The 56639-nt window shown below is 38.9% G+C and overlaps 4 protein-coding genes across 5 annotated transcripts; 3 read left to right on the plus strand and 1 right to left on the minus strand.

Annotated features, from left to right (window-relative positions):
- Positions 1–242: 242 nt before the first annotated feature.
- sacm1lb (SAC1 like phosphatidylinositide phosphatase b) lies at positions 243–13746 on the plus strand. Its single transcript, XM_077576458.1, has 20 exons — positions 243–360; positions 807–904; positions 1045–1119; positions 1200–1327; positions 1569–1718; positions 3455–3514; positions 3673–3706; positions 3989–4090; positions 4720–4805; positions 5558–5644; positions 5739–5807; positions 6013–6092; positions 6175–6273; positions 7216–7354; positions 7563–7632; positions 7766–7838; positions 8123–8216; positions 10977–11069; positions 11149–11206; positions 11281–13746. Exons 1-20 carry the CDS (start codon positions 332–334, stop codon positions 11415–11417), a joined length of 1761 nt encoding a protein of 586 aa, XP_077432584.1. The 5' UTR covers positions 243–331; the 3' UTR covers positions 11418–13746.
- A 6671-nt stretch (positions 13747–20417) lies between these two features.
- LOC144057662 (sodium- and chloride-dependent transporter XTRP3A-like) lies at positions 20418–29870 on the plus strand. The gene is made up of 11 exons (XM_077575491.1): positions 20418–20556; positions 22145–22285; positions 22642–22733; positions 22834–23061; positions 23362–23472; positions 23828–24069; positions 24256–24418; positions 25492–25693; positions 27431–27590; positions 27673–27838; positions 28924–29870. The coding sequence occupies exons 2-11, from the start codon at positions 22171–22173 to the stop codon at positions 29092–29094; spliced, it is 1650 nt and encodes a 549-aa protein (XP_077431617.1). The 5' UTR covers positions 20418–20556; positions 22145–22170; the 3' UTR covers positions 29095–29870.
- Positions 29871–30140: 270 nt separating this feature from the next.
- On the plus strand, positions 30141–32720 carry LOC144058101 (uncharacterized). The gene is made up of 6 exons (XM_077576343.1): positions 30141–30459; positions 30674–30758; positions 30844–30956; positions 31046–31100; positions 31888–31989; positions 32067–32720. Exons 1-6 carry the CDS (start codon positions 30299–30301, stop codon positions 32589–32591), a joined length of 1041 nt encoding a protein of 346 aa, XP_077432469.1. The 5' UTR covers positions 30141–30298; the 3' UTR covers positions 32592–32720.
- Positions 32721–36822: 4102 nt separating this feature from the next.
- On the minus strand, positions 36823–52861 carry slc6a20 (solute carrier family 6 member 20). Of its 2 annotated transcripts, none has more exons than XM_077576431.1 (11): positions 52710–52861; positions 49067–49201; positions 47454–47545; positions 47126–47353; positions 44779–44889; positions 44358–44599; positions 44005–44167; positions 40110–40311; positions 38448–38607; positions 38190–38355; positions 36823–37842 (listed from the first exon to the last, which is right to left on the minus strand). In XM_077576431.1, exons 1-11 carry the CDS (start codon positions 52831–52833, stop codon positions 37711–37713), a joined length of 1755 nt encoding a protein of 584 aa, XP_077432557.1. In that variant the 5' UTR covers positions 52834–52861; the 3' UTR covers positions 36823–37710. The 2 variants fall into 2 exon arrangements, with proteins under 2 accessions (XP_077432557.1, XP_077432556.1); XM_077576430.1 differs by having other exon boundaries at positions 49061–49201.
- Positions 52862–56639: the final 3778 nt, after the last annotated feature.

A 56639-nucleotide genomic window follows, 5' to 3' on the forward strand; every position in this document is an offset into this window, starting at 1 on the left:
GGTGATTTTTAATTTTAATCATGCAAAAAAATGAAACATTTGACAAGAGGGCAATTTGCGTGGGGGGGTCAAACGTTGGCCTACCTAACCATTTTTACAAATTTATTGTTTGTTAAAGTGTTAATGTTTTTCACTGGCAAATATAAACCACATTAATGACCTGCAATCAGGGATAAAAATCGACAAGAAAATGCGGGTATTTCATGAGCATGAGCCATTCTCTACTACGTGATCTGTTTGGCGCATGCGCAGTAACAATGAGTCCCCATTGTTGATGACGGAAGTAGTCGGTGTGGGCTGACACGTCACGGACGAGGTTACTGAATGAAAGATGGCGAGCACCTATGAGAGTTTTAACTTGTAAGTACTGGCAGCAGTCTGCCAATATCAGGTTGCTTTGTTTTGTAGTACAAGACAATGTAGGTGTTATAAGTGAAATATGGCGGGTTGAATCTAACCGCGTGACACCGTTACTGTTTTAACTCGTACGTCACGGTTTCTGGGACTATCGATAACACGTTTGACACTCAACAAAGTTTAATTGATCAGTGGTTTTGTTGCCTTTGATAGCTGATTTAAGATACATTTAAATATTTTGATGAATAGGGCACCAGATATTTTCCCAGTCTGTAGTTAGTCCATGTGTGTGTTACCGGAGCGCTCAACAATAACCGTCAGTTTTATAACCGCATTTTTTTAAAGCCAATTTTATGCCTTAGCCTCAGCTTTGCCCTTGTTTTCTGTTGTAGTACATTTATGTGGAATGAAACTAGAGATGTTAGTAGCTGTTTTTCTGCCCATTACAGGCGCACTACAGCTGATAAATTCTACATCGAGGCTTGCGACGATGGCTCTGTGGACGTGTTGGCCATCGATAGGGTGTCAACAGAGATGACGCTCACAGGTAGGCATTCATTCTATTATAAACATTTAACTATGCATTTGCAATATCACTATTCATGAATTAAATTCACAAATATAATGATACTCACTATTAAGGTTTGGATTTTGTGCACACTAACCATTGTCCTTGGATGTCCACAGTTAAGAGGGACATTCCTGCATCTGCTGAGACCAGGCCAATATGTGGACTCATGGGGACAATGCGTTTGGTGGCAGGTAGTATGTTAAGTTGTAAACTGTGAAATGTCTGGACTTAGACAGTCCTGATACTCTCATCATCCTTCCTGGTTGTTTAGGTATGTACCTGGTCATCATCACCAAGAAGAAGAAGGTGGGGGACCTACTGGGCCATGCTGTATGGAAGGCTCTGGACTTTGACATCATCTCCTATAAGAAGACAATACTACACCTAACAGACAACCAGGTGGAATGTCCCTCTTTTACGGCAATGATTGTACTTGTGACTTTAGTTTTTGCCATGTTACTTCTATTTTAACTTGTAGCTAATAATGATTTCTGTAAAGGTTTGTTTCAATCATAAACATAACAATAAAACAGACAGAAGTGTAATGTAGACATTGCTATTGACATGTTTATTCAAGATTTAGCAAACTACAGAAATCCTCTGTTTTGTCTTGCAGTACTCAGTTTTTATTCATTTACAGATGCTAGACAACAAGACCTTCTTGTCCATGATCAACAATGTACTACATACAGACAGCTTCTACTTTGCAACCGACTACGACCTGACGCACACTCTGCAGCGCCTGGCCAACACCAGTCCTGAATTTCAGGAGATGAGCCTTCTTGAGAGGGTGCGTAGGGCAATTCATTTCCTTTCATGTGGTCTAGTCATTCTACGTATTGATGAGTTTACACTGACCTCTTTAAATGAGTTATGAGCAAGTTTACATTTGAACTTGTATGCACATCTGTTATGCCATCTTATTGAGCTTAGAGTTTTGCTTATGTCCACATCACAAATCTAAAACTATGTTTCCACCAAACAATAGTTTGTTTCCATGTTTTGTTGTGTTTCAATCTATTCTGCACTAGTTTTTAATATTCTTTAATTGGTTTTCCAACCACAGAGATGCGAGATTTCTTTGTATTGATTGGTCGACAAACCTCCATTTGACAGTAGGAATGGGAAGAACACAAAATACAGATGGTTTCAAACTAAATTTGTCATTAACTCTTTGACTACCAGACGTTTTCAGAAACGGGATGTCGCCAGTGCTAGCCGATTTAAGCATTTTGACTGATCTTTCAAGGTCCACAGAAAATGTTGTGTTTGGACTATGGAAACACACATACTACCAAATGAAAGATTGAACTCTCATCTTTCATCAGAAAAAAAAGTTTGTTTCTACCTTATTCCGTTTTTCAGTGTTCAACAATAGAAAATGGTTAGTTTCACCGAAATGCTCTGTTTTGAAACAAAAAGCGGAGAAAAAGAGCTTTTTGTGAAACGATGTTATTTCATGCACTCTAGTGAATTCTACACTTCTTTTTGTCCATGAATGATGCCACAAACACCTAAATAGTGCTTTACTTCTGTAATACACCACCACCAACAATGAAAAAGTGTTTTTAGATTGCAAAATACGTTTATTTCCATTCAACAGTGTAACAATTTGACAAAACAATTTCGCAAACAATTTACAAATGTGTGCAACTGTGGTACTATTTACAATTATGTGGATGTTTCAAATACAGTTTTTCTTTTTGTAACACTGCCTTGCGTGCAAGGAGAGGGAGCAGGATTTACACAACAGATACGTTTCACTTCGATTGTCCGTTTCGCGTGCAGACGTTACACTTTCTTGAAGGCCTTTATTTCCGGGGAATAGCAAGTAGCAGACTGTACCCACTCCTCCGATGAATATGCATTGGACTCGGGGTACTTTTCGTCGTCCGATTGAACGTCCGCCTGAGCGTGCTTGGTTATGCTCCGCGTTTTCCGGTGTTAGCATCGCTAGCCCGTGAACCTTTATGACGTCGTCATAGCCGCCGCGTCAGCGCTTCCAACTTCGGCGTCAACCTCGGAGTCACCATCATCATCATCGATGATGATCATCGTCGTCATCAATGTGCTCTTTAGCGTTGGTCGATGCTTTTCGTCTTTGAAAAAAAATGCTCGAGCGTGAGCTGCTTGCAAACCGGTCGCCATGTTCTTCCCTTCCCCAGGCATTGTTCCCTCTATATCCGCCTCACGTCTTCTACTGATGCCTACCCAATCTTGTCAAAAGAGAGTCATCGCTGCCCTCTAGGGGCCAAAAATAGTCATTAGGCTCACTAGACCTGCTTGAAACTTTCACCACAGCTGGGCAAGGCTTTCCTCCACCCGTTTCAAAAAAAAAAAAAGAGAAAAAAAAAGGGGTGGACATCTTTTAACGTCTTTGGCGCTCCTTTGAAGGTTTTTGCAGAACGTCATTTAGCGTCTTTGGCAGTAAAAGAGTTAATAGCCTCAAGAAGAAATAACTATATTTTTTAATTAGGAGAAATGGAAAAAAGTGTTTAGAACCGCTTATTTTACTTTTAATTACAGGCAGATCAGCGTTTTGTCTGGAATGGCCACCTGTTGAGGGAATTCATTGCACAGCCTGAGGTAAGGCATTTGTTTTAACTTGATATTATAGGATATAAATGTGAGACTTCTCATGTGACTCATTTGCATAGATAGAGTTTTACTTTGAAGAATTGAGACACCCAGTGCTGAAAGCCTGTCTGACAGTTTTTTCCTGCTTTTTTTTTTTTTAAATACAGTTACACAAGTTTGTGTACCCTGTTGTCCATGGATGTATCCTTCTATTGTTGTTGTCTGACAGCAACTGTTTATTCCTCCCCTCTGACTCTTTTTGTTGCGTGCTTGGCAACTGTATTTTTATATATATATATATATATATATACCTATATATGAACCAACAATTACAGTTTCTTTCATTTATTCGTACCCTGTCAATATGATTGTGACATTTTGCATAATCTGTCCAAGGTGTACCCACCTTTCACCCTAAATTATATGGATTGTAGGTAGGAGGATCTTTACGCGTCTGCTTTCTTAACATACATTTTTTACCAGTCATCATCATGAAGTCAAGCTGCATCAATGGTAAATTGTTTGATTGGAGTATCATCTCCAGAAGGAGCTGTTTCAGAGCTGGTGTTCGCTACTATGTCCGAGGTAACTATGTTATCCACACTATTTTTATTTTATTTTCAAGAGTTCCGCGGGAATCCCGTGACCCGCGGGAGTGACGTTTACCTTTAATCACAGGGATTGGGACGGGACGGGATAAAAACTTCACAGGAGCAGACAGGAGTGGGATTAGTTCAATATCAGTTTGGGAAAAAGAAAGGGGGCAACAGACTACTCCATAAATAAGTAAAATGCAACTTAAATTGTTGTTGTTTTTTTTTTATTAAATGATGACCTCCATAATGGGAGTGGTACAGAAGTGGGAGTCATTTTGAATGGGAGCTGGACGTCGTTTTCACCGGGAGTGGGACGGGACAGGATTTTTTACTGTGGGAATGAGATGGGAGTGAAAATCCACTCCCGTGTCACCCTAGTGTGTTAATAATATTAAGACTGAAGTTGGCCACTTATTTCGTACAATAACCACAACTCTTCCTTCCTTTACTGTACTTTGAGATGTCCAAATATCATGTTAACTCGTGTTCTTTTCCCAACCAAACAGTGTTTGAGAAACAGTGAAATGCAGCCACATCCAGTGGACATGAGGTCCACTTGAAATATTGCTTCATCAGGCCGCAGACCCACATGTTTGTAACTTCTTTTTTCGTTGCCAGGCATTGATTCCGAGGGGCATGCTGCTAATTATGTGGAAACCGAGCAGATAGTGCAGTACAACACTGCTAAGGCTTCCTTTGTTCAGGTGAGCTGATGAATCCCGTTAGAGAGATTTTCAGATGTGGCATGAAGGGTTGTATTTTGAAGAATAGTCATTCTGCATTTGGCCCAACACTCTAGTGGACACAGTAAACACAGTTAGTGGCCCACGCTGGAGCTGGGGACTATTAAACACCCGGGGAGCAGTTCGCAGTGTCTGTGTCTTGCTCAAAGACATCACAGCTGCGTGTCTGAAAGATGTTGGAGGTGGATAGTCTTGAACCGGGGTCCCCATGGTCCCTGGCGGCAATCTTAACCACTTAGCTCAGCTGCTTTGAGAAATGTCTCTTGTAGCCAAATCCACCCCAAAATAATGTTTACAGTAATTTCTGGACTACAAGCCGCTTACTTTTTTCACTTGCATTCGACCCTGCGGCTAATACAAAGGTATCCATCAGATCACAAGGGGGCGCACTATAAAGGAAGCGCAAGAGCATCAAGCAGAGCACAAAACAAAGAGGAAAGACAGAACGAGAGCGAGACAATTTGCGCCCTCATTATGGAAAAGAAAGTAGCAGGGACCCGATGCGGTAACATTAAAACACCTGCGGCTTAAAGTCGGGGTCAGCTTATGTGTAACAAACACGAGTATTCCCCAATTTTAGCTTGCGCGGCTTATGGTCAGGTGTGCCTTGTAGTCCAGAAATTACTGTACATTTATTCCATGTACACAATGGTATGGATGGTGGGATAAATACAGGAAGATGTATGTATTTGCTTGTTTTGTCTCCTTCTCAGACAAGAGGCTCAATACCCTTCTACTGGTCCCAAAGGCCCAACCTCAAGTATAAGCCAAGACCACAGATCAGCAAAACAGTCAACCACGTAAACTACACTTTTTCATTACTGTACTCATTAAAAACTTTGAGTCTGGTGGTTTACTCATGTGGTTTGCTATTCTGGCTCGTTATTGCTTCAGTTGGATGGATTCCAGAGACACTTCGACTCACAGATCATTATTTATGGAAAGCAAGTCATTTTGAATCTGGTAAGATGGTAAAATTGAATAATTACCTTGGTGATAGTGATGACAGTATTTGTCTTAATTAATTTTGTATAGTCAGTGCTCACTCATTCAAAACATACTTAAAACACCTAAATGAATATTATAATACAAAAAAAAACATTAACTTTGTTAACAAGTAACTTGGTCTTTACGCTTTCAATAAGGCTACTTGTTGTTTTCCCCTCAGATCAACCAGAAAGGCTCAGAAAATCCGCTGGAGAAGACTTTTGAAAAGATGGTGGTCAGCTTAGGAAACGGCACCATCAGGTAACAGTCAACCATTATGCACATTCCTCTTCACTTATGTCTCAATTAATCTTTTCGTTCAACAATGCTTGCTTTTCTTCAGGTACATAGCGTTTGACTTCCACAAAGAATGCAGTCGGATGAGGTGGCATCGTTTGCACATCTTGTTGGACATGGTTGCTGAGAACCAGGAGGAATTTGGGTCAGTTTGCTTCATGCTTCATTTTGCTGCATTTATTTTTGGGAGAAAGCTTTATAACCACCATACACAGGAAATGTGGTCGTGCTAATGAACGATGGTGCTTAATCCAGGCCACAGGTCTTGCTTGTAATTAAAAAAAAAAAAGCATGTATAATTGAGCTTTGCACCGATGACAATCTAGACAGCCTTTGTCCTCTATGGCCCAGAGGACATGACCTCCATGGTTTCCAAAAATAATATGAAATGTTGACTCGTCAGACCCCAGCATATTTTTTCCACTTTGCGTCAGTCCATCTTAGATGAACCCGGGTCCGGAGAAGTCGGCGGTGTTTCTGAGCGTTGCTGATTAATGTATTTTGCTTTGCATAGTAGAACTTTAATTTGCATTTGTAGACGTAGCGACAAACTGTGCTTACTGACAATGGTTTCTGAAGCGTTCCATAGCAATATCCTTTATTCAATGATGCTAGTTTAGAATGTGCCGCCTGACGGATCAAAGGTCACGGGCCTCCAATGTTGGTTTTCGGCCTTGCCGCTTATGTGCACAGATTTTTCCCGATTTTCTCAATCTTTTTATGATATTATGGAATCTCTAAATTTCTTGCGGTTGCAGGTTGAGCATCGTTGTTCTTAAACTGTTGAACTATTTGCTCACGCAGTTGTTGACAAAGTGGTGAACTTCACCCCATACTTGCTTGTGAACAACAGAGCCTTTCGGGGATGCTCCCTTTATACCCAATAATGACACTCACCTGTTTCTAATTAACCTGTTCACCCGTGGAATGTTCCAAAAGAAAAAAAACTTTTAAATCAAATGTTTTTAGAATTTGAATTAAAACCTAATGTGTCAGGGACAAGCATTTTTTTCAAACGATAGCCTGAATTTAATGAATTAATGTATAAATTACATACTCCAATAACATTGTGGTTTGGGGGGCACAGGTACTTCCTGGTGGATTCAGACGGGAATGTACTGTTAAACCAAGAGGGGACATTCCGGAGCAACTGCATGGACTGTCTGGATCGTACCAATGTCATCCAGAGCCTGCTGGCCAGACGCTCACTGCAAGCGCAGCTGCAGGTAGGCTGGTCATGCTACAAAACAGTGGATACAGGTATACAAAACAATTGAACTAGGGAGGGAACTGTTATTCTCCAATAGTTGGCAGCACAGCCATGTCAGTAAAACTGTGGGGAAATTGTCAAGTGATTTGTTCTAAGATGAACGGTATTGAACAAACAAATCCAATGGTTTATTTAGTACTTAAATCTGTTTTGTGTCACCACAGAAAATGGGGATCCTCCATGTTAACCAGCACATTGAGGATCAAGCAGACTTTGAAAAGATGTACAAAAATGGTAAGCTATCACACAGTACTTCTAGTTGTTGCTCACTTTGTGTACTTCTGCACAGGCACTCACTCTCTTCAAGTCCTAATAGTAATAGTATGGTCCTGCTTTTGATCTCCTTTCTCTACTTGTTTACCCGCAGCTTGGGCTGACAATGCAGATGCATGCGCTAAACAATATGCAGGCACTGGAGCATTGAAGACCGACTTCACCAGGTCAGTTATTAACAGCTGTCATCTCTATAGTTACACAGCCATCCTATTGGTCAAGTTCACTGCAGTGGTTCACCTACTGAACAATTTTTAAATGAAGTCATGCAAATAGAAGTTGTCCAATTTCAAAATTTAAGTTTATTTCCTGTTGAGCAAAAACAATCATGTGTTTTCATTTTCAGTTGAAGTGTGGATTTAAATGTCTTATATCATCACCAATTGCTTCTTACAACTCCCCTGGAGACATTTAAGACATTTAAAAGCTTATTTTTTTTTTTATATTTTAGGACAGGCAAGAGAACACAGTGGGGGCTGCTGATGGACGGCTGGAACTCCATGATCCGATATTACAAAAACAACTTCTCTGATGGATTTAGACAGGTACAGTATGTCCACATTATTCAGATAAGAGCAATCTTTTTTTATTAATATTTCTTATCACAGAGGCTGTGTGAAAGACCAGAGCGAATTCATAACTGCAATATCAGCTACAAGCATACTTAATTAGGTAGCATCTGTGCCAAATTAGGGTTGGGAACAATAAACCTCTTCAAACGGCTTGCAACATGAAACTGTAGTTTTGGGCAGGAGTGAGCCTCCTAGTTCTCAGTCTAAAATTTAATATACCCAAGTCTTAAATTCTTATATCCGCTCCGTCCATTCCACAAACTGTATGTAGGAAAACAAAGTGCCTGTTGTTGTTCCTACTGTCTGCGTGGTGAAAAACGTCCACACCAAAAGCAAAGGGATGCATTTGAGGAAGTGCGTTATAGTCAATGTAGTTCGGGCGGGCGGGCGGGCAGTTCGTGGCGGTTAGCATAGCATCTAGCTTGTTGCGTTCGGGACCATGGCAGATAAAAGCCTTCGATCTCCGTAAATAGTTTTCAATTGGGTGGGGGTCGCTGTCTGTGCCTGTAGCGGACATTGAGTTTGATAATCTGGCAACATTCTCAGCAATTAGCTTTGTATTTGACTTTATTCATTATTAACATATTCGATTCGAAGTTAGCACATGACGCTAAGGAATCCTTTCACGGCTCTGTTCTTCGGCTTTCTATGAAGTACGTCATTATGTGAGTGCGACTCAGTGTGCCACCAAGTGTTCAGACGGAGACACTGCAGTTTGTGTGGAAACCGGTTAAAAGGAAGCTATTTTAGGTACGCTGTTGTATTGAATTTAATTATTTGGACTTGACTTGGGAAAAAAACTTGTACAGCCACATATTTTGAATGTGTCTTATATGACCACTAGATATTTTACTTTTTATCTTATTTACGTATTTCGTTTTTAAAATTTATTTTATTGTGTATTGTACAGGGTGTCTGGACACTGGTAAAAAATACAAATGGCCCTAGAAATTTGATCAATAAATGTGATTAAATTAACACTTTAATATATATTATACAATGTTTTTCTTAGTTATGTTTTACTAATTTTGAATTACTATTCTAATCTATTATTAGGAATCATTACATTATTCATTCTCTTTTTTTTCAGTATTATTTCAGCTATCTTTTATTTTATTTTATTTTTTTGCCAAGTGGTGTCGTGTTTGCGGTGATGAAGTGAGAAGTTCTGGTGATGTGCTGTGTTGCCGTCATCCTCAAAAATGGAATATTTGCTCAATCATTGACATCGCATCATCAAAGAAAGAACACTCAAGATTGTTAAATCATTTATAAAAATAAATAAGCATAAAAAAAATACACACACGTGAGGACGATTAATATTATTGATTTGAAAAATGTTAAATTGACCAAATACTGATGGGAGGTATCGGCAGGGCCACCAACCGAAAAAGGCTTAACGTAGAACCCTGCATTAGCTAAAGCATTATAGCATAGTGTTGGCCACTTGATTGCAATGTGGCAACTTTTTTTTTTTTTCTGAGAGGAGTTTTGCCGTAGTAGAAGTGCCTGCGATAAGTGAAGCAAAGCAAAGCCCCTCTCACCGATGTGCGCAAATGAAGCGCCCGTGTACACTCCGACAGTTAAACACCAGTGAGTAAAGTGAGGCGAAACGCTCCCTATGCTTTTGGTGTGAATGTAGCATTATATTTAGGTGGCTCAAAATGTGTCCACTACCGCGTACCGTACCTTTCAAGTTTTCGTTTCCACCTAGTTTATGCAGTTAGTCAGACTGAGAAGTGTGAACAACGTGTTTTTGTAAAATGGGTAAATGTCAGTTTAACAAGAATTGGCTTGAAAGAGCTGAGTTTTCCAGCTGGTTGGATGTGGTAGCAGGCAATAGGCACTCGGCTCGTTGCAAAGTATGCAAAAAAAAGAAGAACATTTGGGGACTTTTGCCGTGAAGGCCCTCGAGTCACACGCGAAAGCCGGAAAGCACCACCTTACTATCACTTGAAAAAATTCTCATAATGTTCTAAAAATGTCTAAAAAAATAAAATAAAAAAAGGTCTCAAATGTAACTTAATGATTCCTGCAAGAACCCTGTAGATATATTAAACCAGCCTCGTGCCAGAAATTCCCAACTCAAGTGTCAATGTGACCGAAGTGCAGGAGTCCTTAAGTAATTTAGAGGCTTCATAAAGCTCTGAAATAAAAGCTGCACTTTGAAGCCATTAGATTAATCCATTGCTATTGTTGCCATTGATGAGTTTATTCCAGGTTGCACTCTGAACACGCTGCACATGTGAACACGTGCAGCTCCACAATATCACTTTGATAGTTTATGACGGAATGCATCACCGATCTAAGTCATGACAGATCACATGATTAAAGTATACTGTACATGGTTTGTTCATACAGTGATTGAATAATATTGACTTGAAGCGCTGTCTGATGAATGAATGTCATAGCTATTCGGTTCAACTTACATATAATATACATTATTCAAGTTGTATGCATTTTTTATTGGCGTATCTTAGCTTTTCTCAGGAGCATGATGTCACCACTACGAAAACCCATACAAAATTATATCTATTCACTTCAATTCAATTTGTTCTTTATTTTTCTAGTTATTTAGACAGCCAGTCCAAGTTCCCAATTCTAATTTAATTCCAATATTTGTCTATATTCCCGCCATGTTACAAATTATTTCGGATAAATAGACAATAACAAGATTTTTTTTTTTTTTACTTTTAATTTTAATTTAATTTTCTTTTCTTTTTTCTAACACAGGACTCTATAGACCTGTTCCTTGGTAACTTTGCTGTGGATGAAGCTGATTTAGCTACACCACTGCGTGACCCAAAAGATTGGAAATTTCTGACGGTAAGACTTGACAATTTAATGTAGTTTTGTTTTTCCTTTCTTTATTTTAATGCAACTTGTTTTGTTTTGTCTTTCTCAGTTGCCTATCATCATGGTGGTAGCGTTCTCCATGTGTATCATCTGCTTGCTAATGGCTGGTAAGATAATCATTGAAGTGCGAAAAACCATTTGAGTACATGTACTACTACTTAATTCTGATTTTTCTCTGTAGGTGACACATGGACGGAGACTCTTGCTTATGTCCTGTTCTGGGGAACGGCCAGCGTGGTTACAGGCGGCCTCATCCTCTTCAACGGACGGGACTTTGTTGATGCTCCGAAGCTGGTCCAGAAAGAAAAGATGGACTGAATGTGTGCATGTGGAAAGCAGCTCCGCCCTAGCGAGCTCACCACCTCATCCTCTGCCTCTTCATCGCTTTACCCCCAGCATCATCATCAGGCCTGGAGCCTTTACTAGTACAGAGGGGAGAATCGAGGATGGTGGCGAGTCAGCAGGGCCGCCTCCTGTATGACAAGGCACGCAAGACCAAGACTGTGCGTGCGTGGACCTGCTGCTATCCACACAGCTACAACACAGAGACAGTCTGGCACAGGCTGATATGTACACTGAACTTCTGGAGTTAGGGCTTATCTAATGTCGGTCTAACTGTTTTTAGAGGACAACTGTGGGACCTACCAGTACATAAAATGTCATTTTGTCCTACTAATTGGAACATACACACATAAGAGTATCTCACAAAAGTGAGTACACCCCTCACGTTTCTGCCGATCTTTAATTATATATTTTCATGGGATAGATAATGGATGGATGGATAATACTGAAGTGACTTTGACGCAATGTATTGTTCCCTCCAAATACCTCAAAATACAGCCATTAATTGTTAAACCCCAATTACACAAAATACATCTAAGTGACAATGTCCAAATTGAACACAGTTAGTCATTTTCCCGCCCAGGTGTCATGTGACTCATTTGTGTTACAAGGTCGCAAGGGGCCAGGTGTGTTAAATTTGGTATAACAGCTCTTACACGCTCATACTGGTCATTGAAAGTTCAACATGACCAGGCAAAGACCTTTCTTCATTGTGTCAAAGTGTCATTTCTTCATAAAAAGATGTAATTAAATATATGCAGAAATGTGAGGGGTGTGCTCACTTTTGTGAGATACTGTATATCCATTAATAGCTCTATTTTATTTGTCTTGCAGGGATTGCGCTACACTGGGGCTTCGCGGTGGGGGGGGTGGATCTATAGCACTGTCAGAAATCTGTGTAAGCTCCTCCAGCATTTTGTTTTGTACAATATTCTAAAATATATTTATAACTTCTCAGCTGCATGTATCTGTCAAGCCCCACTTTAGCTCTAGGAGAGAGAAAAAAATCCTCGAGCCATCCCTGCTATCTTGGGAGGGAGGATCACGCTAATCAGTTCTGATTGTGGAAACCGCCCATCCCTTTGTCAATAAAGAAATAAGGAAATAATATAACAATCTAATGTTACATATCGCTGGCCGAAACCTTGTACCTCCACACAAGATCCCAAAAACGATATGTTTTGTTCAACCATGAAAGCTGCTCAATGCAGGAAACTGAATTTTGAATCACTACTGTCACGTGTGGCCCAAAAAAATTAAGCTGCACACTCCCTGTCATCAAGGGCGGGAAATTCGAACCTGAATCCAGTCTGAAAACTAATGGCCAGAGGCTTGCAGGAAGAAGTACCCAGTGTGAACAGCTAAGATGTCAAAAAAGATGGTCAAATAAAAAGGCTATTGTAAAGATATCTCTGCAAATTTCTACATTGAGCAGCTTTAACATTGCATCATCAAAGAAAGAAAGCCATTTTCACCCCCCCCCCCCCCCCCAAAAAAAAATGTGTGGGCTGCTCAATACTGTAGTATAGATTTTTGAAAAAAAATATTGTAACTTTAGAGGTTTTGGTCCAGATTTGTACTTAGTTACATGAGAATGTACAGAAATTAATCTGATGCCGATTACACAGAAACTACAATTTGCATTCATTTACATTCTCCATTTCTATTTTGAATCACAATGAAAACATTTCCCCATCGCGGAATGCAAAGTGATGACGATTGTCAGGGCCTGAGGAAGCAGTCTTTTTAAATTGCAGCGAGAGGCCCAAAGTGAGGTTATTTTTCACACGACATCGCTGTATGTCAACAAACAAATACTGCCCTCTGCAATTTTTTCAAATTCACTTTTGTTAAAGAAATTATTTTTTTGTTATGAGAGTCTCAAATTTCTGAATGCACACACAGCGGAGTGTCTGAAATGCTTGGGCCTGCATTGAGCTGTGGGAAAAATATGACTAGAATGACTAAATATGCCACACACATTAATTTAATATGCAGACTGTTGAACCCCACCCACGCGCGCACACACACACACACACACACAGATAGAGGGGAGTGCTTGGACAGTGAAAAGCGAAAAAGCTTAGCTTTTAAAGCCCAGCATGTATGACGACAGATGGCGATGTTTCTTTTTCCCACTGCCGCCAAGAGTCTGGCTTGGACTGCACGGTGCATTATGGGTAAATTTTTGGCTATCAAACAATGTTCAAAAATGGCAGAAAGCAATGAAAAAATGGAAATTGATGTTTTTTTAAACGTGCATTGCGCCATTTAAAAAGGTAATAATAAAGCTTTTTCTACATCATGCATGCTCCACCAATGCCCAGATGAGTACGAAGAGCCATGACTGTTTTACTCTTGACTGTACCTATCACCTTTTATCTTCCCTTTATAGTAGAGTGTGCGGACCCCGCTGGTGGAGGGTGACGTCACGCGTGTCCCCGCGGAGTAGCGGGCATGTGGCGTGCACTTAAAATCGTGCACGTACTCGCCCCATGAACGAGCTTGACACAGATACTGCAGTTACATTTTGGGCCAGAGGTGGCAGTCGTGAGTAAAAAAGTGACAAACTGCACATCCTGCAGATCCTTTAATCTATTTTAAACATGACATGTCACTCAGTACGCCGACTGCCCTCTGCTGGGACGCTATAGTTTTAAATTTGCTGGTTGTGTGCACCATACATGGACCAAGAAATGAGTTCACACCAGTGGGTATTTAGCCTTGTGAACCACATTGCACTCTGTGCATAGGTCGTGAAAAAGTACATCCGGAAAGTTCTTTTGAGGAGACCATTTTCATGGAAGTGAGCATTTGTGTGAGAATTATAGTAGTAGTGTTGTAGTATTCCTTGCAAAGGTTCAGTTCCTAGATTTGTAAACCTTACCTTTTACCAGGGTATCATCCTGACTATGATGGGTGACTACCGATACCAGGTATCAGTATTGGTGCCATTACCAGTCTTATTTTAAGGTAACGGCAACCTATATCATTATCAGCCATTTTACGATCAGGGTCTAGAATTGAAAAATCATATGAATCCAAAGTTGCCATTAATGTTTGCCATTTTTTAACTACAATCCTTAAACGTTCATCCACTAGTACTTCTTCTGTACATTTAAGTTTGAAAAAAAAGAAAAGGAAAAAAAAGCTGTTTCTTTTTCGGTTGTTGCTTGAGGTCTTTCCGGTGAACTGCTGTTGATATAGCGCCTCCATAATGGTGCAACGCTGCATCTGCAGTTAAAATGCGTTGCTGCTGAGCTCAACCAACACAGTTGGAGCTCTGTTGAGCGATATCAGTGGCTCAGGCTGGAGGTGGCGAGCAAATTAGGTGGCCGCCTCGAGTTTTAGACACAGGAAAAACCCTACCTCTTACATAACCACTTAACCTCAACAACAACAATACAAACAATAAAACACATACGGTAATGGCTCTGGCTCGCAAATGTTTGTTACTGTATAGCCACAATCCCAACGTCAGCACTGAAGCATAAGTAGGTTAAGTGAGGGAATTTAGATGCTGTTGTGCACGTATATAATTTTTACTGCTGCTCTTTGTGCCTTAAGACTACTGTTACTGTGTACTGTCTATTGAGTTCTTGTGAATTTACATGGAGTTCTAGTCTTTATTTTATCACATTGCCAAATACACAAATGTTGCCTTAGCTTCCCTACATTTAAAGCAAGTATCAGGTATATTATTATTATAACTATTAACTCATTCACTGCCATTGACGGCTATAGACGTCAAAAATTCATTTGAACTATTTCTGTTAGTTTAATATTTTTTTCCAGTTTTGTTAGCAAGGGTAAGAAAACCTAGGGGGGGAAATATTGTACATTTAGACCAGATATAAAAAAAATTTTGATTAATCGTAGGTTAACTATTGAAGTCATGCGATTAATTACAATTAAAAAATTCATTTTTTTTCACCTGACGCCCTAATTTTTAATATAGTTTGCTTTTTTTTGAAAAAAGATTATTTGAAAAAAAGAAAAGATTATTAAAAATTAGGTCGTCAGGCGAAAAAAAATGTCATCGCCTGACGCCCTAATTTTGAATATCTTTTTCTTTGCTTAGAACTAGCATATGCTGAGATTCTCTGGACATTTTTACAACTTGATCGCCACTTTTCATCGGAAATATGCTCATTCAGATGTGTTCTCCGTGGCTCAATAATGTGATTTTGATCAACCCTGACCTTCCAAATGGTCAGCAATCAACTTGATTTAAGCCAGTCTGATCTCCATGCAGGTGCCAGATGATCCTGTCTTCCACTAGTGGCACTATGGCCAACACAACTTCTGAATTCTTTATTTCTCATCACCAGTGCTTCCAGATGGCTAGCTACCAAGTTCCACTATTCCCCATGAATCTTTTCAGCTTTTTGTCATCCCCACTCCTTTATTTCCTGCCATTCTTGATCTACCCTAGTTTATGATCCATAATCTGCTAGTGGACTGGTCTATAGACAAGATCTTCATTTCAGTTCAATCAAGAACTTGGTCTTTTCCCCCAAACTCTTACGACCGTGCCACTGACCTGCTCCCAGGAACTGCCCTTCCCACTAGGAAATTGTACACCCTGTGGGAGGCCATGGAAAAATACATTTGTGACTCTCTGGCATCCGGCAGCTCGAGTCTGACCCAGATTGATGATTGAAGCGGTCGCAAGGAGCTCCAATGTTTCCTGGGCTTTGCAATTTTTTTTTACCGCTGCTTCATCCAGGACTACGGTAGCAGTCCCCTTGACTCAACTTGCCTCTGTTAAGTCCCCTTTCTGTTGGGCCCAAATACAGACAGAGCTTTTGCGAGAATCAACTCTTACCATCTGCCTTCTCTTCGCTGTTGGCTCCACAAATAGAGAAGTTAACCATAACAATCTGATCTCCAAATGTTGGCAGCCTATGTGGTCTAAACACTGATTCACTAACAAAACAAAATAATTATTGGGATAATAAAGTGGCTACTTTGACACCCACACCCTGCCACCGTTCAAGTTCCAATCACAGTGCTGTTAAGAAGCTGATGTCGGTCAACCGCCTCACACAACCTGTTGATGAGCCGTAAGTGAAGACGTTAAATTAAGACATGGAGAAGGATGCTCGACCCAACTGGGACAGTCCCATGCAGTTCCTGCTGGCCTGTATTTCTTATGCGATTGGACTGGGGAATGTTTGGAGATTCCCGTACCTGTGCCAGATGCACGGTGGAGGTGAGACCTGATGGCATCATTTTGTCCTCATTTTGTCATGGCAGCTTATTGCATTGTTGAGGAAGTAGTGGCACATTTTCTAATCCATAAAATCAGCAAGCTCATATGTTCTAGTGCAACACCCACTTTTAGTAGCAGTAAAAAATATATATATATAATAAAAAAAAAACATGAACATGAGTCAAAAAAATTTAAATGACATGGATAAAATGCAGTGTTTGCCAAATGTTGTGGATGTGTGCTAAAATAGCAACAACAAAAAATATATATATTTCTTTTACAATAACGAGTTAAACTGGCAGATAAATGAATTGGTAACAACAGATCAAATAAAACATTTTCTTCATCAGCCAACCTGTTATTACAGTCGTGGGGGAAAGGGACCAGGTCAATCCTAACCTCAAATAATGCAAATCAATATATAATTGACACACAAAACTAACATTCAATAAAGTTTTACATGAAAAATGTGGGTAAAATAGGGCACGGGGGCAAAATACTGGGAGAAAAAATGAATAGGCTATGCGGGTGACAAAGAGCAAGTACTACAAGCAGCATTGAGGAAAATAACGTGACAAATTGTAATTAATTACTTATATGATCAGAAATTCCATCAATTCAATAGTACTATAGATAGCGAGAGCCCTTGTCATGTTTTGTTATCCAATTCTAATCCATTCCACTTGAACTTCCTTATTACTGATAATCCATTCCATGTTTTCCTGCTTGTTTGCTTGCTCCTGATGGTCAATATGACCATTTGCGCCAAAGTCGTGTGATCACTTGACTGCCCTATGACGGACGGCGGAAGGAAATTATTGTTGAATGGAAGTGTACGTGACCCGGAGCAACTTAGTGATTTAGCGACAGCTATTTTACAAATAAAAATTTATTATTGCCCATAGAGCCATGGAATCTATTACTTCAACGGAAGGTTGCCTGTCAGTTGAAGTTGCACATTTAGTCGAGCACGATATTTACTAAGTTGGAGATCGCTAGTTTGAAAACAGCCCCTTACCTTTTGTCGTATGCCGTTTAAGTTAATCAAATCGCCGACTTTGCCGGAATTCACAGCGCACGACCGATATCATTATGTAGTCAATGCCGTCTCTTCTCCTTACACCGGGGCTGACTCAAAAGCTTGTCGCTGGATGAGTCTTTGCGACGAGATGCTACGCTCACATCAGGGGGACAACATACCTCGTAATGCAAAGGTTAAACTTGTTTAGCATGCTAACTGACTTATTTTTACATAGGCCATTCTATATTGAAACCCTATTATGATGTTATGTTATTATGTTTACTAGCAGGGAACAAATGACTATCGTGGCAAGCTATGCAGTAATTTCATGAATATGACTCCGGCTCGGAGTGAAAAACTCCAAGCACAAAGACGAAATCCCTAATTATTAAACAGTCAAATGCACTTAATAGTTTTGAAGAAAGTGCATTTTAAAACTAAGCTGTGTTTTCGTCCAGTTGGAGTGGACGCTAACTATCTGGCTCGTTTTTGTGATTTGAAACACGCAATTCGACACCTCTCTTACAATCTTTGTTAGAGTGTACGTTTACCAGTAAAATGTTTGAACATTTATCTACTAACCTCGCAAAAAACGATTGCTGCAAATCCGTGAATACTTTGTGGGCTGCCAGTCATTTCTCTTGATTGCTGCTATCAATCGACGTCGTTCGTCTTCATTAGTAGGTATGAGATAAAAAGCAACATTTGGTTTACTCCTTTGTCTGTCTTTACAATCGTACAGCAAGATATGACCATTTTACAAGATAATCCATTAGATAAAAGACTTTACGCTGTACGAGATTCAATGGTTACAATACAGGCAAGTGGCTCTTTTGCCGTCCAGCGTCCCGTAGGGGGCGTTTCCATGAGGGCTGTGACATCACGTGCAAAAGGTCAAATAGCGGCCATTGTCTATCACGGCCGAGAAAGGGAGTCATGATGGATATAAGGAAGGAAGTTTGTGAAGAAGAAAGTAAGTCTTTATCACTGTCTGCTGGTAGTAACAAACTGTGGCCACGACCCAGCTAACAGCAGAAAGTTCCATGATATATTGTCTAATAATTACTCTACAATGCTTGTGAAGTTCTGGCTCAGATACAGATCCTCCAACCCATGTTGAATTGTAGGAAACGCGCGATGAGTAGAGAGAGCAAGTGTGGAGCGATACCTACCGGAGACGTGAGTGTAGACAGTGAGAGTCTAACAATCATATAAAACTCAATATGGATTTAATGTTATGAATATGAAACACGTCATTTAAATTTGAGAGTAATGAACAGAAAGTGGATATATTTAAAACAAGTAGCAACAATAGCACATGTCATTCACAAGGAAACGCGGTCTGCTTTACATAATTAAAAGTACAATATTTTAAAACTTTTTTTTTTAAAGAAATAAAGACACCTACAAAGTACAGAAACAAACGTTTACATTTGAGGGATTACTAAAATTAGTCAATACAATTTACAGTGTAAAAAAATAATTTGGGGTTAAAAACTTTGAAAGATCTCAATCATTGGCACGGTGAAAAGCATAATTTTTAACCTGAAATAAAAAATATTCACACTTTAATATTACTTTCACATTTAATTTAGAAGTCATTGAGTAATATTTTTTTCATGGAGGAATGATGATCACCCCTTTGGGTTTAAATGAATTTAAATTACAGATTAAGACGCTATTCCAGTCATGTCAGGTTGATGGATTGTAACATTTCTAAACAAATCCTTAGCAAAGGGAGAGCTGATAGGAAGTTGTAAACCTCAATAACGTCATAAACTATAAAACCCAAACATGGCGTGACATTGCAAATGAATGAGCTCTTTACAGCATGCAGCCTCCCCACCTGTTAGAGGTAGGCGATAAGACTTAATGACATAATTGTTGAAGTGATATACAAACATAACAAGAGCGGCATGAAACTGGAGAGAATACTTGTTGAGCTATAATCAACACGAGCAACATGGAGAAATTTGTTCTGTTTGTTAGAATAGAAATGGGCATTTGAAACACTTTTCATTCACTTATGTGGAAAATTAACAAATGAGTCCATTGTTACTTAATTATTACTACGCCTGCACACACACTATTATACTTTTGAATACACCTTGTCGGCATATAGTCATCATCATTATCATCAGTGCTTCTACATAGCTGACTGGTAACATTTTGCACTGCGTATTGAACCAAGTTGTTTTTACAGTCATTCAATCAGCACATAAATCAATAAATCAAATGTCTCATGAGAGCATTAAATGATTTTACATGAGCCTGACAGAACAGCAGGCTGTTAGTATATGTGATATTTAGGATTTTACAAAAGTTTAAAAAAAATAACATGACTCTGTTGGACCAGTGACGTGCAGTCAAGATAGGCAAGGTAGGCACTGACTACCCCAGGCTGAAATGAAAGTTGAAACCGTTAAGCTTTTTGTATTTATTTTAATAAGTTATTTTATTTCAGAAAGCCTACGCTACCTATAGGTTTAAAAGTGACAAAATTTGGTGTTTTTTATACCTCAATTAAAAATGACTCATTACTTCGTCTGGCCTGCTGCAAAAATTATCGCTACTGTGCTATTCCAAGCTCTGTCCCGGTAGAGATGTGTATTCGCGCATGCGTAGTCAGTTTCCCAGTAGAAAAATCCTTTACGCAAAAAGACAGATGGCTACGAAGCCTTTTTACGTCACTGTATTATTCATATGCGAAGATACGTTCGCCTAGTGCATTCGTGAATTCAAACACACGCAAAGCGGTAAAATTACGCCATTATGGAGAAATTAGAATATAAAACTATTTTCACACATTTCTTTTGATGTAAAACGTCAGCTTTTGAAGGATGGGAGACCAACGCCTTAGCTACCGGCTCTTCAGCAAAGTGAGGGACAAAGAATTATTCGTACTTTTCACAAAGAATGGTGCAAAGGGAAAGATTGGCTTTGTGGATGTGCTTCGATTTACTGGCTGTTTCACTTTACATGGTGTTTAGCATTGCTATTGCTAGCTTGATTTTGTGAGCAATTCGTCTGTTTTATAGGGAGATATTCACTTTATTATGTTCTTTCCGGGCGTAATGGCTGATGGTGGCCCAGATTATTTTGCTGAGTGGCAAGTGTTAAACTGCCGCACTAGAGGTGATGGGTACGAACCCCGCTCGAAGTTAAAAAAAAATAAAAATAAAAAGATTGCGGAGCAAAAAATGTAAGAGTTCAAAAGAGAGTAATGTTTTTTTTTTCGTTTTTCCCCCCTACCCATACAGAGGAGGGATATGTTAAAATAGTTTGAATACATGGCATCTTGTATATCAAGTATCTCGAGGTTAGGCTGATTGCTCTCTTTTATCACCCTGGGATACGTTGTACATTCGCCTGCCGACACACAAATTTGTAATTTCTCAATTTGCGACTGCCTGCCTACCCAAACCCAGAGCTCACTGCGTGTCACTGTGAATGTATGACATGACCAACACATTTTAATGATTAATAAATTAATAACAAAAAGTAGGCAAGTGAATAAGTAAATAAAATACATGTCAATACATCTGTGACCCATCATCACACACAGTATACTGTATGTTATCTGCATCTTTTTTTTAAGTTTTATAACTAATAACTAGTGCTGTCAGGTGATTACAATTTTTAATCTAATTAATTACAGGATTCTTAATTAATTTTAATAATAATTTAATCTAATTAATCTATTTTAATCTCATATCTGATGAAGGTCCCCAAATAAAGAATTTGAATTCTAGGACATAACAAAATTGTAGTGTATGACTAATAAATTGAATACACCAAGCAGAGAAGATTTTAAATCCACATGAAGTGTGCTTCATAAATGAAATTCAAAAAACTAATCTAAAAATAATCTAAACTTCCATTTTGTTCAAAAAGCGAACTGTTCATAGCTGTGGTGTTTTTTGAGCTACACTAACAAACTGGTAATCAGAAAAAGTTAGAGGTTAGAAGGAGAGATTAACAAAAATCTAAAACTACAATATCTGGGTCAACTGGGTCTATCGACTCCTCAAATCAAAAACCCACCCCAAACTAGGTTACAGGATTACCTGTGAGTGTATTAGTAATAACATTTCCTGTAGTAGTGTCATGTCAAATAATCTGTATGTAGCCAATACACGTGTCACTGATTTTCACTATTGGCATCATATTGCTTATTGTGAAACATGAGTTTATTCTTGAGTTTATTCGTAGCTAATTAAATGTCAATTATTTCAAAGTCCACAAGATAAAACTCTGAAAGGTTTATGGAAGGGCTACTTTTGGTAGATAATACAGAGGTACAAATTCAATATAATGTGCATTTATAGCGGTAGTAGCTCACCTGCAAAGATCTGACCTTGGGAAGTTTTAAAATGACAATTTTCCGTTTTAAAAATTGTTGAAGAACCTGAGGAAGCTACAGTACACTACTTCCCCTCCCTATTTAACTGTGCTTTCCTCCAACAGGGGGTTTCTTGATTCCATATCTGCTGATGCTGTTCATTGAGGGTGTGCCCTTATTCTACATGGAGATTGCCATTGGTCAAAAGATGCGCTTGGGATGCATTGGCGCTTGGGATGCTGTTAGCCCGTATTTGGGAGGTGTGGGTAAGTCTCTTGAAACAAACATATTAGCGTTACTGTTTACAGCTACAGAAACAAATAACTACTGTAACCACTTGACTGCTGTATTGTAAAACCACAACAATTTGTGCTCTTAATTTGGATGTGTAGCGGATAAGTGCATGTGCCCGAGAGGTCAGTCGTTTTTACGTTAGCAAGAAACACGGCTGACTTTGTGGTGTAGAGAACATTGTTCTTTTACAGTAGCCTACATGTCAACTGTGGCAGTTTGTAATTTTTTTATACAGTATAATTTTCTATCATTCAGACATCTGTAAACAAAACAACAAAAATCCACACGTTTAAAAGAAATAATCATAATTTAAAATTTCTCTTTGCAGGTATTGCAAGTGTTTTGGCATCCCTGTACGTTAGCCTCTACTACAACGTCATCAATGCATGGAGTTTCTGGTACCTGTTTAATTCATTTCAAGTGAGTTACTAAATAACTTACTGGATATAATTCAATTCTGTATGGAATTCTGAACTCATCAGGACATAAACAATAACCTTTCACTGGTTTGCATTCACAGTCTGTCCTGCCCTGGTCAGATTGTCCTGTTAATTCCAACGGAACAGGACCAGCAGAAGAGTGCCAAAAGGCTTCTTCAACCGAGTACTTCTTTTATAGAGAAACGCTGGACATTTCTTCTTCTATCGAAGAGCATGGAGACATTCAAACAAACCAGGCTTTGTGTCTCCTGCTGGCCTGGATGGTTACCTACCTCTTCATTAACAATGGAATAAAGTCATCTGGGAAGGTAGGAGAAGTTTAGACTAGAGCACAACAATAAGATTAGGACTGTAAAACAAAAACAAAATTGCTCTGCCTTTGATAAGCACTAATGACAACATGAATAAATATGAGTCATCTTACTTCATTTTTCTCTGGTATATAGTCTTCTGTTTTTCACATTCTTCTCTTCATACACCTTGCTGAGGCTGCTCTTTCTTTTTGAACGTGTCGCACAGAAGCTCCCAAAACCACACAAATGAGCACAGAATTAAGTCTTCAAAGGATTGTCAGAATAAAAAATGTTGTTGTTTGCCTCTGTCTGCAGGTGGTTTACTTCACTGCCACATTTCCCTATGTGGTCCTCATTATCTACCTCATCAGGGGTTTGACTCTTCCTGGTGCCATCCATGGTATCACGTACATGTTCACCCCCAAGGTAACAATGTCAAAATGATGCCATTATTACATGATATGTACATTAACAAAAAACATCAGTACACTGTTGAAGTTGCCTCACATACTGATAGGCTAGCAGATATGTTTCTACTACGACTAAAGAGAATATCGCTGGAATCGGGTCAAAATCTTGTACCTCCAAAATCATCACTTTTCAGGAGACCGTTAACGTTGCATCATCAAAGAGAGCAAGTCATTTTCAACAGTTTAGATTGTTCAACATAAAAACGACAACCACTCGCCAAACCATGAGGTTTTGGCCCAACGGCTGCGATATACCACTTGTGTCTGAATGCGTTGCATACATATTGACCTGTATGTGTACATGTTTTTAGATGGAAGAATTGACCAATCCCACGGCATGGATAAATGCTGCCACTCAGATTTTTTTCTCTCTGGGTTTGGGATTAGGGTGGCTCATAGCGTTTTCCAGCTACAATGAGTACAACAACAATTTTGAGCGTCAGGCCTTCATTGTCTCCTTCATCAACAGTGGAACCTCCATCTTCGCTTCCGTTGTCACCTTTTCAATCTATGGATTTAAAGCCACAGTTAACTATGAGAACTGCCTGGAGAGGTGAGTATGTTTTGCTCATTGTTGTGTGTGTGTGATTGATGATCCAAATTGGAGCAAATTTGATCTTGGTTATTAATACAACCAAATGAAATATGGTGCTAGTCTTAGGTAGTAGTGTTACTGTTTAGTACTGGTCCAATGTCCTTGTTTAAAGAGTAAACAGTTTTATGCTGTTTTTTCTTCTAGGATGCGCATATTGCTGCTAAATACCTTTAATCTGGCAGAGGACACTATCAACATGGACAATGTGTTTGACTGGATTACAACCCTCAATGCAACATACCCGGAGCAGTTTGCTGAACTTGGCAATAAACTGGAAACCTGTGACCTAAACAATGAACTAGACACGGTATGTTCTTCATCATTCGTTGTGTTACAACACAATCAATGCTACTTTGTTTTTTTTATTCATGCATGGTTTGTGCTCTTGGAGAAATTTAAGCGCTCCTCTGCTACTACATGTGTCAATTTTTGCATAGTTAAGAAACCAAGCAACAAATGGCCAATAAAAATCTTAGTCCTACACTTTTCATTCTTAGTGGAAGTATTCAACTATTACTAATATTTTTCACACCTAAATGTCTGTAAGCATGTTCTCCTCTATTAATTAATGAATTAATTAAGTTCATATACTCATAAATGCCACAATCCTCTTGAAAAGTGAAGAACCTGTAAACAAATGTATTTAAAAAATAAATAAATAACTGTTTGTAAATGTAGCCTATTTCTTGTTAGGTGGTAAGTGGTAAGGAACACTGAATTCTGGGTTTGAGTCATTCTGTAATACGTTTCTAATAATGTTTTAGAAGTATGAAGAAAAAAACTATTGCAGTAATTCAATCAACAAAAGTACTAGTTTTCTGCAAAAATAATGCATTGGGAAATGTCATTTTTTTTGTCATGAAATATGAAAGAAGCATCTCCTTAACATTGAGTTTGTAGGAGGGACAGGATTTATGTAACTCCCAAGCTTTTTGATTAATTGCAACGTTATTGCGCGTTGAACATTTATGATAGTGCTAAACTACAAGTACAATAACTTTTTTTTAAATCTTCGTTTAAAAGTCATCCAGATTTCTGCAACTTGATGACACTGAAAGTTTACTCTTCTGTAGTTTAAACATATAACCCTTGTGGAATTCCACATCTTTACACTTTGCACCAACTCTTCCAAGCTGACATTGATTTGACAAATGTGACTTGAAATCTTCAAATACTGTGGTCAATTTATATTTTAATTATTATATAGTTTTTGGGCTCTGTATTTTGGCAATGTTTCTGCTGCCTCACTTGCACGAATCTGCTACACCAATTGTATACAGTGCACACTTTATTCTTGAGTAAATTCCAATACACAACCTTCTGACGGGCCAAATCAAGCTAGATTGGAGTCATACACTCTCTTTCTCTCATCTGTTTCAGGCAGTCGAAGGAGTTGGTCTTGCTTTCATTTTGTATAGTGAAGCCATTCAAAACATGCCCCTTCCTCAGTTATGGTCAGTGCTGTACTTCTCCATGCTTCTGCTTCTGGGATTGGGCAGCATGATGGGCAGTGTGACCAGCGTCACCACACCACTACGAGAATTTAAGATACTGTCCAAAGTTAGCAATGAGGTGTTAAACGGTAAGACTTGGCAAGCTGTTGTTTGATACACATTGCTATTTTTAATTTCTTTGGTAATTAAAACATCTGATCTCTACTAATTCCATAAATGATTACGTTTGGTCGAATGGTCTCGTGGGCTAAAAGGTTTTCACAGCTTCAAATCTGCCTTCAAACTATTAGAAAATTAATTTGAACTGCACTTGTATTGCTTTCTAGTAACATGCTACACTTTCAGGATTCAGGTTAGCCTGCAGTGTGAATGTAGCGTAATGGATACTTTTTTTTTTTTGGTTTGAGCCGCTTTATGTTGTTTTGGAAAGGCACTCACCGCCATATGTGGTCATAAATTTCTTGGCAAGTGTGCGTATGTAAAGTAGCCAATGTGTGTTTGTGCACATATGCAAAGAGATGAACTTTAAAATTCTCTAAACACCACAAACAATCTGATGTGATGGTCCACTCATACACATTGTATATTTTGACAAAGAATGCCATTTAACAAAAAATACATTGTATTTTTTTTTCACCATTTAAAACAGCTCATAGGTGTCTTAATATGTCTGTGGCATGGTTTTGTCCAAATATCCCAAAGATCTAAAATTATGCATAGCGAGTAGGTGGATTACCTGTTACCTGTTTTGGGCGTGGGTATGATCCCTGACGGCTACATTGTTAATATTATGCATTTCATTTGTGCACTTATTTTATTAACGTTAAATTGTTTATGCCGTGCGTTTCATTTATTAGGTTTTTTTTTTCAATTTTTGAACTTTCATGCATTAGATTAGACAATTGTGATTTATGAGCCCTCGTAAATTTTACACTCAGATTTTCACATTGACACGTTTACATTGTTTATTGACTGTATCTAAAAATATCAAACACATTTTGAATTTAAATGAATACAATAGAAAATACAATGTTGTGAGGTCATAAAATCTGTGTCAGTTGAATCTGTCAACTAGGTTAAATGACACTTGAAACACGTAGTTACACACAGTTGTCTCCAACAATAACGACCATATTGGTGGTTTTACCCTGCACCAAATTACGACAGTGTCACGTATTGGAGTTTAGTGACCTCTATCGACCATGTTAAATAGCGCAAAAATCCAATTGGCTGTTGTACCACTGCATGAAGATCAGACTGGCTCTTCAACCCAGTTAATTACTGACCATTTGCAGGTGTGAGTGAGCACAACCAACACGTAACATGGCACAGGAACTAGGAACTAAAATAAAGTAAAGAATAAAGAAATAAAATAAAGTAAGCCAATGCTTTAAAACACCTCAATTTTATGTTGTTTTCTCAGTACTGAAATGTACTTGATTATTTATATTCATGTTTAAACCTACATATATCTGTGTTTTTGTTAATAAATCGGCTTGTGAACATGGGGGGAAAATTGTTGTCAAATTTAGGGCGCTTTGTCTTGTTTTTGAATGTTCTCTAGAGTAAGTTTTCATGGTGTTGAACTACACTGTACTTCATCTATTTCTTTGTGTCCAGCAGCTCACAAATGATATTGATTCTATATCTTCATTAGAGCCCTTTCACACAATACCGCTTCAGTTTTCAGACCAGCTTCTAACTGATGTTGTCCTTTTTGTGTATATAGCCTGTAAGAGTGTTCCTGGTGGTCGGCCGCCACGTGTCAGATCAGCCGAGATGGCCTAAACTTTATCCACTGCACTCTCAAAGTGTTCTTTCACTTGAGCTGTGCATTACCTGTGTGTTCTGTGTTTTCCTGGCAGGAATAGTATGTCTAATCCTGATGCTGCTCAGTCTGGCCTTGACCACCTCATCAGGAAATTATTGGTTTGCCATTTTCAATGAATATGGAGCATCTTTTTCCATGCTCTTTGTCGTCCTCATTGAGATTGTAGCCGTCAGTTACATTTATGGACTGAAAAGGTTTGTGTGTTAGCATCGCTAGTCGCCACAATGTAACAATAACAATGGAATTCCTGCTGAAAAGATCCTCTGCTTATTTTAGGTTTGAAAAAGACATAGAAGACATGATTGGCCACCGTCCAAACTGGTACTTGAAGATCATGTGGGGGATAATGAGTCCCCTTCTCCTAATAGTCATTTTCATCTTCTATATTGTCAACTATATCAGAGGAGGAACACCCACCTACCAAGCATGGGACAAGGAGCTGGTAAACTTATATTACTCCGTTACTACAAACTGTCAAACTGTTTAAATGTGTGAACATAACACTTATAATGAATGAGATTTATTTTATTGTATCATACAAACAATAGCACAGCCATCCCGCATGGGTTTATAAGATACCAAACAATCAAAATGACCCGGCATCAGGATCAAAATACTGTAAGACAGGAGCTTATGTCAAAAACAGTCTTGTCTTCTTTTAAAATATAAAATTTGCAATTACAAATAAAAAAAAATATATATATTTTTTTTTTTAATGAACCCCTCCCAAAAAAAACTCTTGATCTTTGATTTCCAGATCATCAAGGTAAAACATTGTTTGTGAGTAAACCTTTCCTTGGTCCTCATGTAAATTTTTCATTTGGGTTTTAACAGAATTATTTTAAGTCAGGTTTCTTCTAATGTAAGAAAAAGCTGGTAAATATATCACATACCAAATTCTTCAAAAATGAACAAAAGCTTTTTTGACTGAGGAGACTCATGTAATTTACTCCACTTAAATTATTTTTAATGAATTCTGCCCTTTCTTTTCTTTTTTGGTGGAGGTAGACTTTTACAATGTTTTTTTTTGTGTGTGTGTGGTAAAACAGCCCTTGGGAGAAGCTGTCTCTTAATCTATTTGTTCAGCTCATAATGTCCAAAGAGCAGGTCGAAAAGCTGATAACTGAGGTGTGGTAACAAATTAGCAATGCTCTGGTGGCTCGACGGAGGCTAGCATGTACAGTAGATGTCCAGTAGGGTATGGCATATCTTCTCTGTGGTCTTTACCCCCCTCTGCTGGAGGAAAACAATCACTGCATCACTCCACTGATCAGGCCTGTATGGTAGTGGCCAAATGGTAGCCACTCCTTAGTAAAAGGCTGTAACATAAAATGTTGTGAATACATACATAATATGAATACGTAAATGGACCTGGAAGCTAAACAGTTCTTTTGTCTCATGTTCATCCTTGTATGTCAAAAAAAAAAATTCAATAGAGGCTACCTGTATTTATTTTCTTTTCTTTTTTGTATGTACATGGAAAGTGCAGACTGATGGTTTGATGACCATCTTTATCTATTGTTTCAGGGCAAGACGGTGGTGATGGACTATCCCGTTTTTGCTCAGGTCTTCATTGTCATACTTTTGGTGTCTGTAGTCAGCTGTGTTCCCATCACAGCTCTCTATGTGTACTGCACCAATAGGAAACGTTCTACTTCTCTCAAGCATAGCCAATCGATCAGCACCATATCTCGTTAGTGTGCGCACGTTCAGAATTTTAAGGAAGAAATTTATGTTCCTGCTTGAAATAAAACAGTAGTTCCAGTGTTGTAAGCAGGAATAATAGCAAGAGAAGAAATGTGAAAGTTATGATCAGGTGATGCACAGAAGAGAGGAAGAATCTGAAGTTCTAGTCGTCACACGAGCAGCAGCTGGAGCATCATTTGAGTTGCTGGAGCAGCCTGTCTTAACCTGCTTTCTTCTTGATCGAGTGGAATTTTGACTGAGTCTCTGTAGCTATCAGAAGGCACATTTGTCTATATTTGGTGCTACTGCGGTGAATGATTCAAGTTTATAGCTGAGCTAAATCATCTGGAAAGTTGGTGTTGTGAAAGTTGCTGTAGAAATTGTCTGTTCATAGCTAATTATTAACAGTGCAGGCCTACTGTATTATGTTATATATATGATTGATTTTCTGTTTTAACATGTCCACCATCTGCTGCATAGTAGACCTATTCTTCTTATAAATGTGTTGTTTTATTATCATGTATAGCAAATACCTTTTATGAACCAGAAGCAAAGTTTTTGATTAGGTACTGACAATATTGCCCCATATGCCCTGAAATATGAAATGTAAAATATGTACATACTGTATAAAAACTGCATACTGTCGTGTTGAATAGTCTTAAGTATACTATTTTTTTTTATCTTATTCCATATTCAGACTTAAATTCTTGTCAATCTCATATGCTTTTCAATATTCGTATTTTCCATTATTAAAAAAAAAAAAAAGAAGAAAAAAAGATCTGAATGCATTTCGATTGTTTATGTCGCCATTTTGTCCACAACAAAAAAAAAAAGATCAACTGTATAATGTACGTACTTATAGGTAACTACCGTAACTTGCAATGGTAAAACAAAAGTAATCAGACGGCAAACAAAAAGTGAACCAGAAGGTCAGTGCAACGCGTGTGTACTTTTACTTTAACTCAATCGAACTTTATTTGGCTAAAGAGTGTGTTTCTTACAATGAAACAGTAAAAATGTTAACACAATGTAGGAAACTTATTAAATACATCAGTGAAACAGTCAGACCATGTTTCGCCATGATATAGCTACAGAACATTCCTGATTGAAAATGACTCCTCGTTGAGAAATTGGAATGTGTTTAAGCATCTGACTTGTTTTTCAAAATCTTCAATTGAGAAGTTGCGTGTGGGTGCGCGCGCAGTGCTTGGCGACGATGAAAGACATAAAAGAAGATCAAAGAGATGAAAGAGCAATTCGCACTGTATATATGGAACTTCGCTTCCCTTCACTCACTTCACTGCTTGCAGACGTGATCAGGTCGAAGACCAGCGGAAACTCGTGTGCTTCAACAATGGAGAATCTAGCTTTGATCGGGTATGTAAACTCTTACGAAACATTATTAAAATAAAATTGTTAACGTTCTCGACTTGTAAACGTAATTGTAACATTAGCTGTTCTTCACTTGTTTGCAAACGATTTTGTGAAAAAAAATTTTTTAGCTACAATATTGCACCGTTTCCCCATAATATTGTTCATCTGCTTATATATCACGGAAGGCTATCTAATAATGTTTGTTATATGTCCCAAGATCTTACTTCAGTGCTGATGCCTACAACCTGCTTGAAGAACTCGTCGAGATGACTTATTCAGAGTGTGAGCGAAGCACATACAATGTACGGGTAAAATATTTAACATTGTATATTAATATTCGGTCTTGAGAAGCATATCAATAGCCTGTTTTTGTGTTTGCGTATACAGAAGATGTTCCTGAGGCAATTTGTGCTCCTGGGGATGGAAAATCGAGTTCCACCATGTGTCTCGTTCCACGACATGAAATTGTGGTTGCTGAACAGAAGTAGCTACCAGGAACTGTGAGTACAACAGAGTCATGGAGTTTTTCAAACAAATCCAAAATGCTGGCTCTATGTGGAATGAATTATTATTTGTGTCAATTTGATAGGTACCAGGACATGGAAACAGGAGTGAACGCCAGTGCGATTTCTATTCTTCGTGTGGTAAGTACCAAATAATACAGATATTGAATGTGCGGTTATATTTGCAGTAAGAATGTAAATATGACAAAAGGCAAGCGGTTGTTGTTAATGTTTACTAGTAGGCTACTTTTGATGCATAACCCCTCCTTTAGCTTTTTTAAAATTGCATGAATTTAATGCCGATTTTCTATTCTTCTAATTTGTAATTCCTGATCGTTTGTTGAACGGCCACAAGAGGGCGGCCTAGGCTGGTATATAAGAAATTTGACAATTACTATAGCTGTCAAACGATTACATTTATCTTATTAGATTAAACGCCTTAGAATTTTGATCAGTTAATTTAAAGGGCCTTTTAAACCAAAAATTTTGCTCGCCAAATTTGGAGAGTATCTGTTATGTGTTAATTATTTCTACATTTAATGTTATGAGGATGTTTTTTTTTTAATCCACTCCACACTCTCATCCTCAGTTAATTACTTGCATAATTTAAAATGTGAAATAAAAGCCCCAATAGGCAGGAAAATCCTTTTAAGAAGTCAAATTCCTCTTTCAATGTGTTTAATAATGAATACATAATGAGTTTTCACTTTTTGAATTGACCTACTGAAATAAACTGTTCTATGATATTACAACGTATTGTGATGGTCTTTACTTAGTGTTTAAATGTATTCAAAAGTTCATCTTAAACAATCAAGAATTATTTGCATTTGTTTAAAACAGTGGGACCAGAATTGTCAATATGTCAAATATAAACTAACAGACTGTGAAGATGTCCATTTCTGATTGGTGTTTGTGATGGTGTTCTCAGGTCTGGACAATTGCAAGGTGCCTGCATTTGAACAAGATGCAGAACGAAGTATACAGTGAACTACATGAAGAGAAACGCCTTTCACATTTGCTCGGGAGGAAGGTAAGGAAAACACTTCCCGCACTTAATGAACCATGTGCAACAATTCAGTCGCTAATGTCTTGTTTTCTCTTACGAAGGTCACGCTTGAAGGACTCGACACATACGTGACATCAGTGTGGCCCGACGCTCAACAGGACACCAAGATCTTCCTCGGGTACCTGCTCGATGACGTCCAGGCAATACTGGTCAGGACCGAGGTCACCACCATAGAACGGCTGCTGCTTCACGTCCAGTTCCGCCGCGCGACTGAGCCACTTGTGGACATGATCATCGAATCGTCACTCGACATCCTTCTGGAGGAGCTGGAGCCACCGGCTCATCACAAGTCCCTCGTCGCAACATTGGGGCAGCGATCCGACATCGCTAGCGAGCACACTGGCAGGATCCTCTTGAACACGCTGGCTTCAATCCCTGGCCTGCGTCAACACATCACGCAAAACGTGCTCGCCCGCATCTGCTTTGACGTCGCTCGCAACATGATACAAAGCTTTTTCCAGAACTTCATTCGGTGTTCTCCACACTTCTGCCTGATGGACGTGGATGAAAGCTTGCTGATTGCACGGGATAGTGTCTTGAGCGCTATTGTGAAAATGGTCTTCTAGACCAACCAGGAAAATGCTGGCTAAAACTTTTGCCACTGCTGTTTCTCACGGAAGCAGAAAGTGATGGACTATGACCACATTGTTTGTAATCTCTTACTTTTGTACATTTGTTCATTAAATGCTTTAACTAGAAAATTTCTCTGAGCTGTGTTTTTTATGTTTGTTGTTCTTAGGGCTATATTCTGAGCAACTGTGATATCATTGTCAGTCGACAACAAGTGTCAAAATGGCTGCCGAATGAGATGGATAAAACGGGTAGATTTTGCTTTTTAATTCATATTCTACAAACATATATTAATCAGAATGCCGTGTTTAGACTAGCGGTGGTACATACAACACATGGTAAAAAAAAATTGTGGGTTGACTTCCCCTATTGAAAGAACCTGAAACAATCATTCAATTAAAACATATTGCATATAAAAGTTACATAATAATTGTACATACATAAATGTTTAGAAATGGTTATTAAAAATTAAACGCAAATGTATTTAAATTATAAGTTGCTGGCGCCGAAACCCCATAAGTCACAATTTGCAAAATTTCATATATATTTTTTAAAATCTATACTTTTGGTCCATTTTTTAAATGTCGGTTGAAGACATTGTGTTGACTTTCGAAAATAACATTCAATAAAATGATTTAAATAACCCTCCCCTTAGTCACATGATCCTCGCAGATGACGTCAAATACTACTGGCCGTACCCGCTCTTTCGAATTGCTGTTTCATCTCTTTGATCTTCTTTTATGTCTTTCATCGTCGCCAAGCACTGCGCGCGCACCCACACGCAACTTCTCCTTTGGTGCGTAACGCGCTTCTCAATTGAAGATTTTGAAAAACAAGTCAGATGCTTAAACACATTCCAATTTCTCAACGAGGAGTTATTTTCAATCAGGAATGTTCTGTAGCTATATCATGGCGAAACATGGTCTGACTGTTTCACTGATGTAATTAATAAGTTTCCTACATTGTGTTAACATTTTTACTGTTTCATTGTAAGAAACACACTCTTTAGCCAAATAAAGTTCGATTGAGTGAAAGTAAAAGTACACACGCGTTACACTGACCTTCTGGTTCACTTTTTGTTTGCCGTCTGATTACTTTTGTTTTACCATTGCAAGTTACGGTAGTTACCTATAAGTACGTACATTATACAGTTGATCTTTTTTTTTTTGTGGACAAAATGGCGACATAAACAATCGAAATGCATTCAATTAGATCTTTTTTCTTCTTCTTCTTTTTTTTTAATAAAGGAAAATACGAATATTGAAAAGCATATGAGATTGACAAGAATTTAAATCTGAATATGGAATAAGATAAAAAAAAATATTGTATACTTAGACTATTCAACACGACAGTTTTATACAGTATGTACATATTTTACATTTCATATTTCAGGGCATATGGGGCAATATTGTCAGTACCTAATCAAAAACTTTGCTTCTGGTTCATAAAAGGTATTTGCTATACATGATAATAAAACAACACATTTATAAGAAGAATAGGTCTACTATGCAGCAAATGGTGGACATGTTAAAACAGAAAATCAATCATATATATAACATAATACAGTAGGCCTGCACTGTTAATGCTGACTACAGTGACACACAGCAGGACCTCTGTTGCTCAGAGCGTCGATTGGCTGTCTCCCAAGCTGAACGTTGTGAGTTCGTTCCTCAACCCTTGAGGGACTTTTACTTTATTTTACACCCTTCCAAGTGTAAATATTACTCTAAAACGGAGTCTATTTGGTCCCATTCTAAATAGAGTCCAATTTACTCGACAGAATTTACTGTGTATTGAAAGTGTTACAGTAGTTGGTTCTTCATTTTTGCTGTGCGCTAGGTATAATTTTAGTTATTAGTTTTTCATGAATATACAGATTTCGGCTTACACTTTCTTTTGTTACACTCTAATGTGTAAGTAACTTTGTGTCAATAAAAAGTGTTGGGATTTCCTTGACTGTGAGTTGAGTATCTCAAAACGCAAGTTTGAAAACTGCTCCTTGTAAAATATTTTTTTCACCCCTCAGTTTTATATATAATTGTATTTTGTTAACGTTAGAGGACAGCCATTAGACTGAAAAACAATTAGTTCAATCAGCAAGATCTATCCATTTGGAAAATGTGCTAAATGTGGGCACATTGTGCTAACTGTAAGCTAAATATACACAACTATTTGCACAGTTCCACTGAGGCAACTGAGACATGTACTAAGACATTGACAATTTGATGAAAGCAATGAGAAACGCATTCTGTTGAGACCAATTGTAAGGTAGTTTGGGGATTTGTCCATGGTACTTTGAAAATGTCATCTCAGTTTCAAGAAATGTGCCAAAACTATAGAGAAAAACTGTAATATAAATCAGTTGCTATTTCCCCCTCACTGAGAATTGTCATCATGGTGTAGAAAAAGACGAAAGGTATTGATTGTACTGGATCTTGTACAGTATGTTATGGAACTTGGGTTTGTTTTGCCACATGGGGGCAGTAGAACCATTTAATGACAAATTATCCCTTGTCCCTTGAATAACACCTGTATTTATTGTGCGTGTAAATGTATTTAACTATGGAAAATCTCAAGTCAACTACACTTCAGGGCTAAGTGGATACAGTGAAAGGGTTAGAGTTAGGATTAATTAAGCCTGGATGTAGATAGATAGATAGATAGATAGATAGATAGATAGATAGATAGATAGATAGATAGATAGATAGATAGATAGATAGATAGATAGATAGATAGATAGATAGATAGATAGATAGATAGATAGATAGATAGATAGATAGATAGATAGATAGATAGATAGATAGATAGATAGATAGATAGATAGATAGATAGATAGATAGATAGATAGATAGATAGATAGATAGATAGATAGACAGATTCTAGCTAGCTAGCTAGTTAGCTATCTGACTAGGCTAGCTGTCTAGCTAGCTATCCGACTAGATATCCAGATATCCATTTAGCTAGCTATCCAGATAGATAGATAGATAGATAGATAGATAGATAGATAGATAGATAGATAGATAGATAGATATTGTACAGTACAGAATAGATTGATCCTATCGTGTCCATCTGAAGAGAGAGGGATTACGATAATCATTTCTGGTTGTGTAAGCAGCACATCCTTTTCTCAAAGATAATAAAGAAATAAAATAAATAGTATAAAAGACTAAAACGCATTGTCAACTTTATTACATGTTTGATGTCCCACTATCTTTATGATATGATCATGAGATATGAAACTTCAGCATTTGATTTGGTGATATTTGGCAGATATAAAATATTGCAACAATGTTGAACACATGGGACGAATTTGGAAAAAAATGTTTTGTTGTTGCTGTTTGCAGGGGATGAAGATAATAAGTTGAGGAAACCCACAAGTTTAAAATGCCACTTGAGATTAGCCTCAGAAAGTCTGGGAGTTAGAAACCTGCTCGGTATGGGGGCCCAGGTCAAACCTTCAACTCACAAAGGAATTTCCCTCCTTTCCGTACTAAGCTCGTCATGATTCAAAGGTCAGTGCTGAAGGAACTCTGCACCAACAACAACATTAGCGTTACTCCAGGGCATGTTGTTAACTGAGACATAATTAAAAATACACAATATTGCATATATAGAAAAAAGTATTCAGACACACTTTGACTCAATTAAGCATTGAAGACCTACTGTGGATGACGCTAGTATTAAATTACCTGTACTTACTACTTAGGAGACGTGCATTACTTTAAAGATGTTTTCTTATTCTTGCTGGGAGAAACGACAACCATACAGAAAGCTCTTACAAATAAGGATCGGTGGTTAATCGAGGGTTAAAAAAATTGGTGCCATATATTTTATTGGAAAGCCTCTACTAAGGGAATTCCAGTCGTGACGCAGCAGAAACGTCCACGCCAAAATTACCCAATAGAAATGCACTGGACTGCACTGGAGCTACAATACACAATGCTTAAGGGGCAAAATGTTTGAGTGGAGGAGCCATTTGGACTGTAGCACTTCCACCAGTTCCCTCCTTTGACAGAACACACACACACACACACACACACACATATATATATATATATATATATATATATATATAGGTAGAATCACTAATTATAATATATGGCTGTGGTCTCACCTTACGAGAGCTCCCATCTTCTTGCTACGGCTAGTGCCTTACTGTTAAGGATCTGTTAATCTTACACTCATATTCACTTTGTTAAACATTTAACCACAAATAATACAATTCCATTACTTATTAAAAAGTCTTTATTAAAAACATTAAACATAACATTCAAAAAAAAATTTTTTTTTCAAAATGGCTTCACACTCATATTTCATTACATGAAATCATATTTAATGGAAAACGCATATTAGCTAGCTAACATCGATTTTTTATCTGAATATGGAATACTAAAAATAATGTGATAATAATATTGTATATTCATTTCAACAGATGACACAGCTATCTACAGTATGTACATATTTTACATTTCATATTTCAGGGCATATGAGGCAATAATGTCAGTACCTAATCACACTTGCTGCCGGTTTATAAAATGTATTTCATATTCTAATAATAAAATAACACATTTATAGGAAGGATACTACAGCAGATGTTGGGCCTGTTATAACACAAAATCAATAACATAACATAATACACTGATAATACTACATTAGGGGGAAACAATTTATACAACAACTTTTAACAAATAACACTGAAAAGCAACTTTCCGGATGGTTTAGCTCAGCTATAAACTACTGAAACTCAGTCGAAAATCCACTTGATCAGGAAGCAAGCTTGTTTGATGGGCACTCCAGCAAATCAAATGATGCTCTAGCTGGACTCTCTCTAGTTTCTCTAGAACTCTCGAGTCTTCCCCTCCTCTGTTCGCATCATTTCATCATTACTTTCATATTTCTCCCCTCGCTAGGAGTGTGGTTTTAAACCCGGTGTGACCTGTATAAAGTGCCTTGGGAAAACTGTTGTGAAATTGTGCCACATCAACAAAACTGAATAAGGAAAGGGAGATACCGGTAAATACAGTAGTACCTGGGGAGGTTAATCCCACGAAAAGTTAGCATCTGAATGTAGGCACACTAAGATGATATGGTGCTAATCGATTGTCTGTGCTTGCTTTAACTAGAACGTTTCCTGTTGGTGCAATACACATAGAGAGCATTGAGGGGAACACAGCTGACTGCAGAAACTAACAGTATGGCAATGAAGACTTGGCCAGAAACAGGATATTCCGTCACCACCGTCTTGCCCTGAAACAATACATACATATGGGTTAGAAATGAAATACAAATTTGGAATTGACATAAAAGGATAAATATGGGACATAAGAACTGATCAGCTTTGGAAAACAACGACGGTATAATCAACCGTGACATATGAGCCCCATATATTGTCATGTTTTGCTTTCACGTGCCCAAAATTGTGGTGTCAATCATTTTTCTTTGATATTCAACACATTGTTTCCCCATCATGTTTCAAACTTCCCTTCATGGACCCTCAGTATATATGTGAAACTTTCCATGTCAAATATTTCTCATACATTTAAACAATTTGAGACCTTGTAGTAATAGAATATTTATTTTAAAAAAAAGTGTACCAGCTCCTTGTCCCATGCTTGGTAGGTGGGTGTTCCTCCTCTGATATAGTTGACAATATAGAAGACGAAGAGGAATATTAGGAGAAGGGGACTGATTATCCCCCACATGATCTTCAAGTACCAGTTTGGACGGTGGCCAATCATGTCTTCTATGTCTTTTTCAAACCTGGAATGAGCAGAGGAAAGCACGACATTGTTAAGTCTTACATTGTAGCAACTAAAATTCATAGTAGCAATGCTAATTGCTAACATACAAACCTTTTAATTCCATAAATGTAACTGACAGTCAGAATCTCAACGAGGACAACAAAGAGCAGTGAGAAAGATGCTCCATATTCATTAAACATGGTAAACCAGTAATTCCCAGATGGGGTGGTAAAGGCCAGGCCGAGCAGCAACAGGATTAGGCACAAAGTCCCTGTAAGGAAAACACAGACCACACAGGTAATGATGCACAGCCCAATGAAAGAACATTTCTCAGCTGATTAGCATTAAATCACTGACACATGGCGGCAGACCCACAGAAACACTGTTAAAACTATATACTGTACACAAAAAGGACGATAGTGCTTAGAAGCTCGTCTGAACCTTAACCCTAATCAAGATTAATATCACTTGTGAGCAGTCGAGGTATACTGTGGTTCAACAACTACGTCAGACTTGCTTGGCAAAAACTTATGAAAGTCTTAATTGACTATAATTTTGATATTTAAGCGATTCGACGACCATCACTGGCTACTTTGCATACTACTACATACAAACAGTTGCCAAGACTAATGATTGAACCACAAAACATTTGAACACTGTGATGAAAAAAAACAGTGTGTTCATGTTCGTCTAGACTCTAATGGACTGAGCACTAATTAGAGCTGCAACATAACACAATTATGCAACAGCTAATACTTTGAGATTCATTTTCTTCTACTTTTCATCTTCTGTTTATATATAAATTATTATTATTTTTCATGCATTTTTCAGATTTTCTGCCTTTCTGTCAAATTGCTGACATTTTTGACAATTTGATGGATATATGGTATTTTTTTGCCTTCTTCCTTTTTTGGATATGACTATTTTTGGACATTTTCTTCTGCCTTTTTTGTTGTCAATTTCTTAAATTTTTGACAATTTTGTGGACATTTTCTACTTTTCGTCTTTTGGGACATTTTATGGTTACTTTTTAGATAACTTTTCAAACTTCTTCATCTACCTTTCATGTCTCTTTATCTGACAACTTAAAAATGTAGACTAACATTTTTTGAATATTTATTTAATCATTTTTATCTAAGTCATTAATCCATTTAATGGTTATTTATCTAAAAATAAATAAATATGTAAAACAAAACAAAACAAAAAAAAGTTGTTGTTTTTTTCTAGGGAGCCACAGAAGAGGGACTAAAGAGCCACGTATGGCTCCAGAGCCGCAGGTTGCAGACCCCTGCTCTAACCTAAACAAAAAACAATGCCTCCATTTTGCTACATTCACACTCCAGGCGAACCTGAATCCAATTGTCGGGGGTTACTAGAAAGCAACACAAGCGCAGTTGAAATTAACTTTCTAATAGTTTGGATTTGAATATTTTGAAAAACATTTACCCTACTAGACTAGTCGACCTGACACAATTATTTATGTAATTAAATGTCCCCACATTCATAATATAAGTAGTCTAACTGATACTAATCCCATTTTATGTTGTGCAAACGCAAAACGGTAAACTTATTTTCACACAGCAGCTATCAGGTCCAACATTGTACAAGCACTGAGAGTAACTTCAAAAGCATATAAGGCTCATAATGTGGCCTTTGCAGTAGAATAACCAGGAACATTTCACATCATTTGAAAGGCTTGACTAAAACAATACAGATCCTTTAATTACTAAAGAAATAAAAATGTGTATCAACATATGTGTACCCAAGTCTTACCGTTTAACACCTCATTGCTAACATTGGACAGTATCTTAAAGTCTCGTAGTGGTGTGGTGATGGCAGTCAAGTTGCCCAGCATGCTGCCCAATCCCAGAAGCAGAAGCATGAAGAAGTACAGCACTGACCATAACTGAGGCAGGGGCATGTTTTGAATGGCTTCACTGTACACAATGAAAGCAAGACCAACTCCTTCGACTGCCTGAAACAGATGAGAGAGAGCCAGAGAGAGAGAGTTTAGTGATAAGAGTTTATGACTCCAATCAATCTTGATTTGGCCCCTTAGAAGATTGTGTATTAAGATGGACTTTACTCAAGAAAGAAGTGGTAAAGGGTAACTACTGGCATGCATCAAACGACTTTGCTGTAATTGTGGCTGTATATCATACATGATCATGTAACGCAGGCATCTTGGTTTGGATTCCAATAATTTTGTTCTTGTTCTTGTTTAGCACTGGAAATAGTCCCTCAATTTTAGAGTATAAAGATAATAAAAGCATTGATTTTATTTTCACTCGTGCTATAAGCATTTTCAATTTCAAGCAATTTCAATGCATGTGGCACAAGCCAAATCCAGAGACCCAATTATAAAAGGATTAAAACATTAATTATTCACAACATTTAAATAATCCAAGCCACATTTACAAAATCAATGCCATCTTGAATGTGCTGGAACAAAAAGGTGCAAATGTAAATATGTTGAATTTCACAAGGGTCTTCGCTTTGACTATGACTGTTCACGATGTTTCACCACAGTGATACCGACACACTAATAAATGTTCATTGTTAAGGATATGACACCTAACGTTGTGTCACTATAATCTGACAAGACTTATCTGTTCATCAAACTTTTAGTGTCATCAAGTTGCAGAAATCCGGATGACTTGATTTTTACAATTAAACTTTAGATAAAAAAAAGTAAAAGTTAAGGTACTTGACGCTTCGCAACATCGTAAATGTTCTGATATATTGCAGCTACTCAACAGCTTTGGTTTGGAATTACTCTTAAGAACCTTGGCGATTCCTTGATAAGGATATGTCCCTACCACATAAAGCAAATGTTAAGAAGATGCTTCTTTCATGTGTCACTACAAATATGACATTTTCCAATGGTTGTTGTTTTTCTGTGACCTACTGCTGCTCCCTTGGCGGTTATGAACAGAAGATGTTGAGACCTGGCTGGACAGCTCCATTCCAGACGCGGCTATCGAGCTACCTAGCCGCACCGCCTACCGAGCCGATAGGACCGGATGGTCTACGCATCTACATTAACAACTCCTGGTGCACGAACGTCATGTGCACCAGGAACTGTGTAGTCCAGAGGCAGAATTGTTACTGTTAAAGTGTTGTCCAAGTGTCGTGAATTCTCGTGTGTTTACAACTGCGCTGTTTACATTCCACCGGATGCTAATGCTAAGCTAGCGTTAGCACAAGTGAGCAGCAGCAGCCACAACAGCCTGCTAGTACATCCGGACAGTGTCTTTATTGCAGCTGGGGACTTTAATCACATGGATTTAAAATCACTGCTGTATTGAGGCCAGGTTTGAAATCACCACAGACCCGAAACAAGTCTGGGAGGGCATTAGGGCCATCACGAACTACAAGAGGAAACCACCAACCCTCAGCTGACAGTCCCACTCTGGCTGAGAACCTAAACCTCTTCTATGCCCGTTTTGACAGAGACAACACCGACCGTGTCCTGCCCCTCCTCCCATCAACCGACCCATCTCCAGTCCTGAGCATGCATGAGGTGAGATGTGCCTTCCGCAGCATTAACACCAGGAAGGCGGCTGGTCCAGATGGAGTTCTGAAAGTGCTGAAAGACTGTGCTGTGGAGCTGGCAGATATCTTCACCTCTATCTACAACATCTCGCTGTGCTACTCGCTGGTCCCTGCCTGCTTTGAAGCAGGTACAATTGTTCCTCTTCCAAAACAGGCCAATGTCACATGTCTTAATGACTCCAGACCAGTGGCTCTCACCTCCATCCCCGCCAAATGCCTGGAGAGACTGGTTATCAAACACATTAAAGCTGCCCTACCGCCATCGCTGGACCGAACCGGTCAACTGAGGACGCCATTGCCACGGTGCTGCACATACTCTTAGAGCACCATAAAAACAACTATGCACGGCTCCTCTTTGTGGACTACAGCTCGGCCTTTAACACCATCCGGCCATTCAAACTCCGGTCCAAGCTCCACCAAATGGGACTCAACACCACCCTGTGCAATTGGACTGTGAACTTTTTAACCAACCGCACGCAGAGCGTCAGAGTGGGCAAAAACACCTCCTCCACCCTTGTCCTCAATACCGGGGCCCCTCAAGGGTGTGTTCTGAGCCCTCTGCTCTATACCCTGTGCACTCATGACTGCTCTGCCTCCTCCCCGTCCAACCTCATCATCAAGTTTGCCGACGACACCACCGTGCTCGGACTCATCTCCAACGACGACGAGACAAACTATAGGAGAGAGGTGCGACATCTGGAGTCATGGTGCCACAACAACAACTTGGCTCTCAACACCAAAAAGACCAAGAAGATTGTGGTGGATTTCTGTAGGAAAAAACAAATCAACCATCAACCCCTCTCTATAGGCAACGATGTGGTGGAGAGGGTGAGAAGCTTCAAATTCCTGGGGGTAACAGCGACTGAGGACCTGTCCTGGGATGATCACATTTCGACAGCGGTGGGCAAGGCACAACAACACCTCTACAACAATGTTCTTAGTGTGGTTCTCCAGCTGCACCAAGGCTGACCAGCGGGTGGCGAAAGCTGCTGGGAGAATCATCGGGAACGCCTCTCCCTGAGATCAGCACCATCTACTCCACTCGCTGTTTGAGTAGAGTGCGCAACATCCTACGGGACCAGCACCGTCCGGTGGCTCACCACTTTTTCCACCTGCTGCCCTCAGGTCTTTATGGGCCAGAACATCAAGATTGGCCAACAGTCTGTATCCACAGGCTGTGAGGTTACTGAACTCTGCTCCTCTTCCCTCTCTGCCTCCCCTTTATGGTTAATAAAAACATCCAACAACAACAATAACTTTGAACTGATTTGCATTGTTGCAGAATGTCACTACTCCCTTTTACCATTTATCCTTCTTACTCAACGTTTAACGACTATAATATTTGATTAAACGATCCGGTTTTGCACTGACGTACGATGTCATCTCAGCTATCTGAATATTTCTGCTCTGCACTTTATTAACGACAAGAACCTTAAGTTGCGCTTAGTCTTTGTTGTACAATGTCCTATACTGCGTCAAATGTTTACACTGGGTTATTTTATGGGTATTTATTTTATGGGATTTTGCACTTTACCAACTCTTCTGTATGGATGCTCCAAACGAAGTTTCGTTGTTCCCTTGTGACAATGACAATAAATATTCAGAATCTGAATCATGTTGCACATAACCAGTACTTTTATAACTTGAATGACTGCAATTCTTTTATTTCACATTTCTGCAATACGTTTCTAAAGACTCTTGATGGTTCAGAATGACCTCTGTCTGACAAGAACCAACAAACCAATGTCCCTAACCACCCAATAAGAACTGGGCTACATTTACCAAGCTTTTTAGAACACATTTGTTTGCAGGTCTTGCACTTTTCAAAAAGATTGTGGTCTTCATCAATGTATGTATTTTAATTCACAGACAAGAACATGCTAATAGACATTTAGATGTGAAAAATAATTGTTGAATACCTCCACCAAGAATGAAAAGTGTAGAGCTAAATTGATTGGCAATTGGTTGGTTACCTATGCAAAAATTGACACATGCATCAGCACAGGAGCACTTTTTTAAAGAGTCTCCTACCTACGTCAGGCACTAACCATGCATGAATAAAAACAAAGAAGCATTGATTGTGTTGTAACACAATGAATGATGAAGAACATACCGTGTCTAGTTCATTGTTTAGGTCACAGGTTTCCAGTTTATTGCCAAGTTCAGCAAACTGCTCCGGGTATGTTGCATTGAGGGTTGTAATCCAGTCAAACACATTGTCCATGTTGATAGTGTCCTCTGCCAGATTAAAGGTATTTAGCAGCAATATGCGCATCCTGGAAGAAAAAACAGCATAAAACTGTTTACTCTTTAAACAAGGACATTGGACAAGCACTAAACAGTAACACTACTACCTAAGACTAGCACCATATTTCATTTGGTTGTATTAATAACCAAGATCAAATTTGCTCCAATTTGGATCATCAATCACACACACACACACAACAATGAGCAAAACTTACTCACCTCTCCAGGCAGTTCTCATAGTTAACTGTGGCTTTAAATCCATAGATTGAAAAGGTGACAATGGAAGCGAAGATGGAGGTTCCACTGTTGATGAAGGAGACAATGAAGGCCTGACGCTCAAAATTGTTGTTGTACTGATTGTAGCTGGAAAACGCTATCAGCGAGCCAAATCCCAAACCCAGAGAGAAAAAAATCTGAGTGGCAGCATTTATCCATGCCGTGGGATTGGTCAGTTCTTCCATCTAAAAACATGTACACATACGGGTCAATATGTATGCAACGCATTCAGACACAAGTGGTATATCGCGATACGGGTCAATATGTATGTAACACAGAATTAGAAACATACTGTATATGCCGTCAGGTTTTTATTTGTTTGTCTAAATATCGTTTCACAATGGCATCATTTTGACATTATTACCTTGGGGGTGAACATGTACGTGATACCATGGATGGCACCAGGAAGAGTCAAACCCCTGATGAGGTAGATAAAGAGGACCACGTAGGGAAATGTGGCAGTGAAGTAAACCACCTGCAGACAGAGGCAAACAACAACAATTTCATCCTGTTACTCTTTTGAAGAATTAATGCTGCGCTCGTTTTGGGGGATTCTAAGCAAGGCCAGTTTATTTGTAGAGCACACTTTATGTACAAGGCAGCTCAAAGTGCTTTACATAAAACATTAAAAGCATTACGCAAAGCAAAGAGAGACAATTTATTATACGACTTGATCAAATAATCTAAAATAATTCTACTAAAATGATTCAAACCAAGCATCAACCTAGATGAATTAAAGCAGTGGTCCCCAACCTTTTTTTCACCACGGACCGGTTCATACATGTCCACAACTTTGGCGGACCGGCAACCCAGTGGGTGCTTGGCTGTTCGTCGGCTGATTAATAAAAGGCTACGACAACAAACGCAAGTCCACTACCATAACAAGGGTAACAAAACGCGACTGAGATGATTAGCATCTTGACCTGTGTCAAGAGTCCGTCGTAAACAGAGAGAATCTGGTCACTTTTCAAAATAAAATATTTTTAAGCCTCGGCTAATCAATTAACCGGAAGTACAGTAAGTTTTTTTTATTCTTTCAACTGTGCGGCCTGGTCCAAAGGTGCCCACGGCCCGGTACAGGTCCGCGGCCCGGTGGTTGGGGGCCACTGAATTAAAGGATACTGTGCAAATGGGGATTAAAACGAGAATAAAGGATAGATTCATGAGAATGCTGCAATTATGTTTTCAGCCCTTATTTAAATGAACTGACAGGAAATCTCAGGTATTCAGGGAATTTGTTCCACGGGTGGTAACTAAATGCTTCTTCACTTTGTTTGGTTCTGGTTCTGGAAAAGCACAACAGTCATGTCCCAGATAACATGAGAAGTCTGAATGCTTCATAGAGTACGAATACAGTACATCTCGAATGTATTTTGGTCAAAGACCATTTAGATAATATTAGACCATCTTTTAACTCATTCACTGCCATTGACGACTATAGATGTAAAAAAAAATTCATTTGAAATATTTCTATTTGACACTTTTTCCACTTTTGTTGTATGTAAGTATGAAAACCTAAAAAAGTTTTTTATTATTGTACATTTAGAACAGATATAAAATTAGTGATTAATGATAAGTAGTAGTGAGTTAATTATTGAAGTCATGTGATTAATTACAATTGAAATTTTTAATCGCCTGGCGCAATAAAAAAAAAAAAAAGATCATTAAAAATTAGGGGCGTCAGGCGATCAAATTATTTAATTGGAATTAATCGCATGACTTGACTAGTTAACTCGCGATTAATCACAAATTTTATATCTGTTCTAAATGTACAATAAAAAAATTCTAGGTTTTCACACTCTTGTTAACAAAAGTGGAAAAAAATAGATATAATAGATATAATAGAAATGGTTAAAATACATTTTTGACGTCTATAGCCGTCAATGTCAGTGAATGAGTTCAAATCTATTCTTTGACTGACAGGGAGCCAGTGCAGGGATTTGAGGACAGGTGTGATCCATTTTCCTGGTGTTTGTAAGATCTCTGGCAACAGCATTTTGGATCAGCTGCAGCTGCCTGTATAGACACCACTACAGTTATCTAGCCTACTGAAAATACAAAGCAGTTTTTTTTTGTTTTTTTTTAAAGGGCTTTAAAAAAATTTTTTTTAATTGAGCTATATTTGTTTTTCAGGTTGCAATAGGCAGATTTAACAGTAATTTTTAATTGGTTGAATTCAGGTCTGAGTCAATAATTGCACACGATTTCTGGCTTGACTTGTAACCTTCGATATGAGCGTTGATCTTGGACCTTTCATTTCTGGGGCCAAAAACAATCTTGTCTGGATTGAGCTGGAGAAAATGTTGGTCCAGCCATTTTATGATTTGATGAATACACGTAATTAACGAAAGTAAGGGATTATAGTCATGTGATGATGAAGATGATGATGATGACACTGAAATGTAAAGTTGCGTCTCATCTGCAAATGTATGGTAAGAGATGTTGGTGTTGTTGTGGTGCTTCATAAAAGTGGTCCAAGAAGGGAGCCTTGTGGAACCCCGCATGTGAACCTTGTTCGCTCATGACTATCAATTGAGACAAAGTAGTCCCTATCTTGCAAGTTATATTTGAACCAATTCAGCACAGTTCCAGTAAATTCCACCCACTTTTCTATCCGTTCTTATCAAAAGCAGAGCAATTTTATTTTTGTTTTACAGTAGTTATGTTATTGTTACGCTTGCGCTTGAGGCGCATGTGTGAACTTCTCCTACCTTCCCAGATGACTTTACTCCATGGATAATGAAGAGGTATGTAATCACCCAGGCCAGCAGGAGACACAACGCCTGGCTTGTTTGAATGCCTCCATTTTCTTCGATAGAAGAAGAAATGTCCAGCGTTTCTCGAAAAAAGAAGTACTGCGTTGGAGAAGCCTTTTGGCACTCTTCTGATGGTCCTGTCCGGTTGGAATTAACAGGACAATCTGACCAGGGCAGGACAGACTGTGAATGCAAACCAGTGAAAGGTTATTGTTTATGTGCTGATGAGTTCAGAATTCCATACAAAATTGAATTATATCCAGTAAGTTATTTAGTAACTCACTTGAAATGAATTAAACAGGTACCAGAAACTCCATGCATTGATGACGTTGTAGTAGAGGCAAAGATACAAGGATGCCACAACACTAGCAAGGCCTGAAATGAGAGATTTAAGATTTTTTCTTTTAAATGTGTAGATTTTTTTCCAACAGAGTTATACTTTTTTTTTTTTTTTTTTTTATTGCCCAGAGACAATGGCTAGAAGTGAGGAGAATCACTACATATATGTTAAATGATGAGGACAAAGCTCATATGCGTGTGTTCACGACAATAAAGATGATTCTTGTTCTGGGAAAGTAATCACCGCCACCTGGGTGTTGTTCATCATCCATTGTACGGAGCATAATTAGCAGTCATACAAAAATGTTGCCATCCATGCACACAGCTGACTTGGCCTCTACAATAGCTAACACAAGTGAGGTCACCCGGACCATCACATTTGTGAAGATATTTATATATTTTCATGGAACAACACTGACGAAATGACACTTTGGCACGATGAAAATTAATCAGTGTACAGCTTATTATTTTGTAAATGGAATGTCTCCGGGTGGGTCAGTCACGCTGTGTGACTAGTTTGGGAGGTGGAAATGGTCAGTTACAATCACCTGACTTCGGCATTTGTCAGTCATGATGAGTCTCGTTGACGTGATGTGAGTTGGAATAATAAAAATAAAAAAAGGTGGATAGCTCGTGGATTAAGTTAACAAAGTTAAAAGTGCTGTTATACGTTTTTCCGTTGCTGTTTGTAAACACAACATACAAAACTGACACTCGAGGAAGCCGATGGGAGCAGCCAACCAGGAACGAGTGTCAAATTTACATATGCAGACAAGACACAGGAATCAAACTCTTCTAACACGTCCGTGGAAACAGTCCACCAATCAGGCGTTTGCGTTCGCACAGTGAAATTTGCATATTCCACTTATAGTAGCTTGGCTGGAAAAAAAAATTGCACCGGGCTTCTCAGCATGATGAACTGATAACAGTGTACATTTATTGTTCCTTCAAAATAACTCAAAACACTCCTGGCAACAAAAGTGAGCACACCCCTAAGTGAAAGTGTCCAAATTTTGTGCGACCACCATTATTTTCCAGCACTGCCTTAACTCTCTTGGGCAGGGAGTTCACAAGAGCTTCACAGGTTGTCAGTGCCATCCTTTTCCACTCCTCCATGACAACATAATGGAGCTGGCAAATATTCAAGACCTCAAGCTCCTCCACCTCCTGTAAATCAACGAGGATGCCCCAGAGATGTTCAATAGGGTTTAGGTGTGGAGACATGCTTGGTCAGTCCATCACCTTTACCGTTAGTGGTCATTTGAGAGGTGCGTTTGTGGTCGTTATGAGGCCCAGTTTCCAAAAGAACAAAATAAGTTTATCTCGGTCTCATCAGAACACAGGACATGGTTCCAATAATCTGTGTCCTTCATCTGCTTGTGTTAAAGTGTTATTTCTTTACTGTTGTCCCATGAAAAGATACGATGAAATATCTGTAGAAATGTGAGCGGTGTACTCCTTTTTGTGAGATTTACAATACAGTCAAGTAGTTAGCTATTTGGTTATGTAGCTGTAAACTGTAATGCTAATATATTTGTTTCAAGTACTTACCCACACCTCCCAAATACGGGTTAATGGCCGACCAGGCTCCAATGCTTCCCAAGCGCATCTTTTGACCAATGGCAAGCTCCATGTAGAATAAGGGCACGCCCTCAATGAACAGCATCAGCAGATATGGAATCAAGAAACCCCCTGTTGGAGGAAAGCACAATTAAATACGGTCTTTACTTGGTTCTATATGCAGCATGAAAAAGGAGGGGGGGAGGGGGTACAATTTAGTGTCTTGTGGGTTCCCTTGCAGCTTTATTATCCACCACAAGTAGCCCTTCAATAAACCTTTCAGGTTCATCATTTTATCTTGTGAACTTTGACATAATTAACAATGAACTCAAAAGCTACTAATGAACTCATGTGACTTCCGAGTGAGCAATATGATACCTACAGTGAAAATCTGTGACACGTGTTTTGGCTACATGCAGGTTCTTTTGATATGACACTGCTACGGGAAATTCTCTTTGTTATAAAACTAATAAAGATAACGATATGCAGATAACATCACTGTTTGTGATGATCTGTGCTTTGTTTGATTTGGTTTAGTTGGCTCGATTGTTGTCATATCCGCCTTGTTGTCAATGTCTCAAGTTTTATCATGTCCACATGTGCTTGTCATCTCGGGCCCTGGTGTCGTCCAATCAGCTCCCTCAGCCACGTGTGTCTTGTCCAGGTGTCTTTTGTCTCGTTAGTGTGTGTATTTAGTTCCTGCTTTAGTTTCAGTTCATTGTCCAGTCTTGTCTATGCATATGTCCTTACCATGTCTTCTTTTGGACTACTGAAGCACCTTGTGTGCCTTATTGTTCTTGTTCAACAAATTACTTATTGGAGCACCTTTGCCACCACGCCCTGCTTCTCTGCGCTTCGGTCCACATCACCAATACGAACCCTGACAGGACGGAATCTTTTAAATGGGTTAATTAAAAGTCATTGCCAACAAATACTTTCAAATTCAACACTGTTGTCACTGTTCCACAGCTGGGATGAAAACCACACATTAACTCATTCACTACCATTGACGGCTTTAGACGTCAAAAATTCATTTGAACTATTTCTATTAATTTTATTATTATTAATTTTAATTTTATTATTATTTATTTAGAACAGCTGTAGCATTTGCGATTAATTGTGAGTTAACTACTGAAGTCATGCAATTAATTACAATTAAGAATTTTAATCGCCTGACGCAATTTAAAAAAAAAGAAGAAAAGATTATTAAAAATTAGGAGCGTCAGGCGATTAACATTTTTAATCGTAGTTAATCGCATGACTTCACTAGTTAACTCACAATTAATCACAAATTTGATATCTGTTCTAAATGTACAATAAAACAAATTCTAGGTTTCCATACTCCTTTTAACAAGTGGGGAAAAAAATGTTAACTAATAGAAATAGTTCAAATGAATTTTTGACGTCATAAGTAAATATATATGAATAATAAGTTAAAAACGGATTGGTCAAATTTACAAAAAAGAAAAGGTTCAATCAAGCTGGTAGTCCGACAGATCCTTTGGTTAAAACAACCACTCTAGAATGGTAGGTGTTTTCAACCAATATAAATTGGTGATTGGGCCAACCGATACAAATTGGTCATTCTGACCAAGATATTGGTTAATCTGCGTTAGAGGCTGACATGATAAAACTACCACTGATTGTCACACCCACCTAAGTGGGGTGAAATTCCTTCCCCGCACTTGACCCATCACCTGAGGGAGAGGTGAGCAGCAGCAGGGGCGGTGCTTGGAAAACGTTTGGTGATCTAACCCCCCAATTCCAACCCATAATGCTGAGTGTCTAGCAGGGAGGCAAATGGGTCCCATTTTTATAGTCTTTGGCTAGGGATTGAACCCACAACCTCCCAGTCTCAGGGCAGACACTACCACTAGGACACTGAGCTGGTCACACCTAGTGATCTAACTAGACACACATTTCCATTTTTAAACACCATATTATAATCCATTATAATCACTTTTAATAATGAATAAATACATTTAGAATACAATTAATTGTTGCAATAAATATATTTCCAAGTGATCCACCAAGACGTACTTTCTATTGTAACCAATTTCATAGGTTGTTTGGCTAACCAATAAAATTGGTATGCCCGTAACCACCCGGAATGGTCAATGTCTGATATGAGCTTAGCACAGATAGCAAATTGTCAATGTAGGATGGGACGTATGACGTGGCGTGAAATGAAACGTTCTATTTTGACAGATGACATTTTCTCTACAATTTCATGTTGCTCTTGTTTTGTTTTTGTATCAGTGAAACAGTTATGTCATTAAGTCTTATCGCCTAGCTCTACTGTGTGCTGCTTCAACAGGTGGGAGGCTGCAAGCTGTAAAGAGCTCATTCATTTGCAGCGTCACTTCATAGTTCGGCCCTATAGTTTATGACATGTTATTGAGGTTTACAGCCTACTTCAACTTTGTATCAACTCGCACTCTGGAAAGGATTTGTTTGGAAAATTTACAATCCACCATCCTGACATTACTGGAAGTGTGTGCGTGTAAATTCAATTCTATCAAATCTAAACTGGTGTTCATCACGCTTCCATGTTTGTTGACACGTGACTGAGTTTGGTTTACTGGTGTTAATGGTTAAAATTTAATTTTTACTCAGAAGGCTTGGAATACTGATGTCGACAGGTAAGTGAACTTTTCATTCATTGACTTGCAGTATTATGAGATCTAATAGTGGGGGGTGAGGGGGTCCGCTTTGGTGACCCACCAGTAGTTGGGCAAAGAACCACATTTCAGCATAAATTAAAATGGACACCTCACAATAAGGAGGTAGAACTATTTAGCCTTAATGAGGAAATAAATCTTACTATATTAATAATAAAACAAAGCTATAAGTATTATATTGGTGTATATAATTAATATAATAATGCTCAGATGAGCCTAGTCAGGTAATATAAAGTACATTTTGATGATTTTTTGAGGTTTAAAATTTGGAGTTTCGACATACACTTTACCTCAACAGAGAGTTGCCCCACCCCCTACAGCTCAAAATAAAACAAGCCACATTATTAGGTCCAAATTGGGAGGTTAAGAACGTATTGAGAGATCGCTCAAGGTGAAACAAAAAATAAATATGCCTGGATGACAAAAACATGACAGTGATTGATTTTTTATTGTATTTTTGGGGCAATTTTCCCCCCAACAATTATTTTATATTAAGGCCCCCATTTTACCCGCATTTTTCAAGTAGTATATTGAATTTATATCAGCATTTTAAGAAGATGCTAAATGCCTAATTGTATTGTTTATGAAATGTTCTATTTTATCTGTTGTGACCAATTTAATTATCTGCCAGTTTGCATCCCTTATATACTATAGGTTATACAGTATTTAGGAACATGTAAACAAACGAGCTGCTTATTTTCACAAGCACATCCCTATTTAATGTTTCAATTGTTTGACTCATGTTTATAAACGAATCAATATTTCGTGTCTCTATTTGGCGTCGGTTTGTTTTAACCGCTCGTATAAGGCAGTGGGTGTCAAACTAAAAATGGGATTATGATAAGAACATCCGAGTTTGATGGTTTTAGGGATAAGAAGACATGCCACTATTACCTCAATAGGCAACAAACCACCGTAACAAAAAGGAGATAAAAAAAAATGACATCGTCAGGTCTCACCTCCGCCGTGCATCTGGCACAGGTATGGGAATCGCCAAACGTTCCCCAGTCCGACCGCATAAGAAACACAAGCCAACACAAACTGCAAGGGGCTATCCCAGTTGGGTCGAGCATCTTTCTCCATGTCTGCGCCTCAAGTGAACGTCTTTACTTCTGGCTGGTCGTCAACAGGTTGTGTGAGGTGTGCGAGCGCCTGCAGGCTTTTAACAGCGCTTGGATTGGAACTTGAACGGAGGCAGGGGGCGGGGCCTCAAAGTAGCCACTTTATTATTATCCAAATCATAGTTTTGTTTTGTTTTGTTTCATCGTTTGGCCAACATAGAACGGGTCGCGTCGAAGATTTGATGATTAGATTGATGTTCTGTCAGAACAATACACATACTGTATAGAGGAGCACTTAGCACACTGGAAAAAACAAAACAACTTGTAAGATTTACTTTTAAAAAATTCTCCCAAGTATTCGCACTCACTCCCATTAAGTAAATTCTACTGCTCAATATCAAGCATATCACACTCAACAGAACTAAGTAACATTTACATGCAACTAAAGATTGATTACTTAAGGAAAATATTAAGTAACTCTTACTAAACGTAATTATAAAGTTTGTTACTATAATGTAGTAATGTTTAGTCATTGTAATTAGGTCATAGCCATTGCTTATTTAGTATATGAACAACCATACATACTCACACCTAGGGACAATTTAGTTACTTCAATAAACCTGCCATGTATGTTTTTCGGAATGTGGGAGGAGACCGGCGAAGCACGGGGAGAACATGCAAACTCCACCCATAAGGCCAAAGCCCGGAGGACCCAGAACCGATTCTGCCAGAGCGGTGCATTGTGGGGATGCTGCAAAGGGACATTGAACGGAGAGTCACTGACGCACTGGCAGGTATCCAGGTGCCGAGGGAGGTTTCCTGCGGGAAGTTGTTTGTGCCCCCTCAGGTACGCACGGTTGTTTTAAGATGGGGACATGAGTCAAACCTCGCGTGCCATGCCGTAATCCGTAAAAAAATTTTTTTGGTGGATCAAAGGTTCTGGTGGCCGGAACTCAGAAAGGACGTCGCAGACTTTGTGGGGGCTTGTGTCGCCTGTGGGAAGGCATCCCACCAAGCACCTGCCGGGCTACTGTGGCCCCTTCCGATACCTTCACGCCCTTGGTCCCACATTGCAGTGGACTTCATCACTGGACTGCCGATATCACGAGGGATTCCGTGATCATAACTGACAGATTTTCCAAGTTAAACCATTTTGTGGCCTTGTCCAAGTTGCCATCCGCATTTGAGACCGCCAAACTGTTGATTAAGCATGTGTTTCGGATCCATGGCTTTCCCTCGACTTGGTCTCCGACCGAAGACCGCAGTTTGTGTCGCAGGTCTGGAAGCGGTTCTGCAGAGCACTAGGGGCCACCACGAGCTTGTCATCAGGTTACAACCCATAAACCAACAGCCAAACAGAACGCCTGAATCAGGACCTCGAAGCGGAGTCCCCCGCACCCAGGTCGTCACACCTAGACTGGGTTGAGTATGCGCACAACACATTGTGCTCCTCAGCCACAGGTCGATCTCCGTTCGAGGCCGCTTACGGATACCAGCCCCCGCTGTTCCAGTCCCAGGAGGGACAAGTGGACCTCCCGTCAGTGCAACTGCACCTCCGCAGAGCCCACAGAGTCTGGCAGGACACCAGAGCCGCTTTGTCCCGAACTGCGGTCCAAAACCAAGCCATTGCTGACCGGCACCGCCGCCCAGCACCAGACTACGCCCCGGGAGACAAGGTATGGCTGTCCACTTGGAACTTGCGGGTAGCGGGCGGGGCCAAGAAGCTGGGGCAGCGTTACGCTTGCCCTTTTACGATAGAGAATGTTGTAAATCCCGCGGCCATGAAACTTCGTCTCCCGCCAACCATGAAGGTCCACCCACCAGTATTCCGTGTCTCCCGTTTGAAGCCTGTTGTCTCCAGTGACTTGGTTCCCACTCCAGTGACTCCTCCACCACCACGACTCCTCGACGGCAACTCTATCTACACGGTCAGAGAGATCCTGGACTCCAGACGACGGGGCAGGGGTGTCCAGTATCTGCTCGACTGGGAGGGCTACGGGCCGGAAGAGCGGCAGTGGGTCCCTCGCTCCTGGATCTTGGATCGGTACCTCCTGCACGATTTCCACTCAGCTCACTCCTCAAAACCAGGTGATCCGCCAGGGGGCGTCCGTTAAAGAGGGTGGAGGGGTGTGTGTGTGTGTGTGTGTGGGGGTTGGACTGTCATGGCTCGGCTCTTAGGCCTCTGTGTTTTTGTCCTTTGTTTTTTTAATTCCAACGCCTGAGTGATTGGTAGGCGTTTCCTTCCACTGTCGCACCTGTACCCCATGAACAATCAATGGACTTTAAAAGCGACTGAGCCACAACTGCCCATCGCCAGATTATTCATCTTCCTCACTGCCGTGCAGTGTTTATTCTCGCGTTTTCATAGCCTATCCTTGTTACTCATAGTTTTTCATGTGTCTTGTATTACCACGTGGCTCTTTGTTGTACTTTCATAGTTGTTGGGTTTACAGTTCGCGTTTCTTTCACCGTTACCTGTAAGTGCTCCCTTTGCGTGTGAGCTTTTGCCACGTTATTCTAAGTTGTACTTTCTATTTTGTGTGAAACCGTATTTGCTGTCATTCCTTGCTTTTTGTAAGCAAGCGTTTTTTGTTAATGTTTATTTTTCTCCTTGCCTTTTGCGTGTCCTCGGTTGTGTTAATTTGTAACCAGTGGTCTGCGTGTTTTGGGATCCACTCTCACCATCTACCCCGGTGACACAACAGGATTCTTTTATAATAAATTAACCAAATTGCAAGAAAAATGAAAAAATGACAACTCCAAAGTTTCATTTGTTGAAAACAAATTGAAATAAAAAATTATACAGGTTAAGTGTTAAGCAAGACTATTTTGACAAAATTGGGAACTATAATACACACAAGTCAAAGTTCTATGTTTCCTGGATAGCATTAAGCAAGAAAAAAGAATTTAATAATAATTAAATTAATTAAAAGCACACTAATATATTACGTTAGTGTACATACATAGTGTAATTAGTAAGTGTGCCCCAAAAAAATTGATTGTCATAAAAATCGTGATTCTCATTTAGTACGATTCAGAATGGATTTTAAATGTCCCAAAATCAATTTTATTGAAATTATTTTATACGGTCTTCGATTTGTTTGTGTGTGCCTTTATTGGGAGCACTGTTTATGTTGTACCCGATTTGGCCACTTCGGGGGAGTGTGGTTCCACTGTTAGAGAGTAGAAGGAAAAAGTCACGATCAAGTTATTTCAATAAAAGTTGGGTTTTTTTGCAGCGTGGAGCCGTTCTTTTGAGTGATAAAAGTGCCGCGAGTAGCACACTAATTAGCATTAGCGAGTCAGACTGGAATAGATCATTACGCTTACTTGAACATCTATAAATTGAAGCAAATATCAGTCAATCAAATCATTTTGAATAAAAAAATCAATTCTGAATTGAATCGCACACCCAAAAATCAAAATCAAATTGTGAGACATTTAAAGATTCCCACCCATAGTAATTAGTGTACAACGTGCATTATAATGTACGTTAAGCATTTAAACATGTCAAATTACAGAAATCTCTCCCTCTCTCTCTCTCTCTCTCTCTCTCTCTTTTCCTATTAAAGTTCACTCGTTTTTAGCAGTTCTAAAATTCAACACATTAACTGAGAAAATCTTAATTATTAATTTAATTTTAAATGTAGTTCAACATTTACTGTAAAAACATTACACAGAAAAAACAAGTGGCACATTGAAGTATATCTAATGTTTTTAATTAACTGTGAATAACTGGGAAAAAAAATTAATAAAAATAATTATAAAACCATGGTAATATTTACAAGGGCAGTGTATATGTTAAGTGTCTGTGTGGTTTTGAATGTA

Source organism: Vanacampus margaritifer, chromosome 9 (assembly GCF_051991255.1).
Source record: "Vanacampus margaritifer isolate UIUO_Vmar chromosome 9, RoL_Vmar_1.0, whole genome shotgun sequence".
In the NCBI taxonomy this organism is placed as follows: domain Eukaryota; kingdom Metazoa; phylum Chordata; class Actinopteri; order Syngnathiformes; family Syngnathidae; genus Vanacampus; species Vanacampus margaritifer.

Coding starts and splice junctions, on each gene's coding strand:
- sacm1lb (XM_077576458.1), top strand. CDS start 332: ATGGCGAGCACCTATGAGAGTTTTAACTT. Junction 1,120..1,199: donor GACAATGCGTTTGGTGGCAG/GTAGTATGTTAA, acceptor CTGGTTGTTTAG/GTATGTACCTGGTCATCATC. Junction 7,633..7,765: donor TGAAAAGATGTACAAAAATG/GTAAGCTATCAC, acceptor GTTTACCCGCAG/CTTGGGCTGACAATGCAGAT.
- LOC144057662 (XM_077575491.1), top strand. CDS start 22,171: ATGCTGTTCATTGAGGGTGTGCCCTTATTCTACATGGAGATTGCCATT. Junction 24,419..25,491: donor TAAACAATGAACTAGACACG/GTATGTTCTTCA, acceptor CATCTGTTTCAG/GCAGTCGAAGGAGTTGGTCT. Junction 27,839..28,923: donor AAGCATGGGACAAGGAGCTG/GTAAACTTATAT, acceptor CTATTGTTTCAG/GGCAAGACGGTGGTGATGGA.
- LOC144058101 (XM_077576343.1), top strand. CDS start 30,299: ATGAAAGACATAAAAGAAGATCAAAGAGATGAAAGAGCAATTCGCACT. Junction 30,759..30,843: donor GTGAGCGAAGCACATACAAT/GTACGGGTAAAA, acceptor TTGCGTATACAG/AAGATGTTCCTGAGGCAATT. Junction 31,990..32,066: donor CACATTTGCTCGGGAGGAAG/GTAAGGAAAACA, acceptor TCTCTTACGAAG/GTCACGCTTGAAGGACTCGA.
- slc6a20 (XM_077576430.1), bottom strand. CDS start 52,833: ATGGAGAAAGATGCTCGACCCAACTGGGATAGCCCCTTGCAGTTTGTG. Junction 47,546..49,060: donor CCCGTATTTGGGAGGTGTGG/GTAAGTACTTGA, acceptor CTCTCATTTCAG/GCCTTGCTAGTGTTGTGGCA. Junction 38,608..40,109: donor TAGCAATGAGGTGTTAAACG/GTAAGACTTGGG, acceptor TTTTCCTTACAG/GGACTTTGTGCCTAATCCTG.